The sequence below is a fragment of the Parus major genome, chromosome 5, assembly GCF_001522545.3.
Source record: "Parus major isolate Abel chromosome 5, Parus_major1.1, whole genome shotgun sequence".
Classification (NCBI taxonomy): domain Eukaryota; kingdom Metazoa; phylum Chordata; class Aves; order Passeriformes; family Paridae; genus Parus; species Parus major.
Window position 1 is genome coordinate 11,256,525 of NC_031774.1, and position 72,089 is coordinate 11,328,613.

At 38.7% G+C, this 72,089-nt stretch overlaps 1 protein-coding gene across 3 annotated transcripts; it reads right to left on the reverse strand.

Annotated features, from left to right (window-relative positions):
• Window positions 1-1,448: 1,448 nt before the first annotated feature.
• PRMT3 (protein arginine methyltransferase 3) lies at window positions 1,449-55,300 on the reverse strand. Of its 3 annotated transcripts, none has more exons than XM_015631149.3 (15): window positions 55,131-55,300; window positions 54,497-54,579; window positions 53,354-53,403; window positions 52,165-52,267; window positions 51,587-51,740; window positions 48,254-48,395; window positions 45,210-45,275; window positions 39,902-40,023; window positions 36,980-37,079; window positions 29,775-29,853; window positions 24,827-24,969; window positions 22,653-22,739; window positions 11,541-11,588; window positions 11,259-11,346; window positions 1,449-2,077 (listed from the first exon to the last, which is right to left on the reverse strand). In XM_015631149.3, the coding sequence occupies exons 1-15, from the start codon at window positions 55,250-55,252 to the stop codon at window positions 1,968-1,970; spliced, it is 1,497 nt and encodes a 498-aa protein (XP_015486635.1). In that variant the 5' UTR covers window positions 55,253-55,300; the 3' UTR covers window positions 1,449-1,967. The 3 variants fall into 3 exon arrangements, with proteins under 3 accessions (XP_015486635.1, XP_015486634.1, XP_015486636.1); XM_015631148.3 differs by having other exon boundaries at window positions 24,782-24,969; window positions 55,131-55,299; XM_015631150.3 differs by lacking the exon at window positions 22,653-22,739 and having other exon boundaries at window positions 24,782-24,969.
• Between the last annotated feature and the right edge of the window lie 16,789 nt (window positions 55,301-72,089).

Genomic DNA, 72,089 nt, shown 5'->3' on the forward strand with positions numbered 1-72,089 from the left:
GTTAAAAAATATTTTAAAATGTGATACACCAATGGCTGATGAACAAGTTGTTACTACCACCCGGAGAAAGAAATGTTTCCATGAACTGTGCAGAATACCAGCCATTTCCACACAATTTTGTTTATTTATTTATTTATTTTAAATTCAGCTACAGATTATTTGCATCTTTGGCCACACTGACCATATGCTGTAGAATAAAGGATCACATTTGGATGAAGGATTACTATCTCTCACTGAAAAAATTCAAAGGTACTTCTGCTCCAAATACTTTCCACTTTTCTGCCTCAGATTCAGTCATTAGAATCCCTTTAAGTGAGTATTTATTGATCCTGTTTCCTACAATATTTAATTCTTAGTTACAATTAAGAAATGCAAATAACTGATTGTGTCAGATGAATCCCATATTACTCAACAGCTAGACTGAAAAAAGCCCCCTATAATTGAGGGGTTATTTCCACAGGATGCTGTGAGAGTCATCATTAGATCAATGTCCACTTTTGTATTTGAAGTTCTTTGAAAATCCAGTGCCTTTATTAAATGACCCTCCTCAGGCTTTACATTAATGAAAGTCATTTCAAAACATTTTCCTTCTGGCTAGATGATACCAAATCCTCTGTTCTTGGCAGAGTTGGTTTTTGGGGGGTTTACTTGCTTATTTATTTTAAAATAGCATTCACACATTTTCAAGCTTCTTTTAGTTTTTAGCCCTGCAACTCGTGGCTACACAAACTCTCTACTGGGTTTTGTACTGCTTTCCCTTTGGATTCTTTCTCTTCTCTTCTTGCCTTCTTTGGTTTATACAAACACAGAATATGCAGAAATATAAAAAAAAATCAAGTTGGAAAGGCCCTGAACAAAATGGATATATATCACCAAGCTAGACAAGTGTTATCAGCTCACTGAGACTCACACATGCGTATCACTGTAGAGCATTCCCGCTTCTCAGATACTACTGGGAAATAAAACTTATATATTTGATTTTTTCTGTGTGTTCAACTGTCTCATTTTTTATGAAGATTTTTATAGTAAAGCCTGTCCTAAAATAGATAGAATTTAAGGGCTCTGTGCAGTCTCACTTGCATAAACTGAGGGATCTAAAATCAGTACTTAAGCATTCCTGTTATGTGAGCTGAGCTCCTGAACATCCACATGTTAATCAGGACATTTAAGGAGCCTAAATGGAATTAAAATGAATACCTATATGCGCACCCCCCCACCCTTGAACAGTCAACCTTTGAGTGTCCAGTGTTTCTGGAAGAAGCCAAACCAAATCCACACTTCCAGCAACTGCTTTTTGTTTGCTGGTTTTCCTAAAGCTGTTATAATAAACACTTCCATCCACCGATGCCCCAACAGGTTAGTAGAGAAAAAAACGTAGGCACAAATAAATGAGCCATCACAGGATAGACAGAATTTCCAATTACAAAGAACACAAGGAAAGCAGCAACTGCATTATATATCACGCTGGGTTCATTTATTTCGACAAATGTAACTGAAATGTGTACAACTTTTCAACTGCAGAAGTGTAGTAAAAACACCAACTTTATTGCGGCAATCCTGCAGCTGGAATTCCCAACTTATTCCCACTGGGATTTTCCAGCTACTGCTGAAGTGCACTGACACATGATTTAGCTGCTTCTTTCATAAAGAAAATACTATACAAGTATTTTGCCAGTGGAAGAATAAAACATTATTGAGAGATCATATTTATTGTACCTTACAGCAAGACTCATTTTTTCTCTCACCTAGCAGTTTCAGGTAACCCAAACCGTCCTTCTTGCTTTCCTCACACCATGTAAAGCAGCAGAATCAGATTTTGTTGTGTATCTCAGTTGTAGGTAACTTTTCCATATTCTTGTGTACACACACAGAAACCCAAGAGTTTTCCATTTTTGCATATTTCAGAACAGTTATCAGCAGTCAGATGCAGCATTTTAATGGAACCTCTCCCAGACATGCACAGAGTTTCACTGAAGGCTGTAAGTCTGCTGTGCGTCCTTCACTGAGAGGGTGATGAAGAGGGACCGTGGATCCTTTCTATTTTTGCGGACTGTGATCTTTCCTCTCAGGGCCTCTCCTGAAAAAATAAGAGAATTGCGCTGGTTACAGTATTGAATCACCCACAGTAACAGCAAAGATGCATTGCATCCATGTTGCATGAGAAGATGCTCCAAATTAATCAGAATTTTAAAAGTCTACAGAAGTTTAAGTTTTTGAAGCTTTTGACAACAAATCTAAGTCTAACTGCAGTTAAACTTGGAGAGGTGCTGAGTTGTGGCTAATGCTTCACTTCTCAGAGGTTCACTCAAATTAATGATGTACCAAAAATTTCAGTTGTGGCTGGAAAACCATTGTATCCCTTGGATATATTCACCATTTTGGACTAAAACCATGTAACCACAAAAGCCTATTCCCTTCCTGCTGTATGGGCCATGTGCTCTGTATTTGCACTGCATTTCATTTATTTTTTTTAATCTGGTAGGAAACTACAACAGAAATCCTTGTGGCATTTCAAGTATATACATTATTAATTGCAGGTTTTGTTTTACAAAGTGTCAGTGTCATAACAGTTGATAGTTATGTCCTTCAGTTATACCCAGAGCAAATGTTTTTACACAGAAGGGAAAAACCTAATCTCAATTTCTTTTCAGTCCTTATTAAGACCTTTCATTTAAGGAATTATTTGTAAATTAGGAAAATACAACCCACAAAATACAAACACACATTTGTAAATGTGTGCATTTAGGAAATCCACTGCTGAGCCACCTCAGCATTAAAATTCCACCAATTTTAAATCCAAAAGAGCTACATCCTCACAGATGATTGTGCTGAACACATTACATCAGGCTGTGATCCCAATCTACAGCAGGAAGTTCCCTGCTACTCTTCCATCAGGCCTCCCCTGCCCCATTCATCTTCATCACTCACACCAGCCACATCCACTGCTGATACTTTTCTATCTCACTGGATCTGAAGTATTTTCCAGCTGTTCATTACTCACTATGATTTTAAAAGCCATTGTTAATATCTTGTTAAAAGCTTTCTTACTGCAAAAATGAATACAAATAGCAATTTCAAAATTAATATGGTTCCAAATTCAGAAAGAATTTTGGAGGTCTCCATTTGGCACAATTCTCAGTTGCATGCACCAACAGTAAATTGACAGAAAGTCCAAATTATAAATGCAGGGCATTTTGCTAAAGGTTGCAGTACAAATATCAAAAAAGGCTTATCAGCAAGAATTACTATAGTACCAAGGATGAGAGGAAAAAAAATTTGATAATTTTTGGGTTTTTTCCATCATGTAACAGTTAGCTGGAGATTCCACTACAACTCCTGTGCAGCTTTGTTATTAGGAATCAAAAGACTGACATAACAACAATGCAATATGCAGAGAACTGTGAAAACAGTTTCGCAGATTATTTAAACAGAGACAAGTTTGGCAGACAGAAGGACAGAAGGAAGATAAAGAAAAAAGTGCATTATAGTCTCAGTCCAGCTAGGAAATTTAACCTGACTGGAACATACAGATTTTCAAAACTGCTACAAAATGACCTATTTGACTTATTTTAACATCCTTTGATAACAGTTCAGCTAGACTAAAGAATCTCTGAGAATTAAATTCCTATTATGTCAATTAATCCATACTTCAATCTTCCCATTTAAAACATTAATACAAAACAATAAAACAAATGAGACAAAAACTTAAATATAATTTCTTAAATAGCTGACTTCATAGAACAGAACCCTCAGATTCTGTTTGTAAAGATATTTAATGAAACAAAGCATTCCATTCATTTTTTTCCTAGCTATTCCTTATGCTGTAACCACATTAAATGTGCTTTTCTGAGCAGCCTTTTCCGAGGGCTGAAGAAAACAACAGCAGTAACCAAAAGGCAGTTCTGAACAATTAATCAATGTCATGTAGATAGAAAATGACGGATGTTTTCCCCCATTCTCTGTCCTAGGAGCTGCCTGGAGGAAGCAGTCTCTGGGACTCAGCTGTATCACCTTGCTCTTATCATGCTCAGCTGAATGCAAGTAAACCACACAGTGCCACTGCAGTTTGATTAGGACAAAACGGAATCCATTACCATCCCCTCTCCACACTTTTATTATCCCCTTGGGAGGCTTGAAATTTTCCCCCAAATGAAAAAAGCAGAAGAATTCAGGAGAAGTGCTGTGTAAGCTTGGCTAGTACGGGAAAAAAGGCATCCCTATGTCCATACTGACTCCCTGTCACATAATGCATGTCTGACTGCAGGCTCTGCAGTACCTGTGCTCTGTACATTTGAACCAGTTTATTTTGGTTTTGATTTTTACCACTAGTAAAACTGTAAGCAATTGCATCTGTCACTTATGTCTGTGCAATACAATCATACATGGGGCCAGTCTGCAGTCTGAGAGCCAAGCTATCTCTCAGTGCAGAGATTGTCTATCATACAGAGTGCTCAGGTCCAACAAATCACTGTTTTTCAGTCTATAAAGGATTTGATCAGAACCAAAGATTCTACACATTGCATACATATCCATAACATCTACTTAAAGCTTGGCATGACCCATGGCAGTGAGCTTGTAAAGTGAGGAACTACCCTGCCTTTCAATACAACTTGGTGTCTCCTCCCTCTTTGATCCCAAAAAAGACTCAAAGAGTTACCAAAAGCAGCCAGCAGTCAACGTATTTCAGGTTTCTTTCTTTTCTTCCCCTGGAAGAGTTTTATGAAGCTAACAATGGGACAAGTAAGAACACAGTACTCAAACCATTATTTATTCTGAACACCATTAAAATTTAAGAATCTTATAAAAGAGCTCACTGGAATTGTTTCAGAGAGCTTCTAGAAAACTGTAGTGGGCTTTGGGCTAAACACACTTAACCGAACTGCTGGTGAAAAGTACCTTTACAAATCCTTTGCACTGTAGAGAACCATTGAGTGTGTTAGTGCCTTCCCAGTCACAAACCAGCATGACTTGATACCGCTCTGTATAAGGTTGTCTTTGCTGGAAGCTGACATTTTAAACACAATCTAGTTTAAATAACTGGGCCCACTATCTAATGCAACACTGAGTTCTAGCATGCAACAGAAAAAAGAGCAAGTCTCCAAAGCATTACTCTGGGTAGAAAGCAGTTTCCATATATCACCCATCTTCTGACAATGGAAAATAAGACTGAAACAATTTGTGGTGGGACCAAGAGCATTTCCCTTAAACTCAGGAACTTATCCTTAATCTTCCCATTCATCCTCTTAAACTGCAGACACCTGCAGCTGTGCACAGAATGCCACCTTCCCCTCTTGACCACTTCTCCCACTCAGTCTCCAGCCCAGTGTGATCTAACAGTTTCTGTGCTGAGCAGCAGGCACTGCCTTTTGGTATCATCCATCTGACCTGTGATACTCTTCTGGGCTGCCTAGTTTTATAAATTGTTTGGCAACTCCTTTCTCTTGCATCACTGTTTACCCTCTGCTGAAACTATCCTGAGGTTCTGTCTTTTCCATGCATGCTCTGAGGAGTTTTTGTACCAAATTGACAGTTTCAACTGCTGAAGACAACCCAGGAATGAGGCTGCTGCAAAAAAGTCTACATTGCCACCTGATCAAGGCAAGACAAGCCTGTGTGGCTGCCTAAGGTAACATGTATGTGCACAAGTGACAGAGATTCCCAGATAGCTCAGGCACCACAAAGAGTTGCCACAGGGAATGATAAAGGCCAGGCCCTCCACAATGTAGAGCTGCAGTGGCCAAACTCACTCACCTAGAACTGGCTTAATTCACCACTTTTTGTAGTAGATATTCTGAACAGTATAGATTTGTCCCAAGCTTTCTGTCAGCAGTGTGGCAACATTCTGAGAAAACCGAATTGCTGTTTGAACCATATTCCCTTGCAGCTGCAGAACTTGCAAAGGGAGGCACCCAGAATGGCACATCTGTGTCATCAGTCCATCCAAGTTTTCCTGCCTAAATATGGGATTTCTATTATCTTTCAGTGAGACAGAGCAGCCATGAGAAGAGATTCTTTATTTAATTTAGTGGCATGAAACACACATCTAAAAATGTTTCTGAAAAGCAAGAAGGATAATTTTAAAATGGAGATTTTGATAAATAAAACACAAGACTTGCCAGACTTAGTGTGACCTCAAAATTCAGGTCTTAACATTTACTAAATTTTAAAAGCCAGCATAATTTTTGGAGGTTCCACTTGTAAATAAGCAAGAGACAAATTTCTATAGGCACCATGTTGCAGCTGTAGACAGGCAAAACAGACACCAAGATCTTGATTAGGAACCAAATTATCCAACTGGGACGCACAATATTGAAGTATTTCAGTATAGGATGAAAACATTCACACAGATTAATTGTGCCAGTGTTGTTTTCCTACTTTTAATAGTGCTAAGTAGACAAATCAACATTCTTTCAGTTTGTAAATTTACAAACAGCTTTCCAATTACAGAGACTGGGGAGCTAAAGATAATCAAGGATTTTACAGGAGCTTAGTCATGTGAGTTCTGCTCCAGCTTTGCTGCGCTAGCCCCTTTAACACCATAGAAAAGCAAATCAAGGTTTTATTTTCACTGGAAGGCAATATCAAGAGCACACAATGCTGACAATAGGCTGTTTTATTGCTAATAGAATTTGCCTGCATACAGAGCTGGGTTTTAACTTAATGCATTGTTAGTGAAAAGATTCTGTGGGCCCTTTAAAAAAATTTTTGTAAGCATTTGATTTATTTAGTGAATTCTTGAGACAACCAAATGAGAATCTTTGTTTGCTTAGCAGGAATATTTCAACAAACAACAAAAGGAGGAGACTCATTTTTGGACCATTAGGGAGAAAAAAATACTGTTTTGGCATCTCAATTTCAATCTTCAAAATAAAGACATTTCAAGCTATTAAAAGGGCTCTAAGAGAGTGTTTGTACTCTGTAGGGAGTCTAAAATACATCACTGTTTTGTCTGAGGAAACCAAGGATATATTGCTTCTTTCTCCAGTTTCTTTAATTGCTTACTAAACAGTTGAAGCATATCCAACACGCTGATGCTATTTTGCTTTACTTGACTGAAAATCAGTTTCAAGTCTCTTGTCACAGTCCATGAGGAATGACTTTTCAGAACACGTGAGTACTAAGAGGCTATCCCCCACTCACACATTAAATCTAAATGAAATTAACAGGAATTAGCCATTAAATATGGCCATTTACATATATCCATTATATATAAAGCTATCTACCATAGGTATCAAGCTGAAACTCAGCAGCAAATAATCAGTATTAATAAGGTGCAGATTTTATTGCCACACTGTCCAGATCTTCAGACCCAGTATTAAGCTCTCCCACTTCATCCCAGAAATGTACAAACATGGAGCGCAGGCTGCAGCAGGACCAGCAAAGGAGGCAGGATGAGCTCCAAGACCCATCCTTTGGCTTACAGCTTCTAAATTCTGTTATCATTAGAATAGATCAAAACATTCAGTCCTTTTTATGGATGAGAAAATTGATCTATTTTTACAACAAATACCCTGACATCAAACAGCTGAGAAAATTAGCTAGTCCACACTGCAGAACAAAACAATTTTGCTATGGCAATAAAGGAGCATTTTCCAGTTAAATACCCAGCAGGTTTGGGTATCTATAAGCTCAGCCTCTTTTACAGAGCAAAACCAAATACAGTCAGTGCTTTATAACCACTCCAGGCATGGCCCCAAAAGCTATAAAGCATCTGATAAGGCACTTTTAGTCAGCCTCATTGTTTTACTCAGAACTAAAAATCTGAAGGAACCATTTTTCTTCACTGGGGAAAAACAGCCACTGCCCTTTCTGAAAGATTCTTTCAAAACAAGAAAACATTATAAATGTGTCTTCCTCTAGCAAATTCTTCTTTCACAACCTATTAAAAAGATACAAGCAAATGCCATCAAAGTAACACTGGTCAGACTGTTGTAAGACTCAAATTACATTATTCCTGTTTATTTCCCAGTATTTACTAGAAAAAAAAGAAAAGTTTATCTTAAGCAATGGCATTCTGGCTTGGATCTGTAATAGTGTGGCCAGAGGACCAAGGCAGTGACCATCCCCCTTGTTTTGGGCACTGGTGAGGCCCTACTTTGAATCCTGGGGTCAGTTTTGGACCCTGCACTGTAAGAAAGACTTTGAGGTGCTGGAGTGTGTCCAGAGAAGGGAACTGAGATGGATGGATTGGATTGGCAGGCTCTGGAGCACAAGGTCTGAGGGAGCTGGGGGGCTCAACCTGAAGAAAAGAAGGCTCAGGGTTCTCTACAGCCTCCTGGCTTTCTACAACTCCCTGGAAGGAGCTTGTAGCCAGATGGGAGTTAGTCTTCTCCCAGGTAATGAGCAACAGGACAAGAAGAAACGGCCTCAAGTTGCACCAGGGGAGGTTTAGACATTAGAAAAAATCTCTTCATGGAAAGGGTTGAAAAATAATGTAAGAGGCTGTCTAGGGAACTGTAGCTGTGTCACCCAGTGACATGGTTTAGTGGTGCCCTTGGAAGTGCTGGGTTAATGGCTTGACTCAATGATCCTAAAGGCCTTTTCTAACCTTAATCATTCTATGAATATATTTAGTCAAAAGTGCATCTTCTTTGCTGTTTCTCCCACTGCCATAATGTATTTCCGAATCTAAGCATTTATACAGAGGGCTGATGAATACCAGTACACACAGGGATGGATGTAACGGCTTCAAATGATGCCAATGCATTGAATCTAATACACTTATTTTTGCCTCCAGTTACTTTGCATTGAGGAAAGCCCTCTTGAAGACAAGGTTTCCCTACAAGCTCAGTGCACTCGGAATGGAGCTCAGTTCAACATGTCAGGCTGAATGAGAAGTGGTAACAAGCAGTGCTAACTAACTCACTAACAAGTGGGACAAGAGAAACAGCTGGAAGTGCAAGTTGAAATAGACTAAAAAATGAGTTTAAACAGTTGGTTTAGTTGAGAAAATCAAAAGACTGAAGAACCAAAAAAATATGGCTAACCACAAATTATTAATATGAATATTCAAGTCACTAGACAAAGGAAAGAATATAAATAAGGAAGATAGGGAAATCCGTACTTATAACAACATGTCATGAGGAAAAAGATTTTTGGAACAATGAAGGAGAAGGATCAATCAGAAGGAATGATTTTTCCAGAAAAATTACGAAAATTAACATACATTCCTACATAAGTATCAGGAAGCACCTTCTGCTTGATGGTCTTATGTTATCAATAAGCAACAGATATCCCACAAAAATTAAGACTGGGATTAAAAAAGAAATGGAAATTATATCACGGGTTTCTCTCAGAATCTTCTCTAACACTAGAAGCAAAAGCAGAAAATCCTAGATTTAAGTGGTAATTTCATGTAAGATATAAAACCAGACAGAATGGGCAAAAGGATGAGAAAGGGCAACTCAAATAGTTACAAAGAGAAGGAGACAGGCAGAAAGAAAGAGAAACAAGATTTGTTATGGGAATAATGTAAAGAAATATAAGCTAATAAAAAGAAAGGAAGGTGTTACAGCAAAAGTGATCTTGAAGGTTAAGTTGGTTGTGGTCACTGCTTCAGAGCACATTATTTCTGCAGCTGCCTTCAGAAAGTCACCACACCTCAACCAGAACTCTAGGCTGGGGCACATCTCCCAGTAATTTCACACAGTTGAAAAATGTCAAATGATCTCTGTAATATGAAATAATGTGCATATTTTAACAAATGTCATTGCACTTTAAAAAAATTCACTCTATGACATTGAGATTTAATGAGTAGCAGCAAAGAGATCTTAGTCAGCTTTGTCTAGAAAGACCATCTGAAGAGAATACAAGCCAAGTATAAATGCACTACAAAAAGTGACAGGACCTAAGAAAGTACAAATAAAAATTATTTTAAGAATATAAAGTTAAAGCATGAAAGAGAGAAATTACTTGTCAGATATTACAAACCTCAGTGTCTCTAGGAAAGAAGCTCCTAGTAAAAAGATATCATGTCTGCTAGCTGGAAAAGGCAACTGTAAAAGCAGTTCAATTGAGTTCAGCAGCATCCACACAACTTTTTCTATGCTTTTCCCCAAATATGTCTGATCTACTTACAAACTGTTCAGGTCTGGGCCACATATTACCATGAGTTTATTAACTGACCAGCAGAAATGAGCCCCATTCTGAGGCTCTTTGGTCCTGCTAGTCTGTAAAGAAAAGGGGCCCTCAAAGACTATCACTGGGTGAGAGATCAGCAGTGGTGGATAAATATCTAGTGGCCAAATGGACATAAATAAAACAGCACAAAAATGTAACTACTTCATTTCCTTGGATTATAAAAAGAATGTGAGAGTCTGAAAGAAAGTTCTACACGAGTAAGAGGTTAAGACTCATAATTCTTAACCTGTTGCATGTCCATCCTCTTGCATGACCATTCTATGAGGGTCATGGATATATTTGTGTCTACGAATTTAAAGGAGTATTTGACTACTTGTATGAAATGTGCTTTCAAGACTTCATGAATAGAACTAATTAAGCCACTAACAAGCATCACTTCATAGTCTTCAAAACCTCACCACAACAGTTTATCATTTGAATTTTGCTTATCCCTGATGACAACAGAAACCTTTTTACTTGCTTCAAATTCAAGGTGAAACTTATTACAGTACTAAACTATTTTATAAAAATTTACAGTGTATCAAGCCAACCTATTAAATACTTCAATGACTCAAGTTCATGTCTGTGAGTTCTTTGAAACTATTTTGATTTTACAGAGTAACCCCACCCTGGCAGATACAACTTATGCATATATTCAAGATCCATTTAACTACAGGACAGCTCAGGAGGGCTACAAGGAATCCTGTGCAATTACTTGACAAATTTGATACTTCAGAATATTAGCAATGTCAAAAAAAACTTAATTAATGATTAAGAGAATGACAGTAGTAGTGCTCTGGACTTAGATTTTTCTGCAACAGAAATGCTTTGATACATAACTTTTCTCACCAAAATTCCAGTATGGAACTATACAAGTATAAGACATATACCCACTTACAAGGTACTTATGCATACTTTTATGTGTAATTTTAAATTTTGTACAAGATACTACAAGAATTTTGTACACAGATACTTCCTTGCTTTGATGAGACAAAAAAATTCCTTCAACAGCAGCTGAAAGATTTATTTACTAATTCTTTTAGATACTTATGTCATTTTTGAAGTATTTTATATCTAGATTTAATGGTAACAGCACTGTAACACAACCATTGTTGCACACCAACTGAATTTAAATGTACCTGCTTCTACAGGAATTGGCTTCTCCAGGAGAAAAATCGTCTGTTTCCAGTGTGTTTTAGTACACTGGGGACCAGTTGAAAACAAGACCTGCAATTGGAGAGTTCAAGAGTTTGATTAAAAACAACCCTTTTCATATCACACCACATCAATCAATTACCAAACACAAATGTATATGAAGTCTTTGCTACAGCAAAACAGATTCAGTGCCAAACACCTTGAGGGCAAAATAAAATCCTCATCTCTCAAAGACATTTTTAAAATGCAAAATCCCAAATACCCACCTTGTTGTGGCAGTTCTCAAAAAATACATCAAAGTAACCAGCAATTGCCTGTAAAAAAGAGGTGAAAGTGTAAATACGATAAAGGAATAACAGTGACACTCAAGAAAATTTTTGTGATTCATATATGCATTTATTGGAATTTCTACTTCTTTCCAAGTTCTTACTAAGAGGAACAAGCTTGTATTTATGCTTTCAAGTATGCTAGAAACCCTAGGGGGGAAAAAAAGAAAGCTGCCGTTATACCTTTGCTCTACTTGAGAATATTCAGCCCACTGTAACTTAACTGCATTTTATTACACATCAGATTTTAGTATGAGTTTCCAAAACAACTCACATGCTTTAACCACAATTAGAATAATACATGAGAAAACAGCCTTTCAGATGTGCAAACCCACAAGCATAAAACTTGTCCTGTCCATGATCCTCAGTAAACACGCATCAAGTATGAGGGATTCTGCATGATTTGTTCACTCACTGTGTGGCTAAACAGGAATTTCCACAGAAGCTTCACACAACGCAACCAGTCAGGGAATCCTTTACTTCCTCTACTACATACACAGGTAAGGAAAAACATTCACAAATGCTTCCTGCTGGCCCCTCCAGCAGCTAACAGTTTCTAATTGTAATTCTGCATATGATTACCTCTCTGTCCCTCCTGCCATCCCACTCCTAATGTCAAGAGTTTCTCTCTTCAGTGCCTAATTCATTAGTGGGACTTTTCTTCCAGTTTGAATAGGAAGAGAAATCAGATTAGTTTGGGTTGGAAGGGCCTAAAAGATCATCTTGTTCCAACCCCCATGCCATGGGCAGGGACAACTTCCACCAAGCCAGGTTGCCCCAACCCCATTTAACCTCGCCTTGAAGACTTTCAGGGATGGAGCAGCCAGCCACAACTTCTCTGGGCAACCCATGCCAGTTCCACACCACCCTCACAGGGAAGAATTTCTTTCTAATACTAATACATATAAAATGTTCACACACAAAACAGCATATTGACACTATTAGTCACTCAGTCTTTTAATGCTAATGGACTGGTTTTTTGACAAAAAATGGCTTGTGAGTCCCAGAAACCCAAATAAACAACTGGAAGATGCTAAGAAAACATCCACTTCAGTTTCATCTGTGAAATCCTGTCCATGCTCATGTTTATTTGCTTCCTCCTGTCCTATGAAAAGGCTAAAGCACATCAGACCCTGGTGCCAAGGCAGTTGTGCTTTCTATCACACCAGCCTGAAGAAATCACACAAATAGAGCTTTTGAGTAACCACAGTGAACTGAAGTTACTCAGCTGGGGATCGCCATCCCTGCCATGGGAGGAAGGGACTCCCCACATCAGCTGCAGTGCATTCAAACAAAGCATGTACCAATGCAATGATGGCAAGTTTGTTCCAGGAAAACATATCTCACAGCGAACAACCTATTGTAACCTCTCTCTTACTGCACACCAAGGTTTTTCTCCCAGTCCAGTACCAGAAAACTGCTTGTTCTGAAAAGCTAAAAGGACAATTTCTGTAGCACACCCTTCATATAGATTCACAAAAGATAGTGACAGAAAGAAAAGTAAAACATGCTAGTAAGCGTGTATAGGGTTTTATCATTATGAAATATATAATATGAATAAGTCATTTCGGTATTTTTCCTCTCTAGTCTAAATCCAAAATTTCCAGAATACAATGTGTTAAAAACAGTAAAAATATGCTAAAGCAGCTGCTTTTCAACAAAGGGCACTCCAGACAAGCCTGGCAAGTTCCAAATTTCAACATGGCTGAAGAGTTAAAATACATAAACTATGGAGACACTGAGAGCCCTTCATGACAAATGAGCATCAGACAGTGGAAACAGTGACTCTTCAAGACCTTTAGTAAAGTCCTATCACTCAATCTGAGAATCTCATTCCTAGATGAATTAAAGCCTTGTCTCTAATATGCCTTTTGAATAAAGACTGAGAAGGTTTTGACAAAGTTCTATTGACCCATCAGACTACTTTTATTGATGCACAATCTTTTCTGGACATTAGTCAGAGATCTACCAAGTCATATAAAATATTTTTCAGTCATCAGCTCAATACTGCTGGTATACTTATAAATAAGACTTAGGACATGATTACTGCAGGAAAACAAGGTTGTGACAACAAAAATACATCAAGGAGAAAAAAAACCAAACCAGCTTCCAGAGAAAATGAGACAATCAAGCTACATCTTGGATCAAAAAGCCAAAAGCTCCAGGCAGACAGACCATAGCTAAGGTGGATGCAAGTATTCATACACTTAGTAAAAAGAGGTGACAGAAACATCCTACATGCTACCCTGAGAAAAGGCTCCAGGGATCTATTTTTTGGGGTGAAGTTCAGGTTGAAAAGAAACTCAATTACAAGAGATAATTAGAAGAAAGTGCTCCCTGCTGCCTCCCCTGTGTTAAGGGAAACAGGATTTGTACCTTTTGTAAATGACTAGATAAATAATTATTTTATTCTTTACAGTATCAGTGGTTTCCCTATCTGAAACAACCTGAAACACTGACTTTGAATAGCTAATCCAGAGTAGTAATAATAATTATTACACATCACAAAGATTGCCTTAGTCAGAGCTCCAGGGATTACAGAGAACAAGAGCTCTACATTGATCCATTAATTTCTTCTTGTTATGTTATAAGATGGATAGATGTCCTTCAATATTGAACACTGAAATAATCGTTGAGCCAAAAGAAACCAAAAATAGAAAAATATTATTGCTCAAGTGCCTGTGAACAGCTCTGGGCATTCCCCAAAATTCTGTCAGTTAAAACTGGGCAGTGGAGGCACCACAAAATGAAACACACACTTTGGTGAGTTGTGTCAAGAGACAACCCCAGCCTTGTTTACCGGAACAGAAACTGTACTTTTTAAGTTAAATACATTGAAGGGAGAGCTTGAATGACATTTTGAAAACTATATGTTAAACATATTGCAATTGAGAAATCTAATGAGTATTTTTCATTAATAATTTTCAAAATGTTTTTGAGCCAACTAAAAGAATCCACCACACACGCACTTAGTTTGATGATTTTCTTTCTGAAATTAGTTACAACTATGTAATTTGTTTTTACCAACACTGTTGTTACTCTCTATCTCTCATATTTTAAACCTTTGGGAAAATAAGAAGCCTAATGCCAAACCCAGTAGTTACTGACCACCTGCAAAATTTGTCTAATATTCCCTATGACAGCTATTCTACAAGCCAATTACAGATGAGGAAATACAGAAAGCAAAAAAGCACTGAATAAATATACCCACTTTGATGCACATAGCCTGTGGCCTTCCCTTTTAAAGTAAGAAACTGGAAACGTTTAAACCTGCTGCTCAACACAAACAGTTATTTGCATATATCCAGGGAATAATATCTATCTCAATTCTATCATAAAGCTCCAGCCTACATTAACTGCATTCTTTTCCTCTCCCTGATTTCACATGGAAGATTTCATGTGATAGACTGCATGTGTTGCCCTGCCAGAAACATCACTTTGAAACTCTATTTATCCAAATTAAGACATTATTTTCATGAAGTAAGTTCAGTTTTATTTCTGAGCAGACACCCTATAGGAGGTATTAAATTCACCAGCTGTTCTCAAGAAACGGATTGTTACGTATGGTCCTCCATAGTTTGTGTACATTCATACGTGCTCACTCAAACACAATGCTATGCTTAAAATTTTAATTATACTATCAGTGTTCTGAGATCTTCCTGCCTTTGAGCCGTTTTGTCATATTTTGTCTGCCCCAGGCCAAAGGGATCTCAAGCCAGCTACACAGACACTTACAAACTCCTTAAAAACAGCACACCCAGTCATCCTAAAACCTGCCAGGTGATTCTGTAGGATGACACAAGAAAGACTCTGAGGTACTGAAAGGCTTCAGAAGAGGCTTCAAGAGAGCCTTCACAGAAACGAATGGAGTTGGGGCAGGGTCTGGAGCACAAATATGATGGGGAGGAGCTGAGAGGGCTGCAGGTGTTTAGTCTGGAAAAAAGGAGTCTCAGAGAGGACATTCTCACACTCTACAGCTCCCTGAAAAAAGGCCATGAGAAAATGGCTTCAAGTGGCACCAAGGGAGTTTAGATTGCATCTTAGGAAAAATCTCTTCACCAAAAGGGCTGTCAGGTATTGGAACAGACTGTCCAGGGAAGTGGTGGAATCACCATCCCTGGAGCGATTTAAGTCATGTGAAAGTGGCACCTGGGGACATGGTTTAGTGCTGGACTTAGAACTGCTGGGTTAGAGGTTGGACTCAATGATCTTAAAGGTCTTTTCCAATCTAAAGAATTTTATGTATACCTCTGGAAAAGTACTGAAGGATACAAAGGCACAACATAGTTCTAATTATTCATCCTCTCAGTGTTTTGCAAAAAGCTTGATACAAACGATTAGAATTTCTGCTTTTACATGAAGCAGAGGGAGTAACAGGGTATTCTGGGTTGCACGGGACACACAAGGATCATTGAGTTCATGGCCGATATGGGATTGATCCTTCAACCTTGGCATTTGTAGCACCATGTTCTGACCAACTGAGCCAATGGTTCAGTCTTCCTTGAAAGAGCTCTGCAAAATTAAAATCTGACAGCATCACATAGGTCTGTTTCAACACACTCCCAAAACCCCTAAACCAAAACAACCACCACCACCACTCTCAAGCCATATTAGTGTAAGCACTGCACCATTTTAGAAATGATCTGGTAGCCCACACCTCTATGTATTGTATGGAAAAGGAAAAAAAAAGGAAGAAGTACACACAGATGATGCTTTCTTCAATTTTATCTACAATCACTAGTGCTGTGTATTTAAAAACAAGATCTCACAAATCTAAACACTGACACAAATCAAAATTTAAATACTTGATAATAAAAAACTAGCTATAATATTGTGGGTTTGTTTACTAACTTCTTTTAAGGAATTTATACTTTCCCTTTTTTTTTTTCTTTTCTTTTGGTGTTTCATGTTGAAATGCACAATTATGTATCTTATGTTTAACTGCATTTCAGAGAAATACTTCTGTAAAAGTGAAGTTCAAAGTATTTGCCTTTCATTTCACTTTTGAACACTATCCCAAATGGCAGTAGCTACAATAATCACAAGCATATATTAAATATGCAATACTACAAAGAAAGAGATTTCCAATGTTTACAATTTGAAGGAAGATCTGGTCCTCCCCTCTTGTTCTGTAATTTAACATATGCAGCAAAATAGAAGAAAAGAAATCACAAGTGGCATACTAGAAGCAGACACATGCATATTAAAATGAAACATAGTGCCGGCCAGATTTTCATTAAAGGTGACATCTTTTTTACAAGAAGTCAAACTAAAGAAAAGGAACAAGCAAATAATTTCTCCATAAATTCTAAATGATGCTTTACAACTACGGCCTTAGATTCTTTTTCTTCTTTTTTTTTTTTTTTTTTTTTTTTAGCATAATGATAGCTGTTATTTTTCCTACTGCAATTTCTCTCATCTTTTTGCTACACTTTTGACAGATCATTTACAACTTCACCTACAACTAATCAGTAAGAATGTAAACCTCCTCTGGAAAAATCTTTCAAGTGCCAGTCTCCTGAACACAATGGAAGAGTAAAACAAACATAATGACTCCTAAACTGGCAATAAATAACTACAATTCCAGCCTGACACATGCTCAAGCCTCAGAGGACAGTAAATATTAGAAACATTACCAAAATATTATTCTTCTTGTTCTCAAATAACTTTCCAGGAGAAAAGCCAAGCTATGAGGACAAAAGATTCCAACCCCAAAACAAAGCCAATCTATTTACCCAGGGAACTAAGGTGGCCAAATAAGGAATGAAGGTAACATTAAGGATTAGATATACATTAATAGATACACATTACTGAGACTGCAGAGCAACATCCTACAAAGGTCAACAAAGAGTTCACTCAAGTAACAATAAAATATTCCTGAACTTAAAATAGCAGCCACAAACTCCTACCCAATTTTTTCAACCTCGTATTTTGATGAAGAGTTCATGCAGCTTAAGATCTTCATCCATTACTGAGGGTTTCTAAGCTGTCCATGCAAATATATGAAAAACCTATAAATAAAGCAGGTCCTGTCAGTAAGATTCACCTGTCTTCAACTGCTTTTCTTTGCTCCCAGCTAAATTATTTCAAGACTATTTTCCTCCCCATTTATTTATGTAACATGTACCAAATATAATAAAACCATAAAAAGCCTTAACATACAATAAATGAGTATTAGTACACATTATTTGCACTCTTCCACTCAGAGCCTTTAGCTGAAATGCAAAGAAAAGTCTAAATTATAATTCAAATACATCTAAATACTAAGGCTTTTTTCCTAAAGAAAATGCCTGCCTGTACATGCAGCATTTTAACAGGACAAAACCAATGAGACTGCCCATTTCCTTATGAGAACTCAAAGGCAGTCTTACCAATTCACTTAGGAACAAGGAAATTAAAAATTATAATCATCACTATTACCTACAGTGAGTAATTTATCATTCTTGCTCTTCACCAGTATCATGTTCCAACAGTGAGTGGCTACAACAAATACAATTAGACAGCTGGCCACAGAAGTGGGAGATAATGTGCTTTTGATGGAGTTTATCCAAGCATGGAGATGGCATGTTTGTCATCCATGCAACAGAGTTGCTGCATTTTTATCACAGGGAAGAGAAACCCCTGGCAATTAAAACCCAGCAATTTTGTGTTTTAAAGATTAATAATCGGGACATCTCTGCAGAGGAGGCTACAGATAAGTAAACAGTTGAGAAAGACAAAACCTGCTTTGTAACATGGTAGAGCAGTACTTCTTTTACTCAGAAATCAGGCATTCAAGATGGGTTTAACTGTGGTACCCAAACCAGATTTCCAACTTCCAGCTTAAAAAATGTAGTTTCCCAGCTAAGGTTGGAACCAAATATTCATATGGTAATACTTCTTGTTGGCTCCCAAGTGGAAGACTAGACATTAAGCAATGAAACTGCCTAACATTTAAGAAAATTTTAAGAAGCAAAGAAATTTTCTCTAGTGAACTGAACTTCCTTTTTTCTCCTGAAGGTTTTAATACATCACGTCCTCTAATTAGTTCATTATCCTTCTTTCACCCCCTTTCTCCCTCCCACTTTTTATACACATTCCCTGCTTTTTGACAAGATCTCCTGGGAGCAATGAAGAGATACCATTTTCCTCTTAGGGGATATTGTTATTCAGCTAGGAAAGATCAACCTTGATGGACTCACAGGGGAAATGCTTGCAAACAAAAGAGAAAGTTTGTCAATTGATTTCTATACCGAGGGTAATTACCATTATATTTTATCTCAAAAGCTCACACAGTGATCAACTTAGAATACAATTAACAGAGTATTTTTCTAGCAGCATCTACTAACTGATATTAGCCAGATGTCTCATTAAAATCAGCATTGACAAACCCTAGCTCTTTATTAGGAAAATGCACTTCTGCAGGCTAATTAATTTTATTTTTTGCTGTTATCTTTGTAGGACCAAAATCAAGCCAACTTGCAATAAAAGCGCTTTGGAACAATTTTATATAATGATTCCATGCAACTGTTTCACGCTTTGAAAATCTTCAATCTTTGAAAGCTAAAATAATGCTATATAAATCTAATGCTAGGAAATGCTTCTTTGTGGCAAAGCATGTGAGGAATGAAGCAAAAATTAAGAGAAGGAATATATTCTCAGAAAAAAGCCTTAACTACCCCACCCTGTTCTCAGGACTTCTAAGACTAACCAGCACATAAAAGGACATATTTAAAATTTTTATTTTTTCAATCACTTTGTATTTCTTATGTGTATTAGAATTTTTTTTTGGCAGACTTATTTAATTTTTTGAAGATCTAGAAGAAAAAATCTATTTAAAGCCTTAGTGATTTTTTAAGGCTATGGCTCTATGTATTATAGGAGCATCTGCAACACACTCAATATGCACCTACAGTAAGACATGAGGCTCATCTCTTATGAACATGACTTAATACTCTGCGAGGGGGCTTTTTGGTCACATAGAAGTATAAGAGTAGTTTCAAATTAGGTGGAAGGACAAACAAATTAGATGTGTCAATGCTACGCTCTTAGTTTTCTGAAATGCACAGCTTTTCTATTTCACACAAACTCACCATGATGGCTGAGTATTCATGCCGTTAGTGCATTCATCTAAACCCAGAAAACAATTAGCTGAGGAAAAACTAAGGACAGATTTTAGAGGAATTTAACATTATTTTGCATAGGCAGATAGTGATAGGACAAAGAAGAATGTTTTTAAACTAAAAGAGGAGAGATTTAGATTAGGTATTAGGATAAATTCTTACTTTTAAACTAAAAGAGGAGAGATTTAGATTAGGTATTAGGATAAATTCTTACTGTGAAGAAAAGTGAGGCCCTGGCACATGTTCCCCAGAGAAGCTGCGGATGCTCCATCCCTGCAAGTGTTCAAGGCCAGGCTGGGTGGTGCTTGGAGTGACCTGATTAAAGCGGGGGGGATCCTTGGGCATGGCAGGGGATTGGAACTAGGTGATCTTTAGGATCCCTTCCAAGTCAAAGTATTCTATGATTTTGCCACAGAATCATGAAATGTGGCCTCTCCTGCCTGAGGGATCCTGGGGGTGTTCCAAACCACGACCAGAGCAAATGTAGTAATGAGTTAGTAAAAAACTGCAATTTTGGTTCTGACTCCTGTCAGCTTTTTCATCATCCGGTCCTGTTAGCACAGACAAGCAAACAGGCTGATGGGAAGAAGCAGCAGACCCTTATAGGTCTGTTACTTCTAGAGATGCCAGCTGCGAGTTTAGCTCTTTAACCACTTAACATTATGTTGCACACTCCAACCAGAAGAGCCCACAGGACTTTTCTCGACTTGCTAAATTACTTCCCGTCAGTGCAAAGCCTCTGCAAAATGAAGTTCAGCAAAAGCAGCTGTGCATTCCAATCTGCTGACGCACTTCAGTGTAGAAATATCTGCCTCACACTGCCTCACACAGTGCCCTGGGAGGGAGCACGGAAACCCACCCCCATAGCCAGGGACAATGCAAACCAGGAGCTGGTCTGCAAGAGGATCCTTAGAACAAATAACAGAACTATGTGCCCCAACATTTTTCAGTTGCCTGGTTTCTAAGGACAGATTATTCAACAGAAGCAGTCCTAGTTCTGATGGTAACGCTGCTCTGCTATCAGCAGTGTTGATGGCAACACCAGGAATAAGACAACCTAATCTGCTTTCACACTTCCATGGCTGAGGAAAAGTTGCTTTGAAATTAAATACAAGCATATGAAGATGGATTTCCCCACTGCTACTTTCATGAAATTTTTTTGTCAATAAAGCAAAGATATTTTAAAATGTTCATCTTTTAAACACCCCCTGAAAAATCCCAATAGCCAAGTACAAAACCCTAGAATTTTGGGAAATGTAGGCAACTTTCTCTTTTTATGCAGAAAATGGAATGCCAGTAGAACAACAAAATATATGCAAACAAGAAAAACATCAAATATTATTTTCAAAGAACAAATTGCAATCTTAAAGCATCTCCTCAAAAATTTCAACATAAATAATGGACTTCTATTGTTCATTTACTGCAAGGTTAGGCAGCCTGATATGATGGATGAACTGTCAACCCTCAACTAAACTTCTACAATCCATCATAGAAACTGTGGAAATTTCACTCAAGTGTCGATAAACCTAAATGATTAACTGCAAAATACTTTACAGCATTCTGATATTTTTTTAGAAGCTGCGTTCGCTGCAAAATTTCAGAAACACTGTTTTTCTCCCACATCCCTCCCCTTCTTGGAAGTCATAAAATGCAGGTATACATTTTGACTTATATGCCAATGATGCCACAGAATTATAGAACAGAAATGAAGTTTTTGTAAGAGCCTAGTGCTGGGGAAAACAATGTTTATAAAATAAGCTATTTTACTTTACCCAAGCATCAGAAAGATGACCGACATTTTGTAGTGATTTCTGTTTAGTCAGTTATTCAAATGTGGCCATATTAAGAAAATTAAACCAGGGCTGCAGTGGAGCTTGATCTCAAATCAAACCTGACCCTGCCCTGAGGCAACTAGAATTATCCTCGGATACCTTGAAACAGGAGGGGTTTCATTTTTATGCACAGTAAAATATGAAGGTTTTCATTTAAAAAAACCTGAAAATGTTACTGTGTATTTATCTAATTTGGTGATAACTGGCAAATAAATATGAAGTATTTGTACGCACCTACTAATTAAAAATTATAATGATTTAAACTATGTACATGGGAAAATTTCACTTTTTGACACCAACAAACACTTATGCAGACTGTTACTCTGCAAAAATGTTGGCAAATACAGCAGCATGAACTAACATCCAAATCAGGAATTACACTGCCTGATGCAGGCATCCAAGATTTTGTCATCAGCCTAAGCGGTATATATCATACAGAAACATATTCTTTGTGTCCATGTCAGAGGAAGCCTGCAGTTCTGCTTTGTATACATGTGCAAAAGCCCAATAAACCAGCTGCAGCAGAATTAATTTCAATATATTAGAAGTAAGCTAAAAAATACCCCTTTACACTTGATTTTGTGATGTGACTTAAGCATGAAAGTCCCAGAAGCTCCACAATACTCCAGAAGGCAAAAATTTCAGTTTTTACTACTGCTTTCAGAGTGTAATGCTCTTTTGTCAAATTTAATGAAGGTATTTTAACAAATGGGTAGAAAGCACTTATAATTTGTATTGAATATAAAAGCAAATTACTGACATTACTGTAAAAATTAGGCCATCCCGCCTTTGCTTATAATGTAGTGTTTGAAAGCTCAGTGCATTATTACTTAGGCAAGCTAACACCAGACTTTCTTGTATTTCAGAAAGTGGGCTAAGGAACAAAACAGAAACATACAAGTGCTAAGATTCCTTACCCTTCCATTTCCTCACCTACCTGTATTACCCCATAACACCATTACTGGACTTTTACATCCATCTCTCTTTATAGAAAGAGCTCATTTGACACCTCTGTACTGCAGGAATGAATGCTTCAAGGTAAGGACTGATGATAAATGAAGGATTATCTCTTAGTCCAATGTGATACCAACCATGTATGAGGAAACTAGTTGTCTTACCGTACACTGTGTGCTCACTGTAATGCTCAGGGTGAAATCTGAAGAGAATTCCAAGTCTGGAGTGGATGCAGTATTACAGTTGATATGCTGTCAAAATCAGTAATAAAATTCTGTCAGTAAAAGTGAGGAATGTCAATTAATATCTCCCTTTAGATGAAGGTTGTTCAGTTGTTCTCATTATGAGACAACTTTTATGAGGCCATACTATTTCAGCTTTCCAAATATGGGAAGAGACTAAAAAACTAATCTCATGATGACATAAATACCTAATCTCATGTGACAAACACCTGAATCTCCTCTTCCTCACATGCTGAAATAAACAGGCACTTTGAGTGGCAGTTGTATGGAACTACACAAAGTAGCTCATTCTGTTCAGGAAAGTTGCTTCTTGATGGCAGCTGCCCCTTGTTGAGAGTAAGCAGCTTTCACAGGCATCTTGACCTGTCTTACACCTTGTTCATGTAGTCATGTGGTAAACTACAGCATCAAACTAGTATGGGTTAAAACTGAGAGGTTTTGATTTGCCAGATTGGCTTTGTATCCATTCCACAATAACTGAGATTGAAAGAGACCTTTGGAGAATCCCCTTTCTAGACCTTCACTGGACTCACTCCAGGACAGTCATCTCACTCCTGCACTGAGCCTGAGATTGGATATGGTACTCCACAAGCCAACTCCCTGAGGTGCAAGAGAAGATCCATCTCTCTTAAGCTGTTGGAGATAATACTTCTTTGTAATGGAGCCTAGGAAGCTGCTGGCTGCTTCTGCCACAAGAGTGTGTGTTACTGGCTCATGGTCAGTTTGGTGTCAACTAGAATTCCCAAATTCCTCTGTGCAATGCTGCTTTCCAGCCAGGAAGCCCCCCAACCTTTGTTGGTACATTGCGTTATTCTTCCCTCTTCTCTGCAGAATTTCTGCATCCAGATCTGGGGTCCTCAGCACAACAGGAACATGGAGCTGCTGGAATGAGCCCAGAGGAAGCCACCAAGGCAACACAGCACCTCCCGTGTCAGGAAGGGCTGAGAGAATTGGGACTCGTCATCCTGGGAAAGAGAAGACTTTGGAGTGACCTAACTGTGGCCTTCCTGCACCTGAAGGGAGCCTACAAGAAAGATGAAGAGAGACTTTTCCAAAGAGCATGGAGTGGCAAGAGGGAACGGATTCAAACTAAAAGACACCAGGTTTAGATTTGATATTAGGAAGAAATTCGTTACTGTAGGGTGGTGAAGCCCTGGCACAAGCTGCCCAGGGAAGCTGTGGCTGCCTCATCCCTGTAATTGTTCAAGACTGGATTGGAGAGAGGTCTGAGCAACCTGGGACAGTGGAAAGCATTCTCATTCACAGGAGGGAGCTGGAACTGGATGATCTTTAACCCAAAGCCTTCTCTGATTTTTCCTCTGCCTTATCTTTCTTTAGGGAATGTTTTCATTCCTGTTAAGTTATATTATGAGCTATATAGAACAAGTACCACCTGATGTGAGCAAACAAACCAAAGTACCTCCTGTAATAATCATAATGATGAATAGGAGCATTTTTAAACTTTCCCTACAAAATATAATCCATTTGTTCTGTGGGATAGCTATTGATTAAAACAATTTACCTATAAGGCCAGGCCACTGTTCCTGAACTCATTAATTTTAGTACTTTGTACTGTAACTCCAGCAAACAAGTACATGCATTGATTTTAAGTTATTTTAAAAAACATGCTGACTAAAAGAGAACAAATGAGTATAAATCCATTCAGCACAACAGTTATGCTACATGCTGCATGATGGCAAAATTTTGTAAGCCCCTACATCTGAGTTGGACAATGACTGCTCATGACAGCGTGGATTAGAAGGGGATATGCATGCACTGTTACCAGTAGAGCATTGCCAAAGTATATCTGGCTTTGGAGAAGAAATCATAGAACAGAACAGTCTAAATATGGGAAAATTACCTTACTAAAAGCTCCAAGTTGGTAAAAAATGTGATTAATACAAACCTTCCAGTCTTAACAGCATGAACCTTATAGCACTTTTATGACTTGGAAGATGCCAAAGATTGTGTGTGCCATGTGAATTTTTGCCCCTCCTCCATAAACCAAGGAAACTTTTCACCTGGTTCCTAAGCATTAATTACTGTGGTACCTTAATAACACTGGCTGTAGATATCAGTGTGTTTGGATCCAGCACCTCAACAACAGCTTCTGGAATGACAGCTTTCTTCATACAAGACATGTCAAAGCCATACACATCTTCCCAGAAAAGCAGTTTGTCCACGTGTTTATTCATATCCCCAACAGCTACGAGACTGATGGTACACAGGTCAGGATAAACTGTAACAACACAGAGTAGTGAAATTTTATTTTACACACACAGATGACTTTTTTTCTCTTTTGTTTAAAAGTGAACAACACCTCAAAAGAATAAAAAAAAAAGAACATTTTCTAGCTCTCAGACAAGACACTTTTTCTGATACTTTATTTTTTAGAGTCCCATTTGTCCACAGAAAAAAATAGACACAAAAATTTAATTTTCACACACTACTCTACTATTTCCTATTCATAACAAAATATCTTTGAAGTTGAATCCCACTACCAGGAAATGATTGGAAACTTGATGTCTGAAGAAAATAATTTGGAACAGCCTATTCTGGCTTCTATACAGAGACTAACATTAAATAAATTTCATAACTGTAGACAGATACCCAAAGAGAAATTCAGGTGAGGGCTTTGCAATAATAAGAAACCTCTGTGAAAATACCTTATTTTCAGAAAAGACCATATATTCTTACTCAAAAGTTTTATTCCTGTTTGCTATCAGGTCTGGCTGATTCTTACCTTAAAACCTAAAAAATTATTTCTGGGTACTAGAAAGAACCACTTTTCTGTCTGCATCTGTAGAGTAGGAAGTGGCCCAACAGACAGAAGACAACTTCATGGATTCCCTCCCTCTCACTTTCAGGATAAAGGTATAATTTTACACTATTTTCACATTCATGCTTTTCCTTCTCCCAAGAACATCTTCTGAACAAGTAATTGCACCTTTTACAAATAGTAGTGGAATTTGCCTTTTTAACAGCTGCCAACAAAGTCAGTCAGTCTCTTGGCAATCTCAACTGACTGGAAAACCCACAAAGAACAGCTGCTATGTACATAGTTGTCTATAGCCCTAACAAATAGTAAAAGAAGCTCAATTTATATTTAGCTAGGTTTCTTTTCACAAAAATTCTCATGTTTTGCTCTTCGGAGTTTTAAAGCCTCTAAAGCCATATACATTGAATTCTTGACCTGATTTCAGAGCAAAATGTCAACTAAAACACCCTATTTAATTTTACTTTATATTAATACATGGAAGGGGCAGTGTTAATACAACTGAAGCCACATTTCTCTCTTCCTCCCCAAAATCTGGTGAACTGTAAAATTAATTTTGTCTTCAGTTCTGCTTGAAATTTTAGCTTATCAAAATGAATAGCTCACTGGTACAGCAGGGTAGGTCAGAAAAGCAGTATTTTCTACCTTGCAAAATAATGAAAATTGAAATTAGACCCTTCATATAGTGAGAATAGTTTTAGGCCAAAGGAAATATTCTTACAAATAGTGATTGTAAAGAATAACCTTCCCTGAAGTTTTTTGTGTTCTATAAAGAACAAAATGTAAAAGTAAGCACACTGACATTTTTCTCATTTTCTGATTGTTTAAAGCAGAATAAATAAATATTAGCAGGCTTAAACTGGAATCCCATTGGTAAACTATCATCATCTCTACTTTGCAGCTGAGAAAATCGGGGCAGAAGGTGTGTCCGTGAACAGCTTATAATTAACTCAGTAGTACAAAGACAGTTTGATGAGAATCCAAACAGGAAGACAGTGAAGTGCCCTGTCTGAAACAAATCACTTGGTTCCAGCACACCTGACAGCTGTCACACAAGCACAAAACATCACCATCTGGTGGTGGGAGTTTCTGCAGGTAGTTTCTGGAACCAACACCGAGTGAAGTCTGTTTCTCCAAGCTTTCCCACTGCTGTTTAACAGTGTGTATGTATAACACTTGGCTTTACCTCACAGCATTCACACCTTCAACAGCAACCACTGATGCTCCAAAAATTAAAAGACAGTGTGATACAGGCAACAAAAGCGAGGGACAAGAGCCTTAGAGGGATTATTTTTTAGGGGAATGGGTTTCATAGGATGCAATGGTATGGTGAGAAAAGAGATGAAAAGACTTGCAGTCCCTGGTTACAGAACACACAGGAGCATTGTAGTGCCAGTGGAAATGAAATCTAAACCCACAACAAAATGTGATCAACTACTTTGTAAACTTCCTTCCTCTGACTAGCCCAAATTTCTGGGACATTCTGTAAATCAAAGAGAAATTTAATCCCCTCTATCAATCATAAAATATTTGAACTGGATCATAATTGGTTTTTATAAAATCTTTGCTCTCACAGCAAATCCTTAAATCAGTGGAACTCATAACTGATTATACAATGTACTTAAGAACAAGGGAAAATGTAAACACAAAATGGTCCAATTTAATCTGCATTTTTACTATTAATAGCAGCAAAAGTAGACAATGTATTTAGACTTCACCAAAAGAAATTTGTGTTCCACCAACAGGGCTCAGGGAGAAGACTACAGCGATTCATTAATTTACAGACCCACCCATGTCTTATACACTATACTGAGATTTGACTGAAAATGTAAGCAGTGCTATCTGAATATCAGCCTAAATCAGCTGAACACTGTGGAGTTTTGTACATATTTAAAAGCACCTGCATAAAATTTGCCATTTCCCCATTACCCTTGATTTCCCTGGAAATCCTGTGTTCTTTCTGTAACACTTTCCTGTGCAACCCTGACAGACTTGTAATTTTTTTCCCCATTAAGCCTATAATTCAGTAATTATTCCTTCTCACAGGTGAAATGAGCAAAATGCTGATTGGACAAAAGCACACACTCCTCAGAGCTCTCCCAGATTCATTGCTTTGACCATCTGTGTCCTTCTCGACTCGGTGCCCACGAGCCATCCGTCACCAGAACAGCTCACGTGGCAGGGAGAATATGATGGGAAATCCTTCAGCCTTCAGCAATGCCTCACAAACTTCAGGACACTGAAGGGGAAGACAGCAATCTTCCAAATATGCAGAAGTAACTCCACGTGAATACCATCACTGTTCTGATGTGAAGGAGCATTATGTTTTCAATGTATTATGTTTTGAATGACACCTTCCTTACCTTTGTCATCCCTTGACAACGTGAACTGGACTCAAGTGCATGCAAAAATCTAAACTTCAGCAACAGCTGCAAAGAACAAACAGATGTGCCCTGGGCAGCAAAAATTATCCCAAATAAAGCTATTCTATGTTTTGGCACAAGCCACTCCAGCATGCCAATAGGCTGAACTGAAGTAATGACAATATGACTGACTGAACACAAATCTGGAAATTTGGGTTCTATGCCCAGCTCAGTCACTGAAGGATCTGGTCAAATTGCAGCTGCTGCTATTGCTTTTTTCAGCTTTCAAACATTCTCTGTAATAATGATCTTGGGCTCAATAGTACATAGTGGCTTTAGACAAAATTAAGCAGATTTGTATGTTTCTCTGGTAAGGCTCCACCTCAGAGTGAACTCTTATGTCTGGCTCATCTGGATTTGGATGTGCAATTCAGCTGCACTGCAGAAGAGTCTGTGCTGCTGAGCATCCTTCTCATGGACCCAGGGCACAGCCATTCACCTGCTGGACAAGCTGGCAGAGGAGCAGTAACTGCAAGCACCTTAATGAAATCGTTGACAGAACTGAAAATCCCATCAGTGCCTGAACAACACTGTTTGCTTTGTCAAGAATCAAAGGAGGACCCAAGACTATTGTTAGACCCCAAAGGATGAATGTACTGCAGAACCAGGATACTCCATCTTTCAAAGAACTCTCTGGGACTTAAAAACCAAGAGCAAACCTACCAACAATACAGTTTAAACAGAGATCAGAAATTTCTGTCCCTTTCAGGCGGCTTTGGAAGTAGTAGCTAAACATAAAATGATTCCTTATTATTTTAGGGAATGTCACTATATTTAATTGTATTGCAGTGTAAAATTAGCACATATCTACACAGAGCACACACCTGTGTTCTTGCTGTGGCTGGACTATCCTACATGACTGAAAACAAAAAAGCTCTTATTCTGTCACATTGCTCAAGTGGTTACTAAATATTCTAAGACATCTATTGCTTGTATATTCAGCTTTGTGAGCAGCGGCAGAAACCCCATTTTCCTGCTGCACTCTGTAGTGTACAAAAGCTCACTGCAACCAGAGGGAAGCACTGCAGCAAGCACTGTGACACAGTCATTAATCCAATCATTAGGTCAGTGTAGTGAAACTGTGTGCATGGTTAGCACAAAAGGGCAAAAAAAGCCCAGACTGATGACTACGATTGAAAAGGTCAGTATAAAATACAATACTGACAAAGGAATTAAGCACATGCAGAACTTGTGCAAAGAACTCATCACATAGGGAATAAATATTTAAACACTCCTTAAGATGACACTACCTAAGCTACTTAAATGGGTAAAAGAACTCTACTTCAAAGCAAACCCTTTTGTTCTGTCACAAGCCTACCCTCAAGCCATAAAATTAAAAAGCATATTACCACCAGGATAAATATGCGGAACTGAAACAGTGTTAATTCCATTAGTTATTTCATATGTTTGAAACTGTGTCCACCCCACACAACTTCCCTCCTTCAGGAAAACACCCTATCCACTATTCCTCTAATACACAGTAGCTTACTCAAATAGTATCTCATGTTACAGAATTTGTTCATAGTTATGCAGAAACTTGGATTTCAGGAGGGGAAAACAAAAGCCCACATGTGTGGGAAGAATTAGGGAGGAAAAATTTAGTCTGTACTTAAGCATAAATAGCCCCCTCTATTCTTAAAAACACCATTAACTTGAGACCTTGGTAATCCATCTAATGTTCTTCTATTGCCCATACAGTAAATTAATGCCTTGAATCTCCTACTAATGGAAACATTTTTCACTGAGAATGGCAACTTTCTCATCCATGCATAGCTTATTCTAAGTCTCTTGAGTTAATTTAGCTTCCCCCCAGCGCTAAATTTATTAAAAGAATTGAACACCAACCTGAGCCTCCCTCTGCCAGGTACTTGTCCTTTGCATAGATGACAGAATCCAGCATTGACTCAAAGAGAAGGAAATAACCCTGTTTATAGAAAATAGAAAGAATTTTAATAATCATTGTGTTTCTTCTATTTAGACATTCAACAGATAGGCTTTATCAACACAGTTTAAGAACATTATCAGCCCATACACCCAAAGTTTCTCAACAACAGCACTGTCACTTCAAAACTTATTATATAAAGTATCATCTTCCATTTCCCAAACTGCAAGTATGTAGCACCCAGAGAAAATAACTATGCCATCTACACCAATAATTACCCAACAAGAGACCTACAACATTAAAAGACATTGAATTCAACTCAAAGCAAGTGAAAAGCTGTGTGTATTGATTTTTTAGTAATAACTGTGAGGTTCCAAAAAAAAAATAATAATAAACAATAAAAAATCCCTTCCCCTTCAGATCTGCAAGTTACACTGAAACTATAGTCAGAGAAAGGCCAAATGGAATGCATCTTTGCTTCTTCATATTTACAACCTTGTGGTGCCCTGTATCATCCTAGTCAGTGCTCACTAAGAGAGGTTGAAATAAATTGTGTACCAGACACAGGTTCTCTGGGTGTTCTACATCATTTAGCAGCACTTGGACTTGCAGAATTTCCAGGACAAAAATGTTACAACTAGATTTCCATAGGGCTTTTTTGGGTTGGAATTAATTTTATGGCAAGTTAATCTTACTGCTATTGGTGTTTAGAATAACTTACTGTAAACTTCAATGAGTCATTTGCTGAAACAAGGAAACATTCTTTATTTGAATATTTAAGATATTAAAAAACTCAAAAACAATATTAAATGAAATTAACATTTTACTGAGAACATCCGCTTTCTCAACTACTTCTAAACAAGCTGCATACTTATGAGATATACAGTCCTTTGTTTTCCAATTGATATATTGAATTTATACCTTTCCCGTCCTCCAAGTTTGAGCATTGTTACTCAATACTGTAACATATTTCATCTACATTCTCGTAACACCAAATGTACTAAGACAAACACCAAGAAAGATTTTGAATTTTCATTTAGCAACCTAATTTTCATTTTGCTTAACACACAGCTTAGACATGTGGCTTGATTTACTTGGCAAGAACAAAATGGACAGCTGAAGTCCACACTTTGGACCTGCAGTCCTACAAGCCCAGTCAGCAGTAATTTACCAAAGGAAAGCTAGGAAGCTGCACCAGATTGGATGTTACGAAAAATTTCTTCACTGAAATGGTTATCAAGTACTGGAACAGGCTTGCCCAGAACAGCACTGGAGGGATTTAAGTCATGTGAATGTGACACCTTGGGACATAGTTTAGTGCTGGACTTTGAAGTGCTGGGTTGGACTCAATGATCTTAAAAAATACGCTTAAAGTTCAGAATTGCTCATAAATGCCATTTTCCACAGCCTTCAGAACAAAAAACAAAACTGAAAACCCCAGGAACCTGAAGCATGACATACTTGTATTCAAAGAGGACACAGTGTAAAAATAATGGCCATGTCCTTTTCTTAATCTGTTTCTTCTGGTAATAGTGCTCCACTGAAAACTTTTCTTTCCAATCTTGCCTGTTCTTCTACTTTACTGCCCAATTTCTGTACATCCTTAGAATAAGTCCCAGAAGGATGACTACTGCTTTGTGAGCAATAGGGCTGTTATTAAGCTTTGCTGAACAGCTGAAAAGGCCTGAAGCTCCAGCTGCGTCAGGCAGGGATAATTTGATGCCCATGGCAACCCAGAAGAACAGCATGGAACCACAGCTTTCTTTTTTATACTGTTATGGCTTAATAACAGAATATGTTTACCTCACAAAAAGTATTTTTAGATGCCTTTAACTGAAAATGAGTTGTTTTTGTGGTATTTTAAAGATAACCTCTAGGACATGTTGAAGACTAATCGCTAGCAAGAGCCAGTAATTCACAAAGTGACATCTTTATGGATCAGTTCTTCCTTCCTTCTTTCTGCCCACTAACTACACCTGCCAACCTGTGCAAGAAGTGCAACTGGAAGACACTCTCTCAGGAGAAATACGGACAAATTCTCACCATCCTTTCCCTTTCCTCTCTGGCACTGCTGGTTCTCCTCCCACTCCCACTCAGTTCTTTCTCCATCCCAATTCATTATAGCATTCCTGTAAGTTATGTAAACCATCAATGGTACTGAATCAAGTAATTTACTACTTACACCAGAACACTTTGCTCAGTGTGCTGTGCTCATCTGTAAGTTAGAATGCAATTTTACAGCCTGCTGTCCCACTTGAAGGAAAGCCTTCTGGAAACAGAATTATACCTGACATTTTTCCCCGTGATGCTGTGGGGAACTCTTGCTTCACCCCAAAAAATGGTCCAGGGTTTATTTTTTCTTAAGCATGCTGTGACATCCTCAAAATCAATCAGTGCAAAGAGATGTCTATGATACAAACCCATGAGCTGCATATTATTAGTACAATCTTGATAGTTGTTAAACTAAGACACATAAAAGGTGACTTTCTCTGTTAAAGACAACCCAAATGCGCAGAAAACGAAATTTTATGCTGTCCCATTACATATTTTCTACTAAAAAGCTGGCCATTTCCATCTCAGAAGGAACATGAAGTTCTGTATTTTTTATATTTGCAAAGATCAAATGAAATATTCCCCAGCTAACAATAAAGCCAGTAAACAAATGACAGGAACAGAAATGCACAGCACTGTGAAGAACTCTGTTCAAGCACACGCCTGCCCTGCCTCATGTCTGCCCCAAGGAGACATCCACTGAGCCCCTTGAATCCAGAGCAATGTGAATTTTTCTACATTTCTTATATATCCTTGATATCTCTATTCTGTGTTCCTAACAGAATTATAACAGGCTCATAAATCGATGCCTTAATATCCTGCATTGTTAATTTTTTTTCATGTTATTCAAATATACTACAGCATTCTTGAATTTATTTTCATTTTAATTCAAAGCTACATAAAAATATTTTACGACTGATCCAAATATAAGTATTCAAGTTCTTTTAGTTTAAATGTTTCAGTATTTATATGATAATCTTTGTGGAGAAGAAGAGCTTAAGCTCTTTAAAAGCATCAAAAAGTGGATCGGGAACAGCAAGAATTAGCAGAATTTTTGGTACAGCAAGAAAAAAAAAGTGTAAAGATAGAATTTGGAAGAATTGTTTAACTACTTGAATAAGCATTGTGTTTCCCCTCCACTTGCTATCAAAGATGCATTTTAATATTTTCTATAACATTACTGAACCTGGTCTAGTTCTCCAGATTCAGTAAGGCACAATACTGAATATTTATGAGACAAAAAACTATCAAATCACTGGCCCAGAGAGTCGACTTTATCTTTTTTTAATCCACAGTGGTATAAAAAAGTGCATTATTTTCTTAAATTGAAGTTTCTAACTACAAGATTTCCACTGGCCTACACAGTAAAACAAGTCACAGAAGGTATGCAACACAATCGGATAACAGATTCTGATCTCTAATACAAAATTTAATCTGGCATTAACAAATGCACAAAAGTGATGTGGTCTACTCTATGTCATGAAAAATTACATTTTATTTGACAAAATTCCCTCCAAACCTGTAGCACACTTAAATGACAAGCAGCAGCTACACATAAACACTTCAGCATGCCCTGCTGCAGCTCCATCTCTCACATGCTGAGTTTGCCTTCATGATTGTCTCTCATGTACAATTTAATTAAAAAAAAGAGAAAAAAAAGAGGAAGTAATTCATTACTGACAGAATAAGCTCACAAATCTCAGAATGACAACTTGACTTTGTCATTATGCACACTCTGTTGTTTTCTTAAACAAATAAAAGTGAGAACACCAAACAGGAAGATGTGAAGAGCAGAAAGGTGATCCCCATTACTGGTGTTGACAGAAAAAAAAAACCAAAAACATCACACAAGGAAGTAACTGTGTATCTCTCGCAGAAACAGGGGAAAGAAGGAAGGATAGAGAAGATGGTTTCAGTGTTTCAGACATGCTAATTTCCTTTTCTTTTCCCTAGATCCTCAATGCCTCTGCTCACAGCCCATCCTCATGTAATTTCAAAATTATTTTAAAAAAAGGAGAAAGTAAGAAAACAAAAAGGAGAAAAGAAAATATTAGCTATCTGACCAAAGACATGATTAAAATACAAGTACTAGGTTGTATCCTCAGTGTATTTTAATCTGACAGTCCATCTCTTCCCCACTTTTATCTTGTATAACTCTACTGCATATTCAGTACCATAAAGCACTGCATAAAAAGCCCAATTTATGAGTACATGTTGCACACTAACATTGTAGTGTACAATGTTCAGCAACCTGCCTTTTCAACAACAAGAGAACAGCTCACAGCTCTTCACACCTCTCACTGCCTTCCTCTGTGTTTTACACACTGGGTTGAATTGAACACAATCACAGAAGTGCTCTGGTCTGATGCTGACATTGTCAAACACAAAAACTTCAGATGTCACATACTAAATTTAGCGCATTACAAACAAGTTCACTGCTAGTTTCTTTCACAGGCTCAAATTAAACTACTGAAGATAGAGCTGCTCTTCATTCAGCCTCTAACCCTGGAACATGAAAAAAACATATCCAGAGGAATTTAAATTCAGAAAGTATTAATATGGAAGATGGCAAGTATGCATTTGAAATATAAATTTCTACAGAGACACACATGCAGTTATACATACCTGCCCACTGTGTAATTTGAAATACTTTTCCCATTTTTCCATTATTTAAGGGAACAAATTTACAAATGAAAGAAAGGGAAGAAGAGCAAGCAGTTTGTGGAACTCATAGGTCACTTCTGCAATTAAGTAAATGATCATCAGAAACCATCATACTGAGATGCTCATAATGCAATGCTGTACCTTTTACAAGAAACTGCTCTACATGAAGCTTTTTCAGAAAGCCTAATCTAGAAACAATCCTGGGAGAATGCAGTATTTTTCCTCTCTCTTGCCTCATACTTGTTTTTAATTTTCTGATGTTCCAGACAAACTCTAAAAGGGAAAAAAAAAAGCTTATTGTGCACTGGTCTTAAGCAGTGATCTGTACCAAGCAAAACAAAGCTATGGCTCCACAAAAGGGTTTGACATTTACTAATCTAAAAGCAGTTTGTTTTCTAAACAGAACTGCAACTTTTCATATTTTTGTTACAAAGAAAAACATGAGAATTTTCCTGCCAGTCCATACAGATTCTCTGCATAAAGAGGCAAAATCTGATATATACTTAATTCTTTTTTGCTCTCATGCTTCAACATTTCCAACATTTTCAAGCACTTACATTCACATATTAAGATTAACATTAACAGATTTCGCACTGTATCATGTAGGGAAGTAAATGAAAAAGTAAATTCACACAAGAAAGCTAGACAAAGAGAAATCTTCATCTGCATTAGGCAACATAATGTTCCTTTTTGGACAGTGTTGGAACAGTGTCCAGCTATCAATCTTACTTCCACAGCATTGCCCTCTTTATCTCTGACAAGCAGCAACCTATAAAAATCCCAACATACCTAAATATTTAGAATACCTAATCAGATTACGTGGATACTGTTGTACATACTGCACATATGCAGTACATACATTACATGGCTATGTAATTACAACATAAAAAAAGGTAAATTAGCACACAAAAGAAAAATATCCAGCATTTAATATGTCATTTCTTACAAAAGCTGAGTTTTGAAATTCTTTAGTTTATCTTAGAGGCACTGATTTACAACAGGACTTCAGCTCACCTACCCATGTTCCCCTTAAAACCAAATCTTGGGCTCCAGAAAGAGAAATGTATTTTGGGAATATTAATCTTGGTGCACGTATTAGGCAGTGGATAGAAGCTTCCCTGAAAAACTATAATTACATTTCTAGTGAAGCCACCATACTGTCAGAAATCACCAACCATAATGTGCTATTTTTAAATCACTGTTTTAAACCAATGGCTTAAACTATCATTGAAACTAGTGACCTCAACACTAAATTAAGCTCATGCTTCAAATAATGTACATTACAGCAGGGGAGGAAAACCTGCAGATTTCTAGTTCACTGACAAATGTAATAAACAAATATTAAAAAAACCAAAAAAAGGAAAACCAATTTTGTTTTCATCTTTCCCTATGGAAAAAGAGGATCCAGTGAGTGCGTGACTTCCCCCTCAAAGGCCATTGTATATAGCAGAACAGCCACAGTTTGTTAAAAAACAAAACCCCACAAAGAAACAAGTAACACTGAACATAAATTGTCATTACTGATCTTAAATTTCAGGTAGAAAGTAATTTTTAAGTCACAACAGCTGGAAGTAGCATGAAGAAAACCTGTGTTTTGAAGTGCTTTTTGAAGGCTTGTGATATTAGGATACTGAATAGCAGAAGTTCACAAAAAACAGTTCAAAGAGATGTTTTCTACCACATTTTTGATAGGGAACAGGCATTCCTATGTCACTATGAAATTCAGGCTAGGTTTTGTAACACAGATTTCTTTATTAGGATTAACAGCAGCTAGAAAGGACAAGTGTGTAATGGTTATCAGCAACTACATGAAAAAGTTAACAGGCCAACAGCTGAAATCCAATGGATTCCAGGAGATGGCTCATTTAGACACTGCTGTCAGTCACACTTATTTTGTACTTTTAAAATCAGTGTTTTTACTGTGATGCTAAAACCCAGCAATGAAAAGCAACCTTGTTTTCAAGCTCTCTCAGTATCTGCAGATTTCCAGAGGCAGCACCTCCCCTCCTTATCACCCTTCGTGCACAGTCCGGAGAGTCCTTAGCTGAATTTGCAAACTGAAGTTATTTTACCCATCAGAATGAGCTGGCTAGATGACTAATACAATATTCCTCCATTATTTTCACCTGAGCAGCCACAACAGTATGACTGAATGCTTTATAGATTTCCAAAGTAACTACGTAACAGAAACTTCCTGCACCCAAAGCAGCTCAACTGTACTTTGAGAGGCTTGACTTGAAAGAGCTTGAACAAGAGGGACCATGAATTGTGTCCAAGTACCACACAATCAGGGCTGCCATCACATCTCTGACATTGTCAAAGATACTGTTGGAACCATGATAGATGCTTGGGTTAAAATAAAAGTAGTATCACTTATTGAATAGCTTTTCAGATGAAATAAAACCCATCTTTTTCCTGAACACAACTTGAAAAGAATAGCCATGCACCTTACCATCCACTCAGATATAATTATGTCCACTTTTTCCAAAGGCAGATCAACTTCCTCAATTCTTCCTTTGACTAATGTAATAATCTTTTCAAGTTTATTTAATCTGAAAGTGAAAACATAAATGAATTAAGTTTCTATTTCTAATTTATGCCATCAACAGAAATATACTGACATCTATATTTCACATTCCTCCCCTCACAAACTTTTTGGTTTAACTAATCAAGAAGCACTAGAATGTACTATTCCTCAGTTATATTTCACAGGGAACATTTCCAAGTAGCTAAAAATCACAGCAGATTTAGTGCCAGAAGATGGCAGGGAGTAGATCTGTATACCTCCAACGTGCCATGCATACAAATGTGCAAGCTTCAGAAACCAGGAAAACAGAAAAGACAATTTAAAATTGCTGGTCCTTTTTATTTAAAAATTGCTTGTTTCCATTTCTCCTCCTCTGACCTCCACAGCAATCAGAGCCTACTCACCACACCAGGACAGCAACAGAAATTAACTTCCTGACAAGGCTGTTTGTATGACTCGCTTTTTTATTTAACCAAACCAGCTGCAAAGTCACTGAGAACAAAGCTTCCCTCTAAATCAGTACTACAGTTATTCAACAGTAAAGACACCCTCCCCACTGTGATTTGGGCAAAAGCATCTGCAATATTCAGTACCTGCACTCATCAGGGATTACCTCACATGCATGTCATGGTACAACCATCCTGCATAAGAAGGGAGGGAATGGATAGAACTACAGGTTTTGAAACAAGAACTGCATGGTAATAAAATCAGTGTGTACATACTTGAAATGTACTGTTTTTCTTCTTGGCAAACCATATTAGTCTTTCTTGCACTTATCTTTATTACCATGGCTATTCTTACAGAGGGCAGAAAAATAATCCCACCACAGAAATTTATCTTCCCACTGCAGTTCTTATCTCTGCCCCTTCCCTCCCTCTCCTAATATCTTACTCTTACATTCTGTCTGGCTTTCAATGCAGACCAGTAATGACATTAAAAATTCAATCTAAAAGACAATGGAAGAACGGTCAGTATGAAGGGAGGGAAAGGGTCAGAGGACTCCTTGAATACACGGGCTGTTGCGAAGATCAATTAAATCCTCTACACAAGACAATCTTCTGTTAGAATATAGCAGTTCATGTCCAATATCATATTTAATGCTCTAAACAGAAGTAAAACCAGAAGTTCAAAGTGAGGAATGTTAAAGAGCTATCACCCACAACAACAATTTAAGAAAGATTAAAAGAAATCTAAAGATAAATTTCTAAATGACCACATCCAGGGACATGATTTAAAACAACAGAAAGGAACAGGATTAATTTACTACATATGTGTTTTCATTTATAATGCTTAAAAAAACCCAAACCAACCAATGTAGTTTACACATTGCAGGAAAAACTGAGATGTTATTTAGGAAGTCTACTTCAACTTTCCATTCTAGCTTAACAGTGACAAATGACAAAAATCAAATCATTCACTGTGCTAGAAATTTTACAGGGACTATTCACAGCAAGAAAAAGAAAAGGCAATCATTTAGTTTAAAGTAAGTTTATTTTTAAGGCTATTCATACTCTGTATTCTGGTTCACTTATACATGCAACATGGGTTACACTGTTTCCAGTAATTTGCATGCTAGAATTAACCTGAATTCTGGGAAGGACAAAAGCTTTGAGAACACACTTTAGTCACAGGTGGAAGCATGCTCCAACAGTCATTCTTTAAGCTAGAGTTGTTCAGTGTACCAATAAATAATTGTTACTCCACTGCAACTTTGTCAGCTTTATTCCTTTAGGAAAAGTAGCTTTAACCAGACAAATACAAATCGTTTTGATGTGAACTGGAGACTTTAATGTGAATTGAACCTTTTATAGCAGAAAATACCTATAAATACACAGCCTTACTGTTAACTTGCTGTGTACTTCAAGTGGCATCATCTTAAGAGTTTAAGAGTTCTGATTCACTGTTTTTCTTAGAGGCCTGCCCCTCTCTTCCTCAAAGATAATACATATTGACTGTTACTTCTACTCTCCCCTAAGCATAAATAACACTCAAGAGGATTTTGTGCAGCTGTTGAAAGTTATAACAGCCCTAAATTTGTAATCTAGTACATTAGACATAAAACACTATTTCACATTTGCAAACATTCTGAAGATGTCAGGGACTCAGGGGAAAAGTTTTCATTAAGGAATGAGTTCTTGTGCCAGAAAACCATTTTAGTCAAACATGCACTTAAGGTTTAGCATGGTGCTTTTCCCAAGCAGATATTTATTTGAGTAATTTTACAGCATCCAAGTGTGCAGTGCTGCACCGCTAATGTGTGAATGTTACCTAACAAATTCTGTACAGACAACATTACTTCTCTGCCACTTGAGCTTCCACAAAAAAAAATTGTCACTTCTAAATTCTTCCTAGAATTTGTCACTTCCAAAATCTACCTAGATCTTATTTTCAAAATTGTAAAATCAACCTAAATGAAAAAACCTACAGGCTTCAGCTATTAACAGTACACATGAACACTTACACTCCTCCTACCTCATCCTAGGAAATCCTTTGTAAGTCTTCAGATGTTATTGCTTGATTTTTACATATGCTCAGCCTCCCTAAATATCCTCCATAGGCAAATTAGTGACATGAGGAGTGGATAAATGGACAAGGAGATGGGTCTAGACCATAAGGTTCAAGAGAGAGGACAAGTACAAATCCTAACCGTAGCCAGGGTTCAGTGCTAGTTCTGATACTGATGAATGCCTTTAGTGACCCAACTGGACAGGATGCACCCTCAGCAATGCTGAATTAGGGGAGAGCAGTTGACAGTGCAGGGCTTTTATTTTCTATAACACAGACAAATTATATAAATTATTTAAAATTCCTATAAATAAACAGAAAACTAACAACCACTTCTCCTACCTAATGATGTCCATGGCCTGATAGATGATTTCAGATTGGTCAACTCCAATCACCTTCTTGGCACCTGCTTTGGCAGCAAACATGGAGAGTATTCCAGTTCCACAGCCAACATCCAAAACCACCTGAAAGGAATAAATGAAAGCAAAACAATCTTATTCTCCTTGCTATGATTTCTCTACATTTCTTTTGACATCAGTGAGATATCATATTCCAACAGAAGGCATGAAGTCTTAATGTAACATGCAAAGATATCCAAGTCAAACCGCAGTTCTAACTTCTCATTCTACCACCTTTTCTAAGAACACAGTGAAGCCCACTAACTCCAGCTGCAGATTAACAGGTCACATGGGAAACAAACTAGCAAGCAATTACCTCGGAAACACCTAAAATGTTACATGAAGAAGAGAACAAAGAAATTAGAGCCTGAGCAATTTTAATCACTGAATCACTAGTAACTGAACTTAGCACTGGCACTGAGAAAACATATTCTAGTTTAATTAAAAGTCTATTCAGAAAGTTTATTCAGGCATCCTCTGCCAGACATGGCCAAAGTGCCTCAAAACAGCTATGGCTCAAGATGACTAAATTTTAAAATGGTCACTGACAGTTTTAATGCCTGGTTCTGTCTAGCACTATTTATAATCAAAATAGAGCGAAAAAAAAAAGCATTTAAGATGGAATCCCTACAGTTTTCATGAAAGAGTAAATTTCACCACTCCAGCTGGAAAAAGTACTCTCAGCATAGTAAGATCCATGAAAATGTCTGGGTTTTTGTATATCACATATGAGCTACTACAGGAAGACCAAAAAGTTAAAAAATGTGAAGCAACTAAGAAAAGAGTACTGAATTTATGACTAAGTAGACTTGAGCTGCCAGCAGTTTTAAGCTTCACAGAGATTTTATCTAACAGCCTTTTTCAGGCCTTGCTATCATAACAGTGTATTTCTTCTAACTGCTGGAAACTTCTCAACAGTTAAAAACCTAATGAATGTGTTACAGTACATTTTTAAGTTAAGTTCCACGGTTGATATTTTCACAGAATTACTGGGGCTGAAAGGCATCTCTGGAGATTCTGAGCATTGGCCTGGTCATCAATGGTCTTACTGTTAAGAATCGTATCGAATATAGCTACACTTTACTAATGGTGTTAAAAAACTCTAAGCATTAAACACAAAAATGTTCTGAAGTCTAAAAATCAAATACTATGTAGAGCCACTCATATATATCATGTACACCATTTAAGCATGAACAGAATCAGAACTGTAAAGACAGAACTTACTTTCCCATACATAAGACCTAAACATGAGAGTAAGTACAATTTTCAATGCACTTAAGTTAACAAGAACACTGAGTCAGAATTACCAGTCATAACAAGAATTTATTAGAAAGGAAAACAGATTTTACTGTCTTTTTTCCTTACAGCACAGAGTGCTGTAAAATGTACCTTCACAGCTTTCATTATATTATATTATATTTTTCCAAAGAAGGCATCAAATTTCTCACTAATCAATCCCATATTTGAGAACTATTTCAAGGCAATAATGCACCCTGCTGCTGATAAACTTTTCAGCTTATCAGCTACTGATCACTCTTGCTTTGGCACAACAAAACCTTGCATTTCACCTGACAAAGACCAGCAAAGCAAATACTGGAATGCTCCATAACTCAGGTTTGCCTGCCTTACTTGTATACAATTCTATACATTCGGATGATGGATACAGAACAATGATCCCGAAGCCAGCATGAATAAAACCAGCTATTCATTCTTAGCAGTACAGTGTAAGGGAGCTGCTGCTGTGGTGGTCTGGGAAGCAGTGACTGAAGAATTGACTGCCACTTGTCTCGGTAGAGCCAGTTACAACTTGGAAACAGACTAAAAAACATCAGTATGATGACCTTTAACAGCTGCTTTTGTAAAAGGAAGGGAAGTTGTGAATAGAGTTACTCGTTCCACCTACAACTCTTTTGTAGCTTTGTTACAAAAGGAGACAACCCTATAACTCAGAAGTTAGGTGAGATCATGTTATGGCTACAGAAATCCCTAAACTGAACCTAGCGGAGACAGGAATAAAAAATAAAAGTCAATATTCTTGCAGCTGCTGAACTTTCACACCCTCTAACATCACCTATTTTCACACTTCACCTATGGCTGTTAACAAAATCACTGAGTCATGCCACTTGGAAATCAGAGACAAAAATAAGCCACTCTGAAAGAATCATCTTGATGTACAGTTTCATGAAAGAGAGCAATCACCACAAATTGGAAAAAAATAAAAACAGACACCACTTTGGACAGCTGCCCTGGTCACTTAAAAACCCAGATGGAACTCATCTAGCCTTAGGCAAGGGGATTGGATAGAGAAAGAGGCACTGGAGAGAAAATATACAAGCTGGAATACATGTCAGGAATTTAAAGACAAACAGAGTGATCAGCAATTAGCCTAAGGACAAGGGTCTACAGCCCACACATTCTTGCAGCGATCACATATGGCCTCTCACCGAAGACCTAAAGCAGCGGGACTGGCGACCACAACAGACTGCAGCTTCACATCGTCTGCAGTCTAAGCGAAACCAATATCCTACTTTCAGTGACAGAAAAAATTACTTTAAACTCAGAAAAACAGAAGGCCAGGGACTTTGGCCAATTAAATTAATTTAATCAATGAACTCTTAGTAGAACAGTGGTTTAAAAGCTTTCATTCCCTGAATTTAGCACTGATGCTTGTCTCAGACTTCAGCCTTACAACAAAAACTAAGCACAGCAACAGTGCTTTACTAAGTTATTTTTCCACCCAAAAATACTCTTATTGTAAAATGGACCGCACTTCCTTTTACTGAGTACACCCACCTTCATTACTCCTGCCAGGTAATCTGAATTGTCACATTCTCATCTCAAATACATTTGACAAGTTGAAAACAAAGGCAGCAAGCAGCATTCATTCAAGTTTTAATAATTTCTTTTGAAAGCTGACACAGAAAAAACAAATTGGCTGGTTCTGAATATAATGTGCATAATAAACAAACCTAGACACTCTGTTATCATCTATCACCATGCAATCACACTTCTTTAGTATCCTAAAGGTTAGGATACAGACTTGCATCAAAAGGGAGTATAAAAATTCAGCTCCTTGAACAAGCTCCTTCCAAAACACCTCACGATTGTTCCTTCAGAAAAAAACAAAAAGCATAAGTATGTACCTTCCAGGGAGGAATACTGCATGGGAATTCTAGGAAATACAGCATCAGACTTTTTATTAATTGTGATTAAAATTTAAGGGAAAACAGCCTTTGGAATTTTCACTCATTAGTATGGTTCTGAGAGCATTATACAATACATTAAGTTAAGCAAAGTATCCCACACAGCTCTTTCAGCAGAAGTCTGTAACATGTCACTTCAAAGCCAGGTTTCTGCAGAAAACTCCATTTATTCTCCATAACAGTGTACCAACACTAAGCTACATCATTTGGCCAGGCACACAAGCTAAGCAGGGCACTGGTCACATGGATGGAGGATACTGGGAACTCAAAGCAATCAAGAGTCTGTCTTTGAGTTCAACCGCAACATACCATGATGGGTTTGGATACACCATTAATTTGAGTTAACCTTGACCAAAAACTGCTGTAAAAAACATGTTCAGAAATCAGTTTGTAGATGTTGCGATACTTGAGTTTTTTTCCAGAGAAGTTGAATGCTTTTACAACAGAGTAAGCACACATACTGCCTAAGCTGTTTCCTGAGCACGTGTATCTACTGGGGCTGAAGCAAGATTGACTGCAATAGTTACTCCACATTTTGTTTTGAATCTTCCCAGTGTGTCCATACAGCATAGGAGAAGCACTATCAATCATAAAAAGTTACTGCTCCAAAAGGCCTCACATTTTGAGTGACTTCAGATCAGTTTTACCCTGTGAAAACCCGCAGTTATTAATTTTAGGGACATCTGTGAAATTAAATTTCTCTCAGGAAAGTTTTCTTTCCTTTATTGATCTGTTTTGTTAGATGAGCTGCCCATCTACGCAGTCACCTGCATCATTTAAGTAGCTGTCAGTGTAATTCTACACTTTTGCTTGTTCTCTCACTATAATCAAAGCGTTTAGAAATGTTTAGTAGAAACAGGCTTGTGACATGAATTGAGGTAAAAAAGGGAAGAAAACTATTTCCTTTTTTTAAAAATTTTTTCTGTAGTTGCAAATTGAAAACTGAGGTAAGACATACAAAGAATAGGTCTTATCAAACACTGAAATACTTTCTGCCAGGACAGAACTGTACCTCTCTCACCTCTCCTACAAAGAAAGGCTGAGAGAGGATTGAGATTGTTCAGCCTGGAAAAGAGAAGGCTTTGGGATGACCTAATTGTTGCCTTCCAGTACCTGAAAAGAGCCTAAAAGATGAAGAGAGACTCTTTACAAGGGCCTGGAGTGACAGAACAAGGGGGAATGGATTTAAATGAAAGAGAGTAGGCTTTGATAGGATACTAGGAAAAAATTCTACCCTGTGAGGGTGGTGAGGCTAAAGCACAGGTTGCCTAGAGAAGGCGTAAATGCCTTATCCCTGAAAAAAAAAACCATTCAAGGCCAGGCTGGATGAGGCTCTGAGCAACCTGGTCTAGTGGAAGCTGGCCACAGCAGAAGGGTTCAAACTGGATGATTCTGCAGGCCCCTTCCAACCCAAATTATCCTATGATTCTATAAGCTCAAAAAACAACAAAGTCATCAGAAACAGCCAGCAGAAATACAAAAGACAGGAAGAGGATTACCACCATACTGGGGCCATAACCACTGTAAGATCCTATCAGTGAAATCCCTCCTCACTGCAAATGAAGTACTAGCTCATAGTTCCAAGCCCTTTAATAATAACCACCCAGTCTGGAGACACAAAACAGCACTAATTCAAAAAAATCAGTTCCATATGAATTCTTTCCCACCTCTAATTACACAGGGCTTCCAGGACATTTTTACTGTATCAGGCATAATTCTGATACTTAATCCTGGTAAAGAGCCCTCAGAGAGATTCCACCTAATATCCTCAGCAAGAGAGGCTCAACTTCACCCTGCCAAGATAATTAATGAACGCCCTGCCATGGCACACAGCACAACGACAATAGAGATCACCACTGCTCTTATCAGCAAGCTGCACCCTCCAGCAGCTCAACAGCTCTCTACCACCTAATAAAGCCAGAGCATATTAAATCAAATCCTGTGACTCTCCATTCCCAGAGCTACAGAGTAGCTATCCTGCAGGTTTTCTACCATTTGAGACAAAATAAACCACAGAAATTACTGTACCTTCTGAGTGATTTTACCTACCTTGTCCTTGAAGATATGTGGGTTTTGATAGATGAAGTCACGATAGCTCTCCGTACGGACTTTATCCTATCAGTTAAAGAACAAAGCAGGTTCACTTTTTCTACTTGGGCACAGCATAAAGTTCAAAAATGCTGAACAACTTGCTTTTCAACTTGGCCTAAGGATGATTTGCACAGACTGCATTTACATGGGCCCTGCAACCATAACACTTCTGTATAATAATATTGCAGAATTTACTGTGGTAAATGAAGCTAGTTGCCTCAGCTGAAGGACAGATAAGAAGCTGTTTTGTGGTTTCCTGATTCTGCCTTTTCTTTTGAATATTTCAAAGTTCTTAATACCAACCAGGTATTAATAATACTAATTAACTAACTTAATACTAACCAGGAACAGCAGCAATAGAGTGACAAAATTACACCAACTTAAATAGAAAGCTCCTATACAACAGTGAAAATTTGAATCACAAGCTCATAAAATGTTTTATATCATTTTGTTCTCTGACACCTCTGTAACACAGAGATTTCTGTAAAAAAAGAAAAAGTTATGCATCAAATTAACTTGGTTTTATTTCTGAACAAGCTGCAAATTTGCAATCCTGATGACAAGCTAGTAGTCAAAGCTATACTGCCCATTTGATGGAAGTCCAACACAGTAACTAAGTCTGATTGAAATTCAACATGGCCAGAGAAGCTGGAATATTTTCAAGCCTAGAACAAAACATACACAGTATCTTAGTATATAAAAACCCGCAGCATAACTCGGTTTACCAGCAAGGTAATCTATTAAAGCACTGATTCGCTTAACATGCATCAGCAGATACACAAACTGACAGACAAGTATAGGTTTTGGAGTTGCTGTTGCAGTTCAAGTGTTATAGACAAGTAAAAAAAAACAACTCAGCAATTTTTTGTCTAGTGCAAATAAAGCTGAAGTATAAAATCCTAGTACTTTTATTAAATTTATGCATTTTTTTCTACTACAGCAAATTAAGAATTTATAGAAACAAAAGAGAAACAGAAATTTTCTACAGTGAAAAATATCGAAGTATATTTTAATAAAAGAACAAGACCAAAACCAGTGACTGAGTAAATTTTTATGATAATAAAAATTTTGGAGACAAAAAATTATTTTGAGCCTTGAAAATCCTAAAATCCAGCTTTAGGTATAAAAGTACTATCACGACCCTTTAAAACCATATTGGTTTGCTATGATGTTATATTCAGAGCAATTGAATTTTTAGTACTTCACTTCTATTGTAGTATATAATAGGATTTGATGGAAGGACCAAAAAAGTTTAAAAATAAATAATCAATTGAGAAAGCAGCCAGCTGGAAAGCTTTCAGCCTTGCATCCTGCCCCTCACATTGCTTCAGCCCTGCCCCAACTCAATGCAGTTGTAGCCACAACCAGGCACTTTCGGTCTCTATTCACCAATCCCTTTCTCCCACTTGACATTGCCATGTAATATTTTCTTGGCTTAAGTAAAACGGTAAAAAAATTTACCAAGATGACAACCAAGAAATTATCAAGCAAAAATGTAAGGAAATGCAAGGGAAACACCAGTCACTTGGCAATTGTGAAGTAACAATATTCTTGCTCAACCTTTGAAGTATTTGTAGAAAAAAAAACCAAATTGAAATTTTGTCAGACATATCACTATCAGACATAATGGAAAAAAGGGTTTCAAGACTGAACAGTTTCCAAAATGGGCTTACAACTCAGATAGAAAGACTTCTTTCTTAAAAATGTTCATGTAGTAAACCATTGTAATTATGTAAATATGGCAAACATGAGAAAAAAAATCGAAGTGAATGCCTAGCATAAAGAAAAAACTTCAATGTGTACACAATAAGGACAATCATTTTCCTATGTTTTGGAAAGTCAGAAGTCTTCTTAAAAGCATTCCAACAAACATACCCTTCAATCAGTAACATACAATTTTGTACCAATCTCCTTGTGTGGAGATGCAGATTTACTGTAAACTTTTATTAGCCAACAGAAAGGCTTCCTCATCTTATAGCCGACATTGTCTTAAATGATAGCTTTATACAGCTGCAAAACCAAAAAACTACAGTTTTTATTTATTTTCAAGTTATATTTAAGTTATATTTCTACAGAACATACATTTCAGAAAACATTCTTCTACTTCTGTAGCCATCTCTGTGCTTCTGTAAAATCTCCTCCCCTTAAAAATAACCTCACAGTCAAACTATTCTTAACACAGATTCATGTGTATTTCTGCATTGGGGCCACTAAATGATTTATGAAGCTGAAAGCTTTATATGCCAGCTGCAGGCACAAAGTCACCCCACAGCTCTGTATTCTGCCTTGACTTTAGAAAGGAATTTTATTTATTTATGCCTTAAAATTATAAAACTGCTTGTAACTCTCACAACTATGACATTTTCTCTGTAAGGAAGCATTAAGACATTTTAATTTACAAGTTAATTTTAAGGTGTTGGGCTTTGTGCTTGTTTTTTCTTATTTTAAAGTCAAAAGGGCATACAAAGGTTTGCCTTTGTGAAGTTTTAAGCATCAATTTTTTTTTAATCTTTAGCCTAAGAAAGGAGCATACTCCAGCTCTTCCATATCATCAGTACACTTAACCCTGCACAAGTAACAATTTCTGTTTACCCAGTGCAAGAGAAAACCACAATATCAGAGAAACAGTCTTGCTTAACAAATTTCAATTATGAGAAAAATATAAAATTAAAGAAAAATATTCACTGCTTACACTATATTTATCCTCCATGTTTTAAACAAGCAGGAAAAAGCTGCTTTTGGCAAGGTAGGGCTGTGGTACAGGTATTGTAATATCAAGCATAACTGTAAATGATTTCGTAGTGCTTCCCGCAAACAGAATGTATACAAAGGAAATAAAAATGAAAAATTATCTCTCGGCCCAACTACCAACAAAAAATCTCTCCTGGACAAAAAGGGTTAAAAATGCAGCTGCTCTGCAGTATATTTAAGGGCACACAGCCCACTTCATTTCACCTCTCCTCTTTAGTCCTACTAAGATGCAGTGGCGATGACTTTCTAACCTTTAGCATCTCTTCGTGAATCTCATAATGCCCATAGGAGCTGAAGTAAACACCATCATCGTCCTCCTGAAGGTCTGCAATGGCACTGGATGACGAGCTGCTCCTGACATCTGTGTTCATCACAAAATCCTGAGCAAATTGTCTGTAACCAATTTGAAATATACCCTTGAGACGCGCTTATGGGACCACGAAATGGAGGCTGGGCGAGGGGGGGGGGGGGGTGGGGAGGGGGTGGGTGGAGGGGCATGGGAGAAGGAAGGAATCCAGGGGCTGGGCAACAATGGGAGCAGCTGTAGGTGTGCACATCCTCCCTCTGCAGGCTCCCCGGGGCTGCTGCACTGCTGCACTCCCTCCAGCACCCTCCTGGCAAGCTCTGCTTTCTGCTTACAGCAAGCAACTATCAGCAGTGAAATACTGGGGGGTAGTTTCTATTTCTAAGGCAGAATTATCTATTTTGCACTTGCTGGTACAAAAGCCAGCACTGCACTGTCAAGGTGCTTCAGGCTGTGTAATGCAGATACGGACTCAATACAAGGAACACAAGAACTGCAGCCCACACAACACTGGGTGACTACTGGAAGGGAGAAAAAAGCATTTTAAAACTGAGGCATTTGGTTGAAAAGAAAACCGAGCTTAAAATTAAATTTATTACTTTAATTTCATGCTGTTTACTTTCCCTCCTCCCTCGTCTTGCATTCCCACAGCAGGTAAGGAAAGGCTGAGAGAACTGGGATTGCTCAGACTGGAGAAAAGAAGCATCCAGTGTGACCCCACTGTGCCCCTTAGTACCTAAAAGGGCTACAAGAAATAGGGAGAGGGAGTCTGGACAAGGACAAATGGCTTTTAAACTCAAACACAGTAGGTTTAGACTGGATATTAGGAAGAAATTTTTTACTGTGAGAGCACTGAGGCTCTGGCACAGGTTGCCCAGAGAAGCTGTGGATGTAAGGCCAGGCTGGATGGGGCTCTGAGCAACCTGGGACAGTGGAAGGTGTCTCTGCCCTGGCAAAGGGGATTGAAACTGGATGAGCTTTAAGGTCCCTTCTAACTCAACCATTCCGTGATTTCATGTTCTCATTCCTCAAAGCAGGTTTGAAGACAAAATACACAATCAAGGGGTTTATAATGAAAACAGTATTAGACGTTAACAAGAAGATCATACTACACCCACAATGAAGTGAAAAATCAAACATATTTCAGCCAGACAATATTCTTTCAAGGTCTACAGTCCAACAGCAACAAAAGCTGCATCCTATACCACTCCAAAGTCGTTGACACTCACCTGTAACAGCAATCATACTTTCTTAAATGGGAACTTCACATACAGAAATTGTAGGTAACAATCTCATTACCAATACCCTCCTTATAGAACAACAAAACCAAAAATACTATTTCACTCCTAACATTTCGAATACTTTCCTGCTCAGCTAGTTTAGATAGGGAAGGGAATATAGTAAGGGATTTTGTATTGAAATTTTGTCAGTTTCAGAAACTTCAGAAACAGTCTAGATCTTATTTTTAACACTGGCCTGTACCACAGTACTTTGCATTTTCTTTACTTTTATACAAATAGCTACATGATACAATTTTAAACTTTCATAAAATGGATTCTATGACATCCAATTAAGTATAATTAGCACTGTGTGATATTTAAATGATTTAATTTAAAATTATTTAAGCCAGTAGTTCCTCTAATCTATGCACGCAACACAAGCACCAAAGAAACTCCAAAGACAGTGGCGCCCTGCTGTCTTTTTAATCAAGAAAAAAGATAAGTAAAAACAAAAGCCATCACCTCTAAAGAGGTGACAAATTAAAAAACTTAGCATAGACAAGCTGTACTCTTAAATCTCTTAAGTTACAAGATCTGACTGATAGAAATGTTACTGTCATTGTTTCACAGAGGTTTACCTGAATGGAAGCAGATGATATTCTGTGGAATAATCTAAAGTAAAACCACTGAATTACAGCATTTAGACTACTACAATGCAACTGGCTCATCTGTCCATAATTTAAAACTGTTCTGCTTCATCAGATCTACATCTGGCTATTTTTGCTGCCAGCCAATCCCTGCTGAATTGAAGAGGCTGCATTGAGAAAGAAAAATTAAAGACTCCCTCTTACACGAGCAGATAACTTTATATACTAACTTAAAAAAAAATCTGTCTCACTGAAGTTTAGAGAGCTCAAAAGAAATTGATGACCTGAGAAAGTTTTTTTTTGTGTTTTAAATGCAAATTAATGGAAGGCAAAAAGACACACAGAAAAATACACCCAAGCTTTTGAAGCACAATGACAAATTTCTTTCATTCTTAATTTTTTAATTACGATGAATTAATATATAATGTACAGAGATACCAGAAAAGCACTGTGTGCTGTAAAGTACAATTTACAAAATTCAAACTCACCTGAAGACAAAACTGATAATTTTTGACGTAAGTAATTGTTTACAACTGAGAGGATTTGAATGTATGAATATATTTTGGTGTACTTAGTTACCTGTAGCACCAGGTGTGTACTGTCAAAATGTACAACAAACCCTCAAATATATTTTGCAACACAAGGGTTTTTGCTGATTAACTTCTCACACAAAAGAACGTTAATTAGTTTTTCAAGTCTCTTAAATATAATTTCTGTTCCTCATTGCCCAGGCCATGTGATCTTGAAATGGCATGTTTGTAGAGGATTTAAACAAAATTTATATTTCCATGTTATCCATGTGCATCATCAATCCATATTTTGCAGACTTCAAGACTTAAAAGTAACTACAGGGATGTCCTGACCATGATGCACTGAATATTCTTACTACCCTCATCTGATACTGAAAATAGAACTACCTGAATAAACTTGTTTTATTAATTTCACTGAGAGTTTCTCCAAACTGTAACCGGACTCTACTAACAACTACTCTTTGAAGCTAACTCTGAACATACCTGGAATTCTGTATTTAATTTGTCAGTGTCTCTCTCTCTTCTCCAGTGTGTGCATCCTCAGTGTTTAAATTCCTATCTAAAGGACTAACAGAAAGGTGTCTCAAAAACAAAGAGTAGTCTGAAGGAAAATACCTGTTTCTGAGTGCTGAGCTTGCTTAGCTTTTCTAAGCATACTTTGCTCTTTCAATCTGTGCAGGTGTTAGTGCAGTTTTTATTGTGCATCTACAAGACATTTACTAACAATCTACAACAGACAAGTCAAAACTACAGTCCCACCCCAAGGTTTATTCCATAGCTAAATTCTACTACTTCATTCAATTTCTATTGGTCTTTAGACATGAACATCTCATCTAAAACACATCAAATAAAAACACCCCAAAACTTCAGTTCAGAGACTTACTTCATCTTCTGAAGATCATCTTGTGCTCTAGCCAAGGCTGCTTCTGCAGCTCTGGCTCTGTGTTCCGCATGTTTTAATTGTTCAAGGAGCACCATGGTATCACTTAAACCATTAGAAGGCAAAACTTTTACAGGTTCACAAAGATCTTCTATGTCTGATGAAAGAGGGAGGAAAAAGAATACCTGCCAATCATATATGGCTTCACAGCAGATCATAAACATCTCATACCATTTGTGTCTTTGGATGCTTTGCACAAGCTGGTTGCTTTACAAAAGGCACTGAATTTGACAGGGCTAACCACAGAACACAAGACCAGGCAAAAAAAGCCAATATGCTAGAAGCATGGTCTAAGTTAAGGCAAATAAATCCAGAATTCAGGCTTCCTTAAATACCAGTGTTTGATTATTTCTAGAAAAGACATTTGGTTTTGATATAATTAAATTAGATATAATTAGTACATGGGCTTTCTCAGATACATACATCAATTGAGTAACCGTGACAATGCTTCACATGTCATGAACTTTGACAGTACCACATTCACCCCACAAAGCAGGAGTCATACTGAAGCAGTTATTTACCAAACTGAAGCAGAAGATCATCTTCCAGTTCTGGTTTCAAATACTCCTCTCCTTCCCAAGGCAGTGGACTGCTGAGAGAACTTAAATATTCTCCAGATGGTTTCTAGACAGGAGAAAAACATATAAGCTAAGTTTCTCTGAAAACACCAGCCCTTCAAGTTCATTCAAGAAAACAAGGCAAAGACATGCTCTGTCACACAGTAAAATATGAAGGGCATTATTGAAGGAGCTTTGTAAGAAAGCTGGGGAAAGCCCAGGCAACTCCAGGATCAAGGAATTCAGTGCAAGCAGTAAGGCACAGCACACTGATAGATATTGAAGGATATACTTGCAGGATTGCACTGCTCTCAGGAATGAAGTTCACTCAGGTGTTTGCCTAATTGATGCCAAGATACTAATCCTGTCAGGTGTTCCTACATAAACAGTGCTGTAGGGACAAAAGTCAGAAACACTGTAGTCTCCTCTTTGCATCCAGTTAATACTTGGTTAGGAAAAGAGAAGTCTGTTTTGGGCTTCAGTTTTTGCCTTTCTGTGTTTACTCTACATAGTTATTCATTAAATAACTACCTGAGGATTTAAGATTTGAAGATTGAAGTAAAAAATACTTAATAAGGTAAGACAGTATTGAGTTTTGACCTATTAGAGAATAACAAAAGAACAAAGTCACAAGACACACAAGATAGAGGAAAGCCTATCTTAAAACTGTAGTTTCTCATTAGCTTTCCTGACTCAGGTATCATTTTAGCAGAGTTTTAAGTTCTGTAACTTAAGGCATCAGATACTGTCCTTACTAAGTAGGGGTCTGGCCAGCTCACACTCTCAGGAAAGGCTTTTACACCAGGACACATGCAAGGACTGAGAAACTTCAGTTCTTGAGAAGTGAACCCTTTTCTGAAGTGAGACAGCAGAGTCAAAGGCCAAAAAAAACCTAATAAAATAAGATAATAATACACAGTATGGAGGCTTTGTGCAAATCCCAACATCCTCTTCTGAAAACCTTCACATTAATTAAATATATTTAAAACAGCCTCATTTTTATATAAACCAATCAACAGTTACGTTAATTCCCATGATTTCTTTTTCTAAAACTACAATACAAAATCTCATGCAATTATTAGAAATGAGCAAACTGAAAGCACAGCATTATTCTCCAGAGTCAGAGCACAGAAGTAGTATGCAGCACACCTACCTTTAATCTGACAAAGTTTATTAGTTTAATGTATCCATAAAAATTGAGTCCTGAGAGGAAAAAAATAAAAAGGGAGAGAGCATTTGTATTACAGAGAAGACCACATGTTTTACAGTTATGTGAATACTAATTACCTGTTCAATTGATAATTGTTTCAAACTTCCTCTTGGGTACACATCACTATCTAGAGCAGTCTTCCTATCTTAACTTTGCCATTTATGTTTTTCTTCACTATAGGACTAACCCAGAAAATTCTCACCCTCAGGGCAAATACATCTGCCACAAATTAAGACTGGAAGACATCCAACTGGGAATTATGAAGAGGGATTTCATTCATTTAGCAATCAAGTACATCAGCATAGCCAGTCTTATGTCCTACCAGCTACCTTGATGACATTTTAGGCTGTTGTGTTCCCTTGTTCATATTCTTAGCTTTCAGCTTAAAAGAAAGTAAACTGGTGTTAGTCATCAAGAATATCAACAATATTGATTTAAAATTGCCATCTTGGCAAGAGCAATGGTAGTTTAAATGTGTTCTCTCCCCAGGAACAGCAAAGATAAACCCAAAATACTTTTTCTTGGATTTTAGACAGAAAACAGACTATATATTATATATTGTAAGATCTACAATATATAATATAATAGATCTTACAATATATAATATATAATGGCAGCTTCAAGTGACAGCCAACCTTAAACTTGACTAAAAAGAATTTAACAGACACGGGAGGATAGCCTCCCTATGATCATCTGAAAGACACAAGCCATGGGCTTTGCTAAATACTGAGCCCAACAACAGCATCACTGGTCAGGCAAGAGCTCCCAGCAGATCAGATCAAACCAGATCAATCATGTAGTGTCTGGCTCAGGTCCATCAAGTAGGCAGTGAAGAATCAGCACATGCCAGTAGAGATCAATCTCACTTTTGTCATTAGTTGAGAGCTTTACCAGTAGAAAAAGCATGCAGGAAGCAGACAGCATAAAAAATGTACAAGCATTTTTCTGCAATAGCTCATATTATTCAATCTTGGAAGCTTCAGCTGTGAACCAGGAGATCAGACAGAAACAAATTAATATTTGCAACTTATTTTAAATGAGATACTCATACACAAAAAGAAATGACAAGTCATGAAAAAAACTTACCGTGTTTCTGGATCACATCACTAACATCAAACTGATGCTCTGTTTTGCAGTGGGAAAACACAGCTTCAGCAGAACTAAACAACCTGTAAATAACAAACTATTAAATATCCAATACTGACATATTAAGTTCTAACTTATTAGTGCTATATGCTCTCTTCTGACTTGTTCTTGACTCAGAACTCTGTTCTGTTCTGCACAATTCAGAACACATTTCCTGCCTTTGAGAAAGGATGACCAGGCACTGGCTTACATGCCTCAGAAAGAAGATTTTACCTTTCAAACATTTTGAAACAAAAGCCAATGAACAACAACAAAAAAATTTTAACAGATCCTGTTAACTTCAAACAGTCCCTGAGAGTAAAGCCTGCGTTAAACCTGAGAACCACATTAGCACAAGGTGAGTGGGGCAGCTTGATCTACTGCATCGAAATAAAAACCCTCATCTCTGTACTGGCGATGGGAAAAAGAGGAAAAAAAAAAAGACAGAGAGAAGAGCCTTCACGCAGCTTCTGCAAGAGGGAAGGGGATTACCACGTTACTCCTTCCTTCAGTCTGAATCTAACACACTTTTGGCTCCACAGAGGCCGTGTACACGATCATGGCGCCCCGCGGCCCCCGCCCCGCGCCCCCCCACCTGTCGCAGAAGAGGCAGCAGGTCTGCTGGGCCACGGCAGCACCTTCCTCTTCCTCCTCCTCCTCCTCGTCACAGGCGCCTTCGCCGTCGGACAGTTCGGGCATCTCCTCCTCAGGGTCCATGTCCGCCGCCACCCCGCGTGCAAAGCTTCCGGCGGCGGGGACGGAGGGGGGCCGCGCGCGCCCCCTAGCGCAACCTCCGGCCGCGGCCGCTGCCGGGCTGAGGGGCCGGGCTGAGGGGCCGGGCTGAGGGGCCGGGCTGAGGGGCCGGGCTGAGGGGCCGGGCTGAGGGGCCGAGGGGCCGGGCCGGCGCCATCTTGCGGGAGAGAGGGGCAGCGGGACAGCAGGACAGTCCCTCGGCCACCCCCCGGCACGGGATGCTGCTCCGTGATTCAGCGGCCAACAGGAATCCTGCCGTCCGCTCTTGGCAGGCGCCCGGCGTTTTGGGTCTTGCAAACGGTGCGGCTGCGATGGAAGTGTTTTAAGTGAAATTAAAATTAGACATCTAGGTCTATTCACAGCAATTTAGTATCAACAACAACAAAAAAAGAATACAGTTTAGTGAATTGAATACAAGAAATACAATAAATACAAGAAATACAATAATACAATAATTTAGTAGATACAATTTCTTCAGATTCATTAGCAATTTGGTATAAAAGGAATACAATTTAGTAAAAGAGTACGATTTAGTACATTTATATGTGAATATATTCATATATATATATATATGTGTGTGTGTGTGTATATATATACACACATACATATGTGAATATAGTTTGCCAGTAATTGAGTATGATTACAGCATAAACAAAATCAACCAGGGTACAGGGAGGGCTTCTCACCCCACCTCATGTACAAAACCAACCAAGGTATGGAGAGGGCTTCTCACCCTACCTCACATACAAAACAAAGCACTTCAAATTAAACTGTATGCTTATATATATTCATTAATGTTTCCTATAAGTTTCCTCCTACTTCTGATTCTTAAATCTTACATCACTATTCTTCATGGCGCATGCCTCAGTTGTTGCTAGGGGGTCTTCAGTCTTCTTTTGGTGGTCTTTAGATGAAGGCTTACACTCATTCTGGTTGTCCTCTGGATAGCCTTACAGGTAGTGCATGCATACTAAGTGTTGCGTTATGTAGGCATTATATTCTACTAATTAGCCTTACATTTCATAATTTCAGGCCCTATGCCTAAAGTCGTTCCAACTTAGTCCATCTCAAGGTCGATTTTATCTTGGGACATTACTTATCTTAAAACTACATCCTGTATCCTATCTTTAACATGTAACATCTGTAAAGGGGTCCATCTGCCTTGTAACGCCAATTCCCTTTATTGCTTTATAATAATAACTTCCTAAATAATTACAATTTAGTTAGCATGAATCATCTCCATTTATCACAGGAGGGTTAAAGGGAACAGCATGTGCTTTTGAATGTCAGCTTTTAATAAAGTTTAGCAACAGGCAGAACCACAGAGGCACAAAAGCAATGATGTTGGAAAACCCCTGAGGTCATCGAGTCTGACCTATGGCCAAACAGCACCTTTGTCAACCAGGCTGTCACAAAACTCAGATTCATTACCCGGTATGCAACAAGTAAATAACGCACACTCGAGAGATGTTGATTATTTATTTCAGAGTTGCACAAACTTGGGTACTCGGTGGTATTCCACAAATAAAGCACACAAACTATCAGACCTTTTATCTATACATTATACACTGTTTATACATTTCAGCAAAGGAATTAGTATCCATTGGCTACAAGTTACATAGTTCTCTTATAAATTAGTATTTTATCTTCTATTGGTTAAAGATTCTCTTCCTCCTCATGTTAGTTAGGCTGTGTGCTCAGTATTTATTTGAGTTGGTGGTTTCTTGGGTTGGTGCTGTGAGTCCATGGCCATGATCTTCCCTTTCTGTACTTACCTTTTACCCAGCTGGAACTGATTGCAGCACAGTTGCTGAATTGTCTTTATTAGTTTCTTCCTTACCTTGGGGATTCTGCCAAATGCTCTTATGGCCCATAAATTCTGCATTCTTTATGTCCACTATCAGGGGTACATCCTTCTTTCCAAGCTCTGTTAACCACCCCCCAGGTCTGAGAACATTGAAGCCTGTCTAGCGCTAAACCTCAACAAGGTCATACTACCATGTAATTTGTTTTTCTAACACCTGGAGATCCCTTAGAGCTTGTTAGTGGATCTCTGTTTTACCAGTTAGATCTCCCTTCTTGTTGATTAGGCTTGAAAGTATGCAAAGATCAAACATTATAGAACATTCTTAAAGAAATTTTACGTAATTCCACATTTTGTAACAAGACCATGGGACTAAGTGCCACATTCAGTCTTTCCTTAAACACCTGAAGGGAGAGTGACTCCACCACCTCCCTGGACAACCCATTCCAATGTCCAATCAACCTTTTGGTGAAGAAATTCTTCTTAATGTCCTTTATAACTGAGACCTCATCCAAATGCAGAAGCTAAAAAGTGGTTAAAAAACTACATAGAAAACCAAAGCTTTGTAGCTTATCGCTTGAATAACATAGTACCTGAATATTCCAGTTGGGTTATTGACACTCCTTCTTTTTCTCTGTATTTTGTGCCTGCAAGAAACACTCATCTCTTTGTAAGCAAACAGTGCTGGTTCCCATGGTTCCCCTAAGAAGGATGTGGTGGAGGAAATGTCAAAGCTGGAGTTATTACAATTTGTACCCTCAAAGTCTCTAAGTTCATTTCTGTGCTACTACAAATATTTTCAAAAATAATGAAATTACTATTTCACCTGGAACCTGACTACCTTATATAATGGTAGGAGCAGAGTTATGCTCTGCTTCCTGCTAGAACTGCTCCAAGTCAGGTGTGTTTATGCAGTGCTTATTCCCTAAAATGACATACTTAAGAAATCTCCCGTATCTCATAGCTGCTGTTAGTCAGCTCTGCCTCCCTAGGCATCACACATTTTTAAATGATGTCTTGTACCTTTGGATCAAATTGGTTATCCATGAGTAAGTTGAAATTTGCAGGCCTCTGTGTTGGCACTTTGGTTCAGGAGATTGAACATATCCTTTAAAAGCTGATTTGCCAAACTCCCCACCTTACTATGCTTTGGTGCTCGGTGTGGTCATACCACACATCAAATGGGTTCCTTTTCCAAATGAAACTACTGTGCTACTCCATAGCTGCAATCTCTGGAACAAACTACAGCTAGCCTGAAGTGAAAATCTTGAAGGTACCAGGTGCTGGATTTTCAGCAGCATGCTTTGCTACACTTATGCCACATTACTCACTGGGTCAGACATGCTGATAGTTTCCTCCCTTTACATCTTGATTTTCATAAGAAGCTAATCTACATTACATGTGCATTAAGTAAGTTTGCTGACTACGCTAAACTGGGAGGAGCTGTCAACTCCCTTGAGGGCAGAGAGGCCCTGCAGAGAGACCTTGAGAAATCAGAGAAGTGGGCAGTCACCAACTGTGTGGTGTTTAACAAGGCAAAGCACTAGATTCTGCACTGGGGACAGGGCAGGCATGGTTGTGTGTATAGACTGGGGAAGGAGAGGCTGGAGAGCAGTGCTGCAGGAAGGGACCGGGGTCCTAGCTGATGGCAAGCTGAATATGGGTCAGCAGTGCCCTGGAGCCAGGAGGACCAACCCTGTCCAGGGATGCCTCAGGCACAGCATAACCAGCCAGGCAATGGAGGGGGTTGACCTGCTTTGCTCTGATATGGGGCAGCCTCACATCTAGTGCTGGGGCAGTTGTGGGTGCCACAATATGAGAAAGACATTAAGCTGTTAGAGAGTGTCCAAAGGAAGGCCATGAAAATGATGAAGGGTCTGGAGGGGAAGCTGTGTAAAGAGCAGCTGAAATCACTTGATCTGTTCAGCCTGGAGGAGAGAACTCACTGCAGTTAAAGCTTCCTCATGAGGGTATGGGACTCAAGGAAACAGCATGAAACTGAGCCAGGGGAGGTTTAGGTTGGATATCAGAAAAAGGCTCTCCACCCATAACATGGTTGGGCACTGGAACAGGCTCCCCAGGGCAGTAGTCATGGCACCAAGCCTGGCAGAGCTCAAGAAGCATTAGGAGAGTGTTCTCAGACAAATAGTGTGACTCTTGGGGAGATCAGCCCAGGACCAGAGGTTGGACTTGATGATCCTGATAGATACCTTCCAATTCAGAATTCTGTGATTCTATGATATTTATTTTACAAAAGTTGATTTTGCAATAGCATTCAATATGTAGCTCTCAATATAAGGAAAGGTACTAAGTGTTTCTTAATACATTATAATCATTTCTCAACAGAGTGACAGTCAGCATTATCATCATCTTTGCAGTTTTTGTTCATTGGTAAAGTGTTGGTGTCAGAGATGCAAGATATATACCTTTATCTGTGATGCCTAACTCTGACACCCAAGAAAGCACTGAATTTCACATAACACCATGGAGTCAACTGTTAAAGTAGAGAAACTGAAAATGTGAAATTTACTCTGAAAGTTTGTAAATTAGAGAGTTTTCTTAAGTCATTGGGTGAGAAAGTTAAAGGTTTAAGCTAGTTTAGAAAATAAGAGGCAAGATGGAGGAATTAGGGCGTTGTCTCTTTTCCTTCTTCATTTCCTTCTTCATCTTCTTCTTCTAGAGGTTTTTGGGTAGTAGTAAGTGATTGGATAGAGAATGCCACAGTGCAGCACACAGGTGTTGGGTCATTGGGTCACTAATAAAAATAACTTAGTTGGCACCTGTTAATTGGGTAAATGGACATATAAAAGACCTTGAAGAAGTTCTTTGTTAGCCATTTTGCACCTTTCTATCTTAGTGCACATAGCTCCTTATACCCTGTATACATGTAATGTAGATAAAAGAAGAATAAACAACCAAGTCCGAACAAGAGAAAACTGCCTCTCTCTCATCAATCTCAGTCCAAGGGGGAAAAGGAACCCAGCCACAAGTGTCCCATCAGGAAAAAGTGGTGCTCAAACATGTGGCACCTTGGACTGAAGGCTCCTTTTGAAAAAAGACAGTCAAAAGCTGGAGAACTCCTCAGAGAGGGGAGAAAGAAGAACTCAGTCATCCTGGTGTGCTGGTTAGTGGGAGAAGCCAGAGCCAGACATGTGTGAGCTGTGAGACGGACCATGGATAGAGGCGCCGAGAGACAAGCTGGCCCTGAGGTCAGGTAAGACATCAAAAGGGAGCAAAAATATGGGAAACACTATGTCCAAACCTGAGAAGGAGATTTTGGCTATCTTGGAAACTAAGGTCAAGGAGCATCAGATCCCTATATCCGTGGATGAGCTTAAAAGCCTTCTATCCTGGATACGGGCAGAATTTCCTAACATGGATCCAGAGAAAATTTTTACCCCAAGCCTGTGGGATAAGATAAACATGAGAATATATGAAAAGGCCACTCTTAAGGATCAGGCAGCAGCTAAACTTCTGCCGGCTTCTATAGTGATTTATGAAGTCATCCTCACTAAATGGGCTTCTGAAACCAGGCAGGAGACACTATGGATCCAGACACAGGAAGGGAGAATCTGATGGATAAGCTGGAGAAGGCTGGGTCTGCCCCTGCCCTCTATAATTCCATGGGGATCGAGGCATCTTTAGCTCACAAGACAACACCCAAAGTGTTGGAAATCCTTTCAAAGGGTGAAATTATGGCAGTAAAAGCCACACAATACACGGTATCTCCTACGAACACGGCAGAGGCAGGAGATGGGGGAGGGACGGAGAATACGGGCTCAGATGAAGAACAGACAGCTTGTCTCAGTCAGCTGTGAAATTCTCGGAATTCTTGCAGGCTGCAGAGGTTGTGCGAGCCTCCCTGAACGCTATTTTGGCAAAGGAAGTGTCTAAGCCTGTTCAAAGCTCACAGAAACAATCATGCAGAGACGAGGGGGCGATTCCAAAACGCAGGCAGAAACTGGAAAAAGGGGGTTCCGACGGCTCGGAGCTTTTGCAAGCATATCTGGGCTCTCCTGGAGTTGTTCCAGCACTCGGCATGCTGTTGCAGGCAGAAGAGGGAAGGGAAACCTCCTTGGCCGCTTGCGCGTCAGCGGCCGAGACCTTTTCCGGCCCTTGGGGAGTGGAGTGGATAAAGGAGTGGATGGTCTTGTACCCCTCCTGGGAAGGCACGGGAGGGTTCAGCCTGACCCAGAATGGCTCGTGACCCACACGGGCACGGCGGCGTTTGCACCCCGCATACCAGGGACGTGCTTTGAGCCACAGCTGCCAGTCAAAGTGACGTCAGCAGTGATGCAGGCACAGCCGGAGCTCTATACCCCGTCTGCGTCACTGCCCCCAGGCCAGCCCTCGGCAGAAGCGCTCCCTCCAGCCTCTGCACCGCCCACTGGCGACAGCGGGACCGCCCAGTACGTCAGAGGCAAGCGTGGTCCTCTACTTCTGTTCCCAGCTCAGCGTTGGGGGGGCAGACAGGTGGACAAGCGGAGCCGCGGCGTGCGCCGACTGCTGCAGCCCTGTCGCCATGGCAACTAATGCTGAAGCAAGCAGCAGCTGCAGCTGAACAGCATTATCGGCAAGCAGCAACAGCAGCCTTACTGCTGAAATTGCTTTGCAACACAGCTGCAGCAGAGCAACAACAGCTTGAAAAAACAGCAGCTTCACCACAGTAGATGGCTTCGCTGGATACCACACAAAGCCAAAAGGCTTTTGACCATAGCCGTGCTAGTGCACAATCTCTTCAGTCTACAAATCCTCCCACAGACATGGACCCGGGAGTATGGGACATGTCAATACAAAGTCCAGCATTTCTGGAATTGTTTCAACAAAACAGCCGAAAAACAGAAATCAAGCAACAGGAAAGAGAAAGCTCACAAACAGATAATTTGAGCTTGCAATTCAAAGGTGCAAATGCTGAGGATATTAAAAAAATCTCAGCTGGTCAAGGTGTTTCTATGAAGACACCCTTGTCTTCTCAAGTCACAGCATCTGTCTGGTACAGCTGCTGCAAGCTGGCCTGGTTTGGCCCTTCATCCATAAAGCAGCCAGCCAACTCCTCATCTCATTCAGCTCCAATGCCTACATTTCCAAAAGAATTCCTCTGGAATTTTTTTCTTCAGTTGAAGGACTGTTTGAGGGACTTTCTTACAGCTTCAGATGGCAACCCAACCTCTGCAAATAACACCTATGCTCCTCTGCCAGCACCACCTTGTGGTCAACAAGTTCAGCCTCCTATTGGAGCACCACCTGTGGTGAATTCTCTACTACATCTCCAACATCATCTAATACAAGACAGCAAGTGACTACTTCCTTACACTGCAGAGGAGAGGGAGAGCTCAATGAGATGAATGACACAGTCTTCAGGCCAGGTGAAGATGCAAGCAAAGCCTTGGTGTCTCGCTTTCCAAGGCATGTTGCAAGACTTGAACCCATTTCAACAAATTGGGCAGACATCAGAAAAAAAGCACTCAAAGAAAGGAGCTTCGACATGGCTGAAACAGAAGTCATGGCACTGCCAGTGAGATATGGCAGGCAAAATGCAAATCCCAGATGGGAGCCTCTGACTCATGATGTTATCAAAGACTTGATGCAAGCCACAAAAGATAATGGATTAAATTCCCCATATTTCAAACAGTGGTTGAGAGGCACATTCAACCATTATGACTTGGTGCCTTATGTGTGCAGATACATTGCCTCTACAATCCTAACAGAGTCACAGCACATGCTATGAGATGTAAAGTGGTGCAGAGCTCTAAAGTAATTGTTAAATACTTATGCTGGGGGCCCAAATGCAGCCCTCACACTGGCTTATCTAGCAGGAGATGATCGTCATGACAAACCTGAAGATCAAGTTGTAGATCTGCCTCGACAAGGCATATTAAAGAAGCAGCACAGTAAGCAATCCTACAGATCCAGCCAGCTGGAATTCCAGATGGCATTTACACAGGAGTGAGACAAGATGATTCTGAGCCTTACACCTCATTTATTGATCACCTCATGCAAGTAGTAGAGATAGTGTAGTGATGAGGCTGCAAAACCAATCCTCATCCAATGTCTCGCTTTTGCAAATGCAAAATAGTGAAAGAGCATTATCAGTGCCTTGTCTGGCCCAGAACCAACCTTACCTCAAATGGTAGAAACTTGCAGCAAAGTAGGTATGCCTCAATACATTGCAGCAATTCATGCAGATATCCTGGGAGAAAACTTCAAAAACTCTATGAAGCACACGATGAGAAATTTGTGAGAACTCTTGCAGTGCTCAACATGACTTCTCAGCAAGGCAATTCCTCAGAAGTCATGACCATGGAATTGTCCAAGAAGCCATGCTTCAAATGTGGGAAACATGGATACATCAGAAAAACTTGTTCAGAGTCTCCAGGAAATGTGAAAACACCAGGCCTTTGCCCAAGATGTAGAAGGGAAAAGTGTTGTGCAAATCAATGTTATTCCAAGACAGATGTGGATGGAAAATATATACCCATTCCGGGGAAAGTGAAGAAAAGTGCGAGACGCCAATGCGCTACAACACAAGTGATGGTGGTAACTCAGGAGTCTGAAACCCCTCAAGGAACACAGTGTGCAGGGAACCTCAATCAGATTCCATCTGCAGGACCATCTGCAACTTCCCAAGTGATCCAGAGCTGCTGCCACCAGGGGCACAATGTGAATTGGTAGCTTCTAAATTAATCTACTTCATGAATGAAAGTCATGCAGTGATTTCCACGGGAGTCACTGGAATGTCATGGAAGTGGCAAGAGTTTTTTGATTATAGTCAAGGACAGAAGTAGTACTTTAGGACTCATTGTCTATCCATCGGTCATCTCAGAAAACCATAATGAAGAGTTGATGGTCTTAGCTCAACCTTTGCACCTTCTGTTGATTGTTCCAAAGAATACTCCTATAGCCAAGGCCATTGCTTTGCCATTAAATGCAATACAGCAAACTACCCCAGTAGCAAATGTACAGATTCTACCCAGCAATGAAGACACGGATGTCCATGTCTTCTGGATAAAGCAGATAGGTCATGATCGACCTCAACTCACCTGTGATTTGACATGTGGTGACACAACATTCACAATTATGGGCATGCTGGACACAGGCTCGGATGTCACAGTGATCTCTCACGTCCTTTGGCCCAGAGAATGGAGCGTAGTCGTACCTCTGAATTCTCTTTCAGGAATTGGAGGAAGTACGTTATGTATGCAGAGTGAACATGCAATCATGGTTTCAGGGCCAAAAGGAAAGACAGAAGTCATTTGTCCGTTTGTTGTACACAAACGCATCACAGTTTGGGGAAGAGACATCCTGTCACAATGGGAGCACAAAAATAGAAGTGAATTTTTGATGGGGGTCACTGCAGCACTCAACACCCTGAGATTGACTTGGAAAACAGACACACCTGTCTGGGTGGATCAGTGGCCCCTGACACAAAAGAAGTTGAGTGCTCTCAAGAAATTAGTGAAAGAACAGTTGCAGAAAGATCACATCAAGCCAAAAAATAGTCCCTGGAATTCTCCAGTGTTTGTCATCCACAAGAAAACTTCCGGTTCATGGAGGTTACTTCATGACCTCAGGAATATCAATGAGGTCATTGAGGAGATGGCACCACTTCAGCTTGGACTGCCCAATCTCTCAATGATCCCAAGAGATTCGCCGCTTGTGATCATTGATCTAAAAGATTGCTTCTTCAGTATTCTGCTTCATCCAAAAGATGCTCTGCAATTTGCGTTCTCTGTCCCAAGCATCAACAAACAAGAGCCTTTGCTGAGATACCATTGGACAGTCCTTCTTCAAGGATTAAAAAATTCACCAACAGTTTGCCAATGGCATATGGCACAAGCCTTATCTCCAGCCTGGAAGAAACATCCACAGAACAATGATCATTCACTACAATTGCAGTGTCAACACGGAAAGAGATGCAAGAAGCTTGTGACAGTATGATTGCAGAAGTTCATAATGCAGGATTGGAAATTTCCACATCAAAAATTCAACAAACCTCACCATGGAAATACCTGGGATGGTTGATCACAGAGCATATGATCAAACTGCAAAAAATACTGTGTAAGGACACATGTCCACAATCTGCAAGACTTGCAGACTCTTGGGAGAGATCAATTGGATAAGTCCAATTTTGGGAATCACTAATGATGAGCTTGCACCACTTTTCAACCTACTAAGAGAAGAAAGCAGTATTAAATCTCCCAGAAGCCTCATGCCTGATGATCAAAAAGCCCTTGAAAAGGTCACTGAAGCCCTTCAGCAGAGACAGGCGTATCATTGTGCAATGTCGCAACCATTTTTTCTTGCAGTATTAGGAGAAAACATGCAGCTGTATGGTCTCGTATTTCAATGAGACGACTCAAAGGAAGATTCATTGTTAATAACTGAATGGGTTTTTTTGCCTTGCAGGTCTCTGAAGACAATCTTCACAACACTAGAGATGATCATGCAAATTATATTCAGGGTGAGAACAAGGCTGTTAATAATGACAGGCAAAGATTTTGTCACCATTTACCTGCCTTTGAAGAGGGAGCATTTTGATTGGACGATGCAAAAATCAGAGTCTATTGCAAATTGCATTGCTAGACTATTCAGGAACGTGTTCAATTCACTTCCCAAAGCACAAGTTGTTGCAATCAAAATTGAGCTTCAAAGATAAGCCAAAATTAAATAAAGTGTCATTGAATGCAAATTACATTGTTCACTGATGGCTCAGGAAAAACGCATAAATCAGTAATCACATGGAAAAACCCAAAAACACAAACATGGGTTTCAGATCTCTGGATAGGAGAGGGTTCTCCTCAAATTGTGGAGCTACCAGCAGTGGTCAGAGCATTTAAACTGTTCCAAGAACCTCTTAGTCCCATAACAGATTCAGCTTTCGTTGCCAATATAGTCAGAAGAATTGAAGGGTCACTTTTAAAGAAAGTTGACAACGACTATTTATATTGTTATCTTACGTGTATGCAAGAGGCCATAGAGCACAGAAATGACTAATACTTTATCTTGCACATCAGAACACATACCTCACTTCCAGGATTCTTGACAGAAGGAAATGCAAATGCAGACAAACTAACGATGACCATTGCAAACACTCAGCCAAATATTTTTGAGCAGGCAAAGCTGAGCCATGCATTTTTTTCATCAAAATGCACAAGCACTTGTAAGAATGTTTCGCATCTCTAAAGATCAGGCAAAAGCAATTATAAGTGCTTGTCCTGATTGTCAGTTTGTGAAACCTCCTGTATCCACAGGTGCGGTCAATCCAAGAGGATTACAAACCCTGCAGTTATGGCAGACAGACATCACAAAATACCTGCCTTTTGGGAGATTAAAAATATTCATGTGTCAGTGGACACTTTCTCAGGTGCAGTCTTTGCCTCCCTGCATACAGGGGAAACTGCAAAACGCACATGTCAGCATTTTTTGCAAGCATTTGCATCATTAGGTGTACCCCAAGAAATAAAAACAGATAATGGACCTGCCTACATAGCGCAAAAGCTTGCCACATTCTTAATGAAATGGGGTGTTTGTCACACCTTTGGCATTCTTCACTCTCCTACAGGTCAGGCCATTATAGAAAGGACCCATCATACTTTGAAATCCCTTTTGGATAAACAGAAAAGGGGGGAGACAGAGGCTACGCCTCAAACGCGTTTGAACAAAACCTTGTATGTTTTGAATTTCCTGGACAATTCCTTTGCAGAGCCAGCTCCACCAATCATCAGACACTTCTCCAACAACACTCAGGCGAAATTAAAGGAAAATCCTTTAGTTCTGATTAAAAATCCAGAAACAGGATGGATTGAAGGTCCATTTTGATTAATAACCTGGGGCAAAGGGTATGCTTGTGTCTCTACAGGTTCGGAGCTGAAGTGGCTTCCAGTGAAGAACATGAAACCTTATTGGCCACAGAAACAAGCAGACGACCCCAGGAGCAGAGAAGCGAGCACACAAACATGAACTGCATTGAGACCGCAGTTGACAGTGAACAACTTTTATCCTACGTGCAGAAGCAGTGAACTTTGGGTTTCATAGAAAAGTGTGGGATATTGTTAATATAATAACAACTTGTTTGTAAAAGCGCAGTGTGAATCATGTCAAGATTCAGAATCTTGCACAAGAGATGAGGCCGTTGAATATGAAACTAAATCAGGGATTACCCTTTTGCATTATCACTTTGCTGATTGCTTTAAGTGATGTGATCTTTCCCGTGAGTCAACCAAAAGAAAATGTTTGGGTGACTAGCCAATGCATCAGGCCTAGACACCATCTGCTTGACTCACTCAAGTCCAGAAAAACCATTCTCGACTTGTTTGCTGGGCTTGCCAGTAGGTGAATGGCAAATTCCAAAAAATATTCCTCCAAAACTTTCACTGACCATTCTAAATCCTACTGACAGATGGAGCCTCTGAACCAAATCTCTCCCTGAGGCACCCTATGAGCTACAAGAATTGGATATCCTTGGTTCAACAAAGATGGATTTTTTTTGTAATATTCAATTTCTCTATGCCAAAGCAAAGCAAAGATAAAGTGATAGATGTCACTCCAAATCATGTTCTATACCGGGAAGCAACATCTTGGTGTAACTCTACATCAGTTTGTCACACCACCCAACCATGTTCCCTTGCAATTACCAAAAGGGGATTTCCTCATTTGTGGAGATAGAGTTTGGCCTGCCATTCCATCAAATGTCAATGGTGGTCCATGCAGCATTGGAAAACTCTTGCTGCTGACACCCAATATAAAAATGATAAAAGAGCAAAGTTGCAGAGGGAAGAGGTTTGTCAATCAGTACACACCTAATTACAATGATGACTTTTACTCATGGAATTTCGGACGAAGATTTGCAGCAGCTCTCCTTTTGCTTCAAGTAGCTTCAGCAGAAGCCTTGAAGCAATTGGATAGATTAGGCTGCTTGTTAAGCAGGCAATCTCGTTCGACATCTCTCGCTTTGAGTGATTTGTTAACTGATGTTCAAAGCATGAGACATCCTACTCTGCAAAACAGAGCAGCAGTTTATTTTCTCTTGCTTGCGCATGGACATGAGTGTAAAGAATTTGAAGGAATGTGCTGCATAAATCTCTCTGATCATTCAGAGTCACTTCATAAAAGCATCCAACAATTGAAAGAGGGAATGGCCAAACCTGGAGTTAAAGAAGGGTCATGGTTGGATGGTTTATTTAGATGGTTAAACTTTACACCATTGCGAAGAGAACTTAGAAGGATAGGCATATTTATATTGATTGTCATTGTAATCCTGCTGATGTTTGTATCTTGTTTACTTCAATTTATTCAGCAAATGATAACAAAAACTGCTAAAGAAGTGCTCTTAATTCAAACAGAAGGGGGAGATGTTGGTGTCAGAAATGCAAGATATATACCTTTATCTGTGATGCCTAACTCTGACACCCAAGAAAGCACTGAATTTCACATAACACCATGGAGACAGCTGTTAAGTAGAGAAACTGAAAATGTGAGTGTGTAAATTAGAGAATTTTCTTAAGTCATTGGGTGAGAAAGTTAAAGGTTTAAGCTAGTTTAGAAAATAAGAGGCAAGATGGAGGAATTAGGGCGTTGTCTCTTTTCCTTCTTCTTCCTTCTTCATCTTCTTCTTCTAGAGGTTTTTGGGTAGTAGTAAGTGATTGGATAGAGAATGCCACAGTGCAGCACTCAGGTGTTGGGTCATTGGGTCACTAAGAAAAATAATTTACGTGGCAATTGTTAATTGGTTAAATAGACATATAAAAGACCTTGAAGAAGTTCTTTGTTAGCCATTTTGCACCTTTCTATCTTAGTGCACATAGCTCCTTATATCCTGTATACATGTAATGTAGATAAAGGAAGAATAAAAAACCAAGTCCGAACAAGAGAAAACTGCCTCTCTCTCATCAATCTCAGTCCAAGAGGGAAAAGGAACCCAGCCACAAGTGTCCTATCAAGACCATAACGTGGTGTAACCAAGGGTCTGATTGTCATCTCATTTTTAGAATGCAAATTCAGTAGTTTTTGCTGAGTATAAAAGCAAAGAGATTTGAATTGATTGGTAAGAAATTTAAAAAAAAAAAAAAGGATGTAGAATTCAGGAAGGAAACATGGAAGTCTGATTTTTCTTGTCTGGATTATAATCCCTGATCTCTCAGCTGTACTTGTATACAAGTCCCATATACCTTAATTTTCTCTTTCTCCTGGCTATCTCACAAAGTTAAAAAAGACTTATAAGTATGGTACTAATTAAACAGATTACCCTTGCTTACTTCTAGGCAAATCCAAAAGTACATGAAGAACCTAAATTTGGAGACTGGTTTTAGGTAAGACCAGAATGCCAGATTTGAAACAGGATCTAAGAGCTACTAAGTCAGACTCCTTCACAAATTTTGTCCTGTACTTTTTAAAAATCCTATCCATTCAGACAGGTGTGAGAAGACATCACCAATTTTGCAAACACTACTTAGTGGTGTGAACTAAGTGCTTCTCATAGAATTTTTTTCCCTACACAGCAATTCAGTACTACTCAATGAATTAGAATTAGTGCAAAATGCTGGCAAAGTGCTGGATTCTCTTAGTGTACAGAGGATATCTAGCCAAGTCAGATGCTTCTACCTTTTGGCCTCCAAGTAGAATCCTATCCCCCAAAAGAGACAGAAGTGATGCAGACTGATAAAACAGTTTCTCTCTATTCTTGCTCAATAAGTTAGGCACAGAAGTAGATTTAACAGGCACTGCTCTGTCAGCAGCACCCAGGCTGATAGCAGCAAAAGCAGAAACAGCAGCTTCATTGTGTTTTACTGAAATTCTCCTCTCCCCCCTCCCACCCCCAAGGGGCAAGGGGTCACTGATTGCATAGTCTTTGCTCCATTGCACACCCTCAGCTATTGTTGAGTCCCCTCAGAGAGCACAGGCTGAATGTGCTGCATAGCATTGTAACCTTTTATTGTTGTGTGAATTAAGATTCTCAATAAATGAAAAGCACCTGTTCATTTGGGTCACTGTATGTATCATGTTGGGTGAGGAGTGTATGAAATCTACAGCAGAAATGTATAATTTACACTGGTACCTCTTGAAATATGCTCATCATTGTTACAATCTCCTAATCCTTGTGAAGGGATTTGCATGGTACAGGAAGATTTACAATGTAATGGATTACTATTTCATAATCTGGACCAAGGAGAAGAAACTTCAAATATTTTCTGGGTTTTTTTACTGCATTTCAAACTTTTTTCCAATTCTGGAAACAACCCTGGGGAGACTGCTGGAGGGTGTTCATGCACAAAATATGGTATTGACGTATCACTTGTGGGCTTTGTTTCATCTGGATTTTCAAGCATGTGTAACTTTATTCTACCTGCATCACTTTTTTGTGGCCCTGTGCTTATCATAATTCAAAAGAGAAGAAATATATAAATAGAAATTGTGTAAGGAAAAAAAAAGTATTTTAACCGACTGCTATTAAATGGGTATGACTTTACCCTGTGTAAAATATATTAGAAAAAAAAAAGAGAGCTGATTTTTAAAAATTCGTATTAACAAACCAAATTACTTCTTAGTTGTGTAGTCAGAGTTGTATTTTTAAAATTTTAACCACTCAAGGTCACCAACAGAGCACACAACAGCACACAACCACGAAACTCAAAACTGAAGACAATTTTTGAAAAGCCTTTTCTATCTAGAAAGTCCAAAATGTCCAAAATTTTACTTTACACTCCTTGGATACTAAAGTTACATATAATTGCCAAGAATGACACTCTCAAAAGCAAACACACATTCAGTCCTCTCACCCCAGTTTGTTGCATATTTATTGACTTAATGCTGGAAACTCTCAATAGTCAGCAGTCTGAAAACAGATAGTGGCTTTTTCATTGAGCCTTTAAGATGTGTAGAGATTATCAGGTTCTCACAAATCTGTCGCTTCCCCACATCACACAGCAATGAAAAGTGTAGCTCCAAAGGCCTTAGGTGCAACAGAAGGAGTGCAGAAACCTCAACTCCTGCAGGTATTCCTGCACTGCTCACTATCAGTACTGATAGTGAGCTCTTTGCCCCTTTATTGCTCTCGCAGACAAAGGATGAATTTAGACTCTGTTAAAATAATAAAAGTTTGGAAAGATTTAAATGAAGTCTAAATCAGAAAATGTAAGTGCCAGTTTGTATGCAGAGGGAATGATCTGTAGTCAAAAGGTATTTTTTATTCTTATCATAAGGAAAAGTTAGTAGTATTGAAAGCAGAATTGCTATTCTGAATTTAAATATTCAGTCTCTTTAAAAGTTTCATAAAATGATGGCCATATTCCCCTTAGTATACTAAGATAACTGACTGAGGTATTTTTTATCTGGGCAAAGCCCAGCAGACCCTTTGTAGGACTCACCCTCAAAGCCAGGCTAGGCTTAAGCTTGAGAGAGAAGGTAAACTAGATCTGGAGCTGAAGTGGGGCTGGAAAGGGCTGCCAAAGAAAATTATGGGCTGCAAAACAAACTTTCAGCTGGGCAGGAGCAGGTTTTGGGTTGTTGGGTTTTTGGTTTTGCTTTTTTTTTTTGGGGGGGGTGTCTCGGGGAAAGGGTGTTACTTGAAGGATTTGAGGTTGTTGTTTATTTTTTAACAAAAAATCGCTCCAGAACTAGGGTTAGAGTTATGTTACAAAGTGTGGGACTCAGTATGTTACACACACACACACAAACACACACACACACATTTCTACCTCTACGGAAGTGTCTTCATAAAATATGCGTTGTGGAGCAGCTTGAGGAAAATGGGGTGGTTTCAGAGGCTATTGGTCACTGAAATCCAACTGGGATCTCTCTAAACAGGTAATGTTAAAAAAATAATTAGATACTTAGAAAATCATTGGTCTTCAGAGTTACATTGGCTGCTTCTGTCTAAAGTGTAAATGCAGATAAAAGAATTCATAAGTACCTTGAGTATAAACCAGTGTTCACAGAGAAAACAGCTGTAAGCATCTCAGACTTTTCTGTCTCATAATACCCATGTTTCTGCAGGTAAAA

Bases quoted from the DNA above. Each gene is read 5' to 3' on its own strand.
- PRMT3 (XM_015631148.3), bottom strand. From the start codon at position 55,252: ATGGACCCTGAGGAGGAGATGCCCGAACTGTCCGACGGCGAAGGCGCC. The intron at 51,741-52,164 runs GTAAATAACTGC...CTCTTTCATCAG, and splicing joins TGATCTTCTGCTTCAGTTTG to ACATAGAAGATCTTTGTGAA. The intron at 11,589-22,652 runs GTAAGACAACTA...TCTTTTTTACAG, and splicing joins CAGTGAGCACACAGTGTACG to GCAATTGCTGGTTACTTTGA.